Consider the following 71,041-nt stretch of genomic DNA (forward strand, 5'->3'; position numbering starts at 1 on the left):
TTGACTTTTGGGGCTGCATAATGGATCAAATGTGGCTGCATAATGGACCCCACATAATTGATCACATGACACGGCACACATTTGAATGGCATTGCCCATCAACTATGGGGGCCCAGCCCATTCAAATATTTTATGGGGGGGGGGGGCTGAGGGACCTTGGCCCCAGGAACTGGCTCCTATGCATGAGACAGAACACAAGTCTGCACAAGTACACATCTAGATGTTCTCTAAATAAAGGAGATCCAGTGGGAAATCATTTTAAATCTCCTATGCAAAATATCCCAATGTATACATTAACATATTTCTTTCGTTTCATTGGAATATTCATTGGAATATTTATAAACTGCCAACTCATGAAAAACTCAAGGCAATGAAATCATTAAAATATTTATTAAATTATTCCTATATATTACAATACACATAACACTGAATCAAAAATAAGTGCCTGAAAATGCCAGACGAAAGAAAAACGTTTCCAACCGGTGACAAAATCCCAGAACTATTATTTATTTATACCCTGCCCATCTGGCTGGGTTTTCCCCGCCACTCTGGGCAGCTTCCAACAAATGCCAAAATACATTAAAATATCACAGATTAAAAACATCCCTAAACAGGGCTGCCTTTAGGTGTTTTCTAAATGTCAGGTAGTTGTTTATCTCCTTGACCTCCGATGGGAGGGCGTTCCAAAGGGCAGGCGCCACTACCAAGAAAGCCCTCTGCCTGGTTCCCTGTAGCTTTGTTTCTCACAGTGAGGGAACCACCAGAAGGCCCTCGGCGCTGGATCTCAGTGTCCGGGCTGAACAATGGGGGTGGAGACGTTCCTTCAGGTATACAGGACTGAGGCCATTTACAGCTTTAAAGGTCAGCACCAACACTTTGAATTGTGCTCGGAAACGTACTGGGAGCCAATGTAGGTCTCTTAGGACAGGTGTTATGTGGTCTCGGCGGCCGCTCCCAGTCACCAGTCTAGCTGCCGCATTCTGGATTAATTGCAGTTTCCGGGTCACCTTCAAAGGTAGCCCCACGTAGAGCGCATTGCAGTAGTCCAAGCGGGAGATAACTAGAGCATGCACCACTCTGGCGAGACAGTCTGCAGGCAGGTAGGGTCTCAACCTGTGTACCAGATGGAGCTGGTAGACAGCCGCCCTGGACACAGAATTAACCTGTGCCTCCATGGACAGCTGTGAGTCCAAAATGACTCCCAGGCTGCGCACCTGGTCCTTCAAGGGCACAGTTATCCCATTCAGGACCAGGAAGTCCCCCACACCCGCCCGCCCCCTGTCCCCCCAAAACAGAACTACTACCATACAGGTGCCTACAATTGGGAGAAAAATCATTTGGGGGTTCTTCATTGAATTGACCACAAGAGGTCAGTCTAATAATTCAACAGTGAGATTTTAAGACTATTCTTTCTTTCTTTCCCTCCCTTAATCGTCTGCACTCCCATGTGGCAGCTCACTGTGGTCTTGGTTCTGCTCATGCTTGCAAAGTGTGCACAGCATTCACCTGCCATCCTCATAAAAATGCTGCCACATATTATTTCCCTCTTTAATCCAGGTTTTCTATTTCAATAAATAGAAGCACTTGTGGAAACTTGTGGTAAATCTCAATTACATTGGGTTGGGGGTGGGGGGTAACGGGATGGCATTTTGCTGAAGACATCATCCTGTGGCCACTGTAAAAAAGCCAAAAAAACTTGCATTCCTAAGCACCACTGAGGTGGTTCCATGCAGCAGTCTGTTGTGGACTTGCTGCACTGACATCCCATTCATTTGTTCAAACAAGCAACTAGGCATAAGGTATCTCTGCTGCTTCTCAAAGGCAGTAGATCAGCAAGCATTTTTTTATTCCCGATTGCTTAACGATAGCAACAACAAAATGTGGGCATTTGTCCTGGTTTGTTTTCAGGGAGATCAGATCACATTGGCTCTTTCAAAACTATTCTGATTTGTTTACAAGGAGGTTAGATGATGTTGTGTTAAAGCAAGTGTTACGCCACACACTTTTCAATGCAATTTCCCTTCACAGTCCTTATTGCAAAAAAAAACATTCTTTGGGGGGAAGTGGGTTTGTTGCATAAGACCTCTCAATGAACTATAAGATACCCTTCAACATTCTTCAGATTTCTTACTGTAACCCATCTACCCACCTCAACCCTGCCATTTTTGTGCCCCCCCCCAGCATTTCCTATTGGAAGAAAGGCAATTGCAACCACCATCACCCCACAGGACTCAGCACACATACCCTGCGCCATCCTGAGAAAGCCCCTTAATTGCAATTTTATTTTATTTTATTCTTTGGTCGATTTCCAAACACAGAGAGATAATTAAGTTTTAGAAAGGGGCAAGATTAGTCACATGGATGCACAAAGTGTTCCTTAAAAATATAGTAATCAAGACTCCATGGAGTTTGCTCTGCTCCCCCTTTCTTCCCACCCAGGGTGGCCCTGCCCTCTGCCTTTCCCTCAGAACCAGTGTGTCACGTAGGGCTGGGCCCTGGTGGCAGCATCCTCTCCTCTTCACCCGCTCTCCAGCAACCGCTACAAGCTGCCGAAGTGGGTAGGCCAGCAGCAACGGCCATGGAGAAGCATCAATGGGATGCTCCTTTGCTGCCACTGCTCAGGACAAGCACCAGTTGTTCCTCCTCCTCCTCGAGCTTGGCGGCAGCAGCAGTGGCCGGGGAGACGGGGACATTCCAGGATCAAATCAGAAGCTGGTTGGGCTTTTGTAATTTCAGGACTGTCCTTGGAAAATCAGGACGCTTGGAATGTATGCTATAATTGCTCAGCTCAGTATGTGAATGGAGCCCACCTGAAAATAGTGAGAATCTGGAAGAGTACATATAAACACACACACACACACACCCTGAAATTAAGAAAGCTGGGCATGGTGGGGAGGTAGCCATGGGTGGGTTTTGTGAGAAAGAAGGGGAACTCTATTCAGACCCATCTAACCCCGTCTGCAGAGATGACCAGCAACAACTGCCAGGAGTTCATATGGAGGCAGTGCTGGATTTACATATAAGCTAAACAAACTATAGCTTAGGGCCCCACTCTCTTGGGGGGGGGGGCAAAAAAAAATTAAAGGGGAAAAACACTGGCTGTACATTTCCAAAATATAAGATAAAAAACAAATAAAGTAAAACCTACACGCAGCAACAGTGTTTTGTGTTGTGTAGGCTCCTATGATGTAAGTAATGGGCCCCACCTACTAGTCTGCTTCCTAAAATATCACTGTAAAAATACATATTTTGTTATGTGCAAATGGCTTTCGATGCCTATTAGGTCCATAAGTTACCATATAGCACTTAATTGCCATATAGCACTTAATTGGTAAGTACTTCATTGGTTCCGGAAGTCTATACTTAACTTGAGGCGTACTTAACCTGAAGCGAACTTTCCCATTGAAAGTAATGGAAAGTGGATTAATCTGTTCCAGACGGGTCCGCAGAGTACTTAAATTGAAAGTACTCAACCTGAAGCGTACTTAACCCGAGGTATGACTGTATATTCAACACAAAAAACAGCGACAATTTGTTGTTGACGAAGGACGGCTGGACATATAAAGGGCCCCATTACCTTCAGTAGCTTAGGGCCTCATCAAACCTAAATCCGGCCCTGGATGGAGGTGTTCCTAGTCCTACTTGGAAGGGCTGGGTATTGAACTCAGGATCTTCTGTGTGAGAAACACATGTTTTGTCACTGAGTCTTTCCCCTTGCATTGCTTGTCCACATGTCTGTGAAGTACCATTCAGACTTGCCTGTGCTACCTTTTCTACTAGGTGTCCACTGCAGTAACATTTCCCGCTGCTTCCCATCACTCAGGGAAAACTCTTTAGTGCTCAATTGGAGCAAACAGCGATCGGGATTTCCAAAGGTTACTGTTTGCTAGTCAAGTGGAAAACAGCTCAGACCCCTGCTTTCTAGGCATTGGACAAGCGGAAAAGTGGACTTTTGAAATTATCACACATACACACACACACATGCACGTGTGTGTGTGTGCGCGCGCGCACGCCCGTGCACTAAAAAGCAAGCAAACTTTTTCTTTGGATAACTGTCTCAGGATAATAAAGTGCAACCCTACAATGTCTTTGTCTACTCAGAAATAAGCCTCATTGAGGTCATGGGAGGTTACTTCCAGCAAAGCTTGGGTAAAGAAATACAGCCTATTTCCCCCCCTAAGCACTTCATGTAAGTAAATAAATTCTGCTTTTGAAATTGAAATCATTCACCGTTTTCTACCACAGTATATTGCTTTTAATAGGAAAAACACAGGCGTCATACCATTAAGAAAATCCCAACATTGTACACTCAAACTTTAAAACTTACAAAACATTCCCCTTTAGTTAGGACTAGAATCTTATAAATCGCTTCAGCAACTTCTAAAATTAGCTATAGGATTAAACTCAGCTCAGATTCCCATTTTATACAACCATGAATTATACATTGGAGGGTCCTCACACTTCTGGTTTCTAGCTCTGTTTGTTGCACTAATGATCCAGAAGATTTCTGAAAAGATTGCAGCTGTTGAATGAGCCACACCTTTACTTATTCCATCAATGGAACACTTAATATGATAACCTCATACCTCAGTTTAAATCTCATGTAAGACTGCCTGGTGTGTCTTAATATTTTTGTTTACGGTGCCACCAAAGGTCAGTAGCACTTGCACTCACTGACTTGCCTATGAAACAAGGAAATAAACTTTATTGGTATCTCCATATTAAGCTTGAAAGTTCTGTTGATCAAATTGTATAAACTGCATTAAGTGGAAATTAAAAACAATTACTCAAACTTAGAAGCAAGGCCGGAAATGATTTCAAAAAAAAAAGAATAATTCAAGAGACAATGGAACCTGTATTTGCACACATACAAAAGTGCAGCCCATTGAATGTTTCATAGTTAAGTAAGTGGGTGAAGGTGTTGCTGACCTTTGGCAGCACTTTCAAGCTTAACATTAAGATCTCCATAAAGTAGATTCCCTAGATACTATAGACACAGTATGTCAAAACAGAGAGGATTGAGTTGCAAATGGTTTGACTGCCATGAGCCGAAAAGAGATGGGAAAGTGGTGAATGTTAAACATTTATTTTCAGCAAGTAAGTGAATGCCTTTTTAGAATTGGTTCCTTAGGGCAGAACTCCACATTACAGCACATTTGGGGTGCCATGAAAGGCTGTAACCCTGTCTCAAACTCTACCCCAGTCCCCCATAATTTATATTACTTATCCCTTGATGTAATGCCATCATATCATAGTTTTTCCACCCTGGCCCCATATTCCTGGGTGATGTTGAGACATGCGCTGAAATGCATGGCATGATGACATTTCTTCACATGATTAGCTTACTGCCCTTAAAGGGAGGTTTGAGGAGAACATAATATTTGGATGGATATTTAATAAATAATAAAAGTAATGCCATTTGAGCGCTCACTGGAAGGACAGATCCTGAAGCTGAGGCTCCAATACTTTGGCCACCTCATGAGAAGAGAAGACTCCCTGGAAAAGACCCTGATGTTGGGAAAGATTGAGGGCACTAGGAGAAGTGGACAACAGAGGACGAGATGGTTGGACAGTGTTCTCGAAGCTACGAACATGAGTTTGACCAAACTGTGGGAGGCAGTGCAAGACAGGAGTGCCTGGCATGCTATGGTCCATGGGGTCACGAAGAGTTGGACACGACTAAATGACTAAACAACAACAATGCCATTTGAGGGGAGCAGCGCCATGTCTCTCCAGTAACATGTAGTTCTGCTTTTGGTGCGCAAGTCAAGGTGTTCCTTGATATCTATACCTTCCAATGACACCAGCAGTGGTTTCAGTCAATGACACCAGTGCTATGGTTTCATTTTACGGAGCAAAGATGGCACCCGCTTCCCATTGGAACCCCGGTGTCAAAACACACTTTCACTTCTTTGCAGAAAGGGTGTATGCACTGCCATCCCTTCCGCGTGTCCGCTTGACATCGATCTTGCCGACGTCGTCCTGGCAGTGAGCATGCTTTCCCTTCTACTTTCCCAGCTTTCCATCAGAGATACCTTCTTGCCGATCACCTGCATGAACGTCTGATAGAACTCCTTGGATGCAAAGTAGTAAATGAACGGGTCGATGCAGTTGTTGAGGCAGCTGAGGCACAAGGTGAGTTTGTAAATGTGGTAGTAGCCTTCCTGTTTACGGAGGCGGCAGATGATGTGCACCAGCAGGACAAAGTTGTTGGGAGCAAAACAAATGATGAACACCAAGACGACTATGGTGGCCAAGTAGATAGACCGTGTCTTTTGCCCATTGCCATATTTCTGAGAGGCCTGGATCAGCTTCCGAATAATGCTAAAGTAACAGATTATGGTCACTATGAACGGGAGCAAGAAGAAGAAGAAGAAGGGCAGCAAAAGGAAAGCTGCCCATGCCCCGATACTAGGAAGCATTTTCCACTTAAGCACATCGAAACATGTGGTGATGTTCAGTTCTTTCACTTCGAAAGTCAGGTCTCCCGCTTCTAATGGCCATAGGGCTAACAGAACAAGAAACCACATTCCAAAGCAGCATGCAATCGCGTACCTCTTTCTTCTCCATTTCTGGGATGTCATTGGTTTGACCACTCCCAAGTAGCGCTCCAAACTGATGCAGGTCATAGTGATTATGGAGCAATACATGTTTGCGTAAAACATCACCGTGACGATGCTGCACATCCGCCTGCCAAAAGTCCAGTTGTTCCCATCATAGTGATATATAATCTGGAAGGGGAGAAAGGAAGCCAGCGCAAGATCGGTGATGCTAAGATTAATCATGAAGATGACTGAGGTGGTTCTGGGCTTGATGTGGAAGAAGAGTATCCAGAGGGAGAAAACATTTCCAGGGATGCTGATGATTGCTGTCAGGGAGTACACAACTGGCAAGGCGACCATGATAGCTTGGTTCTGGAGCATGTTAATGGTTGCATTGTCCAGAGGTGAATTGGTAATATTTGAATACATTCCGTATGATGGGCTTGTTGGCGCTTGAGGCTCTGCAGAATTCTGTCATGTGACTGAGGTCTGCAACCTAGGGTGGAGAAGAGATAAGTGAAAACAACATGTAGCAACAATGACATCGATTTTCCAGCTTCCTTTATGGCTAAATCCATTTCCAGCTATATAAAAACCACCACCACCAAGTTTCCCTTATATCTTACTATTATGCAATAGTGTAATATCTTCAGATTGTTGCGTAAAAAATACTTACATGGTTATTATGGCTGATGTTGCTGCCATAAGTAAAATGCAAAAACAAGTTGTTCCTACTATGAACATAATACAAACACAACCAGTGCAAAAGTGCAATATTGCATCAATAGGCACATCCCAAGATTATATTGGAAGATATAAAAATACCTGTTTTTATTATAATTATTTTATGCTTAATAATGCATCATTTAGGTAGCACTGAGGCACTGATCAGTGTATACTCAAAGGGTTGGATGCCATGAGCTGGCCTGTCCACTGCAATGAATGGGAAAGATGTTTCAGGGGAGGTAGGACTCTGTCTGTGTATTTCAGCAGGAATTAAAACCCTCAGGAGATTGAAAGCTTTCACTTAATTATTTAAGACTTAATTAAGAATTCTCCTTTTGATGAGAGAATTCTGCAGGCAGGGTACCACAGGTGAGAAGGCTCTCTCCTCAGGTACTGCCCACATCCCCTCAGTCGATGGCAGAATGCCATGGCTCAGCCATGCCCAGACCTCAGAACCTGAGGTTTCATTCTGCAGATGAGGAGCAAGGAGTGCAGGACCTCCCAGCAGACCTTTGCACTGCCAGTGCCCTGAGGAGCCATCAGATCTCGGCATCCCCAGGACTAGGGATATCCACACTAGTTGTCTGGCTCCCTAGCCAACTCTCAGATACTTCCATGTGCTGCCTCTTCCTTCCAAACAGCTCATGTGCAGCTAAGCAGGCACTTGTGCAGTCCTGGGGAAGGATGGGTGGGTCTGTCTGGATCGGAAGGCTTCTTTCCTCCCATTCTGACCTGCTTCACTGCTGAAGCAAGAGCAATATAAGGGCAGTTGATGTGAGAGAGGAGAATTTCTCAAATGCACAAGTGTTTAAAGGTAGTGTCAGACCAGAACCACCGCCCTCTCAGCTTGAGGTGAGAATTTATTGAGTAGACATTTTTAAAAGTTACTAAACAATCATTATTTTTAACCTACGGTTTGAATAAAACATATCCAATTTAGGAAGCTGAGAAGTTTCACCATTTAGGAAGCTCAGATGTTTTGACATACGTGGCCCCAAATCCTTAATGTTTCTCTGTTAAACCAGTCTAGTCTCAGTGGAACTAGAGCCAACCAGGTTGACAAAGGTACATTTTCACCAACATTTGTAAAGAATTTGGGGCTGATCTGCCTGTATTGAAAGACTTGTTGGGTTCCCAGCAATTTACTATATTATTGTCACTACCACACCACAGAATGACAGGACTGGAAAAGGTCCATCAGTTAAGCAGACTTTCTTGTGGTTCCTTTGCATTGGTCAAGTGACGGATTGCTTCCTTTCTTCACGTAACCAATACTGAAGATGGCGGCGATTATAACCATATACCATTTATTGCCGAAACAGAAAGGTCAACCTCAGAGATTAAGCCAAAGATGTAAAAGGCAGAGATTTCCATCCCATATATCTGACTTTGCATGACATCTCTGTGTTGACAAATGCAAAGTAAATCAAACTGACCAAAAAAATAACCTCACAGCTACCGATTAAGTAATGAAATCTTCAAACCACAGTGTGGATCTTTTGATGAAAAGCACCATATCATTGTGCTACAACTTGAGTCATGCACAAGCATATCTTATTAGAAAAGATTAAATGCTAAATATCTAAATATTACATAGCTAATGGAGTGACCAGAACTGTCAGGGTGTGAGCACACTGTTGATATTTACTGAGATACTATGCCATCGTCGTACTCAAATTAAGTATTTTGGCTTTTGATCTTAGAAAGGAGACAACTCATTCAGTGCACCCCCTCCAAGACCTACTCAAGAGGAGGTGCACCAGCTTGCTGCTTGGAACAGGTCAAGGGATGCTTCTTTGCTGAAAATGCTCGCTGCTTGAAGAAGCAGGCAGCCTTTTTCAAGAAGCAGGTAAATACCTGAACCTTCCACACCAAACGGCAGGCTGGAGAGCCTACACCAGTGGTGAAAAGTTGCTTCATCTTGCTGCTTCATTCTGCAAAGGAACACTGTAAACTAATGCAGAGGGGTGGGGCAAGCTTCCTGTACTGTTATCATACATAATTTTTAACAGTTGTATAGAAGGGAGGATTTGGAAGGTTCCTCTTTCTGTATCCCTCAAATGATAAGCAAGCTACACATGCCAACATTTGCAGCTTATCATTTAGGGCAGGGGTCACTAAACTGCTGCCCATATAGATTTCACAGCTGCCCCTGGGCTCAAAGCTGTTTCTTTTTCTAATAAGTCCCATATTTTCTGTCTATAAGATGCCTCCATGTATAAGACGCCCCCTATTTTGGGGGTTCTGATTTAAGAAAATGGGGGAAGACCTATCCGTGTATAAGACGCCCCCAAATTTTGGTCAGTAATTTTTAGGGGGGGAACCTAATCTTATACACGCAAAAATACGGTAAGTCTCTAGTTTTTTCTAAAAAGAAAGTTATGTGGCAAAATGTGTAGGTACCTTCTAAGCGATTTCTGTGAAATGAGAGGGAGTGTGGTTTAGCCACCTTGTGTATTTTCCCCTGGTACTGAGAAATGCTCTCTGTTGCTTTTAGGCAGCAGCAGCAGCAGTGTGTGTGTGTGTGTGTGTGTGTGTGTGTGTGTGTGTGTGTTTGTATGTGTTATGTAAAATATGGTGTGATCTCCTCCAGGCAGACAGCCATCTTGGTAGTGGTGCCCTCCCTGTGGAACGCCCTCCCATCAGATGTCAAGGAAATAAACAACTACCTGACTTTTAGAAGACATCTGAAGGCAGCCCTCTTGAGGGAAGTTTTTAATGTTTGATGTTTTATTGTGTTTTTAATATTCTGTTGGGAGCCGCCCTGAGTGGCTGGAGAAACCCAGTCAGATGGTCAGGGTATTTATTATTATTATTATTATTATTATTATTATTATTATTATTATTTATTAGTCACGACCAGTAGGATATACCGGTAGCTGTCTTACCATGGTATGCATAAGGATGGCGGGAGTGGCTGCCTCTCTAGTTTTGTGTTATGCCACACACACCAGCTATTTTCTGACAGCACCCGCAGCACTTTCTCAAAATTCAGAATGTGCTCGCTGGTCCAGAAAGATAGGCAACCTCTGATTTATGGGCTCCAAAAGTGAGACCTTCCAAATTTCCCCTCTTCTATGCCAACTATTCAGAATATAGGAGGCAGCTTGCTTTGTTGCAGATGCTCACTGTGAAATCACATCCCTCGCAATGGCTCTTAGACATCACAAGGCCCATTCTGTGGAAATTAGTGCCTCTTTGATGTGATGCTGCCTTCCCCACAACAAAGCCCAGAAGTGGGGTCCTAGGCACAGGCACCGCCCTGAAAACCAGGTGCTGAGACTTGCACCAGCTATTTTTGGTGTGCCATTCTAAGACATAACACACCTTTGTCTCATATCTATTTGTGCTGCTTTAGAGAAACCAGGTTGACAAATGAAGTATAGCACTTTGCCCGGGGGTGGGGAGAGATGTGAAAGGAAACTTGGATGTGGTTTCCTCAGTCGGACCACGCCTTAACATATGACCCTGCTGCTGCTAGTTCTGCAAATATACCTGATTTGTATATCTGCTGCTCTTTCAGACAGTAATTGGCAATATGAAAATGGTACGTTTAGGGTGGAATCTACACACATACAAAAACCATTCTGAAAATGCTTTTTCTAAAAAAGCATTTTAAAAAATACATTGCATTTCCCATAAGGCTCACCATCATCATGTAATGTCACATTGTATATTGCACTTAATATACACTTAAAACATTTTATTTGCAGCTATATAGCTGAGTCCTAGAACAGCTGTGGATTTATTTATCAAATTGCTTGTGTATTTGGGAAGGTCTGTGCCAGCACGAGATTTTCTAAAGGCTGAAGTACTTTTTCACTGAAATAGGTTAATGTTTTAAACATAGCTGACAACAAGATGTTGGCTTGTTGGTTTCACTGTTAAAAGTACTTTGACACATTCTTAGAAAAAAATGTGAAGAGATTCAAAACATTCATTTACAGGAAACATTTTGTTCTGTTATTAGCATGATTAATTCATTTTATTTATGAGAAACCATAATGTGTTTCACAGAGAAAAACGGGGCAAAAGAAAACATCCAGATTAATAATAATAATAATAATAATAATAATAATAATAATAATAATTTATTATTTATACCCCGCCCATCTGGCTGGCTTTCCCCAGCCACTCTGGGTGGCTTCCAACAGAAATATTAAAATACACTAATTTCTTAAAGATTAAAAGCTTCCCTAAACAGGGCTGCCTTCAGATGTCCTCTAAACGTCTGGTAATTATTTTTCTTTTTGACATCTGGTGGGAGGGCGTTCCACAGGGTGGGTGCCACTACCGAGAAGGCCCTCTGCCTGGTTCCCTGTAACTTGGCTTCTCGTAGCGAGGGAACCGCCAGAAGGCCCTTGACACTGGACCTCAGTGTCCGAGCAGAGCGATGGAGGTGGAGATGCTCCTTCAGGTATACTGGACCGAGGCCGTTTAGGGCTTTAAAGGTCACCACCAACACTTTGAATTGTGCTCGGAAATGTACTGGGAGCCAATGCAGGTCTTTCAAGACCGGTGTTATGTGGTCTCGGCGGCTGCTCCCAGTCACCAGCCTAGCTGCCGCATTCTGGATTAATTGTAGTTTCCGGGTCACCTTCAAAGGTAGCCCCACATAGAGCGCATTGCAGTAGTCCAAGCGAGAGATAACTAGAGCATGCACCACTCTGGCAAGACAGTCCGCAGGCAGGTAGGGTTTCAGCCGGCGTACCAGATGGAGCTGATAAACAGCTGCCCTGGACACAGAATTAACCTGCGCCTCCATGGACAGCTGTGAGTCCAAAATGACTCCCAGGCTGCGCACCTGGTCCTTCAGGGGCACAGTTACCCCATTCAGGACCAGGGAGTCCCCCACAGCTGCCCGCCTCCTGTCTCCCACAAACAGTACTTCTGTCTTGTCAGGATTCAACCTCAATCCGCCATCCAACCGCCTCCAGACACTCTTGTAGTAGATACAAGACCAAATCTTAGAACTGTAGAGTTGGAAGAGACCACGAGGGTTTTCTAGTCCAAACCCCTGCAATGCAGGAATCTTTAGATACAGTAGAACAGTGTTTTGTTTTTTAAAATAATAGTGCTTTGGATTTTGAAGCAAGGCATCTAAGTCGAAGACCTTGGAAGTAGCCTGTGGCTGTCAGAAAAAGAAGAAGCAGTCATAGGCCACCCCTTACCAAAGAGTAAGCTATATCTATCACATTCTCCGACTGAAGTTGAATTCTGAAGATCAGAACTGGTGGCCAAAGACCTTTCCTTTCATGCAATCCGTTGCTGCGTCCAACAGATGAATGAGCGGAGTAGCAATCAGGCAAGAAAGTGAAAGGATGTGAGGGAGGAGAAGTGCGTCGAAATAATTGTCCTTCTCAAGATGGTCCTCACACACATAGATGGATGCAGTTCACGATATGCATTTCAAACATGCATCCGTCATGCAGATTGCTTAAGAGAGATAGCTATGCCCTTTTTACAACAGCAACCAGTCCACCAATCACCACTGTCACCTCAATCTTATTTGCATGTTTAGCGACTAACTGCCCACTAAGGACAGGTGCAAAGGCTGCCATCCTTAATAGACCTGGAAGCAAAGGGCCAAGAATGAGTGCGGGCCATAAAGATGCGGACATCGATTACCTGAGAAATAATTGGATGACAGAGCAGGGCTTTTGAAGAACAAGGATATGTTCTCTTTAGTTGAATAGTACTGAAAGGGGAAAGGGAAGAAGGCAGCTGAAATAAGGGTGCATATCAAGCCACAGACAGAGGCAAGAATCCCAAGAGGCCAAGACGGGAAGTAAATGGGCCGAAGGAAAGAAAGGATGCAAAACAATTTGGGGAGGGAATCTGGGTCTGTGCACTCACCCACTTATTCAGCTGCAGTCCATCATGCTGGCCTCATTTCCATCCACAGTCCCACCATTTGGTGGGCATCTCATTAGCACATGGCAGTACACTTAATGAAACATTTAGGCTAGTGCGACAGGAAATATTTCCACAGGGTCATGTGCATCACAAGATAAAGGGAGTGTTTTTGACTGCTGATGTTTTTGACTTCCTTTTTTTCATAGATTATATCATGTGCAAACTGTCTGGTGCACAGTTTTAAAAACAAACCGAGAAACATCTGTCCAGGCATGCGAGACGCTGATTGTTGTTATTATTATTTGCTCGCACAGATTGGTGGCGCAGAGATGGCTGCCATGGAAAGGGAGAGTCAGGTCAAATCAACACCCAGAGTTCTCAAAGGAGAACTTACTATAGATGCAATAGATGCTGGGAGAGGGGGAGGCATGCAGAATAAGAGGGAGAAGCGGCTTCAGAAATGGGGTTTGGGAGGTGAAGAGCGAGCTGAGTAGTTGCAAGCTTAGAGTGGGAAGATGAATCTGTAGGACATTAATGGGGGGAAGTGGCGGGGGGGGGTTGGTGAGTGGAGCCAGCAGGGGTGAAGCCCCTAGTTTATTGCCTTTCTCTCCTGGCCATCCTCCCAAAGGGGTCACAGGCAGCAAATGTTTTTGATGAAAGGTGCAAAAGAAGATTTGCATGAGCCTGGCTGTTTCTGAATGTGGTATACGAAAGGATGCAAAAGCAGCAGGTGCCAAAGAGACAGCGTGCATGTGCTGTTCAGGACTAAAATAAACTGGTCATTGCACCAAATTTGTCATCAAGAAAGTTCAGGAGCCATTTCACTGCAGAACCTCAAATAACTATGCAAATAACGCTTCTGGCAAACAACACACTTCTGGGAACACCAAATCAGCCACTAAAAGCTACTGAGGACAAGGTCCACTCAGATTGGTTTGAATGAAGTTGTTCTGTTCTAGGATTCTGGCTAAGGATATAAAATACCGGTATGAATCTGTCAGTTTGAGTTTCTCACTCTGCCAATCTTAATTTTGGTTTCTCACATTCCTGCATCGGCTTGCAATTTATTTATTTATTTATGTTAACTAGTTAGTGTGAAAATTTGTTGGCGTTTTAGTGTAAACATCTCACATTATGCACATTTTTTTTTGCAAGAAACTTCTCTAATATAATGCGTTTTATATATTGTTCACACAGATATATGTTTTTTGTGTGCACATTATTTGATTGGAGAACTGCATCACAAAGTTTGGAGAAGTGTGAATTTCAAAGGATAGCTGTGTTTCGGTTCACATATCGTTTTGGGAAGTGCATTATTAGTTAGGTTCATATTGAAATTCAAACTAAACCAAGTTTCTCGCCCATCCCTAGTTCTGACCCAATGCAAAAATTATAGACTGAGATTTTGATGAGGCAAGGCTTTCAGAATTCAGTGGCATCCTGGACTGTTCCTCGAAGGGTGCAGGCTGAAAACTCCATAAAATAGGGCTGGCCACTGTGGTGGCTCCCCTAGGTTGTTGATTCAATTCCATAATCCCTGGCTATTGCTGAGCATTGATTCAATTCCATAATCCCTGCCTATTGCTGGGCATTCTTGGGGGGGGGGGGGAGGGAAGCTACAATTCTCAGAGTTCCCTGTGAAGAGAGATTGATTGCTAAACCACTCTGAGAATTATAGCTATGGGAGGGAAAAAAGAAGCCTGCTAACAACTCTCAGCACCTTTAACAAACTATGAGATAGCTCAGTCAGTAGAGGAGGAAACTCTTAATCTCAGGATCGTGGGTTCGAGCCCGGTGTTGGGCAAAAGATTTCTGCATTGCAAGGGGTTGGACTAGATGACCCTCATGGTCTCTTCCAACTCTACCATTCTATGAATCTACACAGTTCCAAGAATGCTTCGGCGGAAGCCATGGCTGTTTAAAGTAAAGAAGTTGGAGTTCTTGACTGAAGGTCACATACAAATAGTAGTAAGTCAATAGTTTCAAATAGTCTGTTCTGCTGGATTTATTTAAGAAGTTTATACATCAGATATCATTTGTATATGGCTGTTTAAAGTGGCATCGCAGGTCTTTAAATGTTGGTGTGAATGTGGCCTAGGATTGTTTTTTACTCGGCGAGTGAATGCATTCACTTGCGTTCTGGTGTCTTTATTCGATCTGGATATACCATATTTTTCCATGTATTGGATGAGGGTTTTTTTTGACACAAAAATGATGTCAAAAAACTGGGGTCATCCAATACACAGATAGTGGCATGGGGGGGGGGAGATGCCGCTGTGTGCAGGGAGCGATCTGGGGGCATTGGCTAGTGGCGCGCAGCTTCTTCCGATGCCACAGCAAGTGGGGAGTGATCTGGGGGCGCTGACTGGTAGTGTGCAGCTTCCCCCGATTCCACAGCATGCGAGAAGCACTCCCTAGATTGTTTCCCGCATGCAGTGGCATGGGGGGAAGGTGCCCTCTGGCCAACCGGCTGGCTAGCTGGAGCGCAACTTCCCTTCATGCCTCTGCGCGAGGGAAACACTACCTACCTTTGAGTCCCCCAAAATGGTGGGGGGGGGTGGTTCTCTTATATACAGGGGCATCTAATAGACGGAAAAGTATGGTATATATTTACAAGCAAACTATTTACAGGGTGGAGCAGAGAGGAAAGCCATATAACCTATGCCGCCTACTAAAAAGTGGCAGACTTTTCCTTTAGTAAAAGTCATTTGTTGAAAACGGGGCGTTGTGGTCGGGCTTGGTGTTACCACATAGAAGGTACAATACTGCCAAATGCAGGGCGTGGAAATGCTTTTTGAATGCGTTTTGCATTTTAACCCTTTGTCAGAATTGGCAGCATCAGCCTACAGGCTTTGAGACTACCTGCGGGCGAAAAGGCTAGAGGTACTTAGGCTGGACTTAGTGTAGCTTCGTTTGAGGGAGTATTGTATTACACAGGCAATGAGACGGGGCAACTGTATAGCAGAATCACTATGCTAAGACTAGAGGAATGAAAAGGATTAGATCAGTGACCCATCACTTGGAGGAAACCATAGTCACCTTTCGCTTGTGTTTTCTTCAGAACGTGTCCATAAACACATACTCTGAGGAGACAAAAATAAGAACTGTGTTTGCTCCAGTGCTTCTTTGATCTCTGTAATACCGTGATCTACCGTATATTCCGGCGTATAAGATGACTGGGCATATAAAACGACCCCAAACTTGTCCAGTTAAAATATAGAGTTTGGGATATACTCGCCAAATAAGAAATACGACCCGGCATAGAAGACGACCCCTGACTTTTGAGAAGATTTTCCTGGGTTCAGAGCCGTCTTAAGTATATTTGGCACCCTGGCACCGTGGTGCGACAGATCCCTCCGGCGCCCCCGCCTGGGCCCCACCCCGTTTCCCAGCGCGGCGGGAGGGCAGAGCTGCGCGGTTGGGCTGGTGGGCGAGCGGGCGCAGCGCACAGCACGGCTGCCGGGGGCACAGCTCCACGGCAGGTGGGCGGGCGCCCTGGCGCCCTGCGCCACCCAGCCTGGCCATGGGGCCAGCCCTGCCTGGGTTAAAAAGTAGTTTTATACGCATGAATATGTCCCTTTCACTTCTTGTATATACATTGATCCATATACAAAAGGGGGGGAATAGTTCAGACCCTCCAAGTGTCCCTGTATTCCAGGGACAGTCCCAGATTTACAGACGCTGTACCGGTTTCTGATTTGATCCTGAAATGTCCCACTTTTCCTTATTATGTCTATTTTCATCAGAGAAATGTTGGAGGGCATGGAGTTATCCGGCCACTGTGTCATCTGAAGGTAGCCCTGTATAGGGAAGGTTTATTTAAAATGTTTTATTATGTTTTTATATATGTTGGAAGCCGCCCAGAATAGATGAACAGATGGATGAATGTAATGCTGGGCAAAAGGAAGGTAAGCTGCTTGGAGGACTGGCTTGAAAACAGGCCAAATTAGATTCTAGCCTGCTGGATCTGGAATTTCAGTGGCATTAAATCAAGCAGACTAAGGGCTTTTCCAGCCCGATCCCTATGTACACAAAGAGCTTGTGCCCCTTGTGAAAGAACCTGCACTCTACAGCCCTGCAGTGAGGCAGGCCACGGAATATGGACTCATCTACACAACTGAATAAAACATTTTAAATGTATTGTAAAGTGGAATATACAAATGTGACACAGGATGGGACAAGGAGCTATGCAAAATTCAATGCATTTTTCAAAATGTTTTTTTTAAAAGCATTTTCACAGTGTTTTTTTAATGTGTGTAGATTCTACCTAACTCTATGATGTGCAGGAGGGCGTCCCTTTCCTGGTAATGGTGAGAAGCATTCCATTGTGCCAGCTGAGTGGAGTGGGGGCTCCACATACTGTACTCCACATACCACGTACGGTATGTAAAATGAAGCAGATAAATAGCTTCTTCCCTCAACTATTTCTCTGTTCAAAATCAACCTCAACCCTTCCTTCCTTCCTTCCTTGAATCAAGGCTCTGAACAAAATGTGTTTGAAGGTAAATAGCCCCTGCATTACTGAAAGTTTTCATCCAAGGGCAGCAATTACTCCTGGTTAGCCAAGATGACTACTTATATACAGTAACTATATTGCAAAAGAAAGAATGCTAGTGGGAATGAGTGAGCCAACAACCATCTTTCTGGCAACATTATTATTGAGAAATTTCCATACCCCACTTCCTAATTGCCTGAAAAATATACAATAGACACACACACAGAGAGAGATCATGCTTAATTGTCACCTACACTGAAAGCTGTTCTGCCCCCCCAAAAAATCCTGGACTGTAGTTAACCCCTAAGAGAGCTACAATTCCCGGCTCCCTTAACAAACTACAGTTCCCAGGAGAAGCCATGTGCTTTAAATGCATTGTATGTACACAATCTCAAAAAGAAAAATAGCCTCTCCTTTGACTGCCATCAGAGAAGAAACATAAGGTCACTTCCAGACTCACTGTTTATGAACAATCATCCTGATGTTTTTTAGAGAAACGTTTGTGGGAAGAGGTTAAATACCACAGACATTCATTCCGATTTCATCAAGCATAGCCAGTGCATTTTCCTGTCACTTTCTTTACTGCAAAAAGTTCACGGTGTGGGGAGCAAGAGCACCAAATCAACTTCAATTGCGGAAGCAGAATGTACCGGCACGTTTTTGGATCCCACCCCCAAATAGCGATGAAAATAAAGCGCTCTGAAAATAAAAAACCTTAAATTCTGATGCATATATAGCAGCTGCCACAGGATGGCCATCTTTGCACCCTGTGGCATTTGTCTTTGTGCAGTGGACAATGCCTGATTTCCTTTGAGGTCCAGAGCCATCATGCAGAGGATTGCCTGATCTGCTGAGGGCAGCTCAGCACACAAACCACTTGCCACGTGGAAGCCGTCACCTCGCAGAGTGATTTGAAAACAGTGTAGCAGCTACACGGGCGCTGCTCGCCCCTGAATGCTGGGGTGTGTTGTAAAGCAGCCTTTCAAGCTGTGAAACAGAAGCCATGAGCAATGAGGAAGTGGTTGCAATGATTTGTATCAAAGTGCAGCACAAATTGGAGGGTGCATGGCTAAAAACTGTGTACAAACTGGAGTGGAAACTTGAAAGGAACCTTTAAACTCTGTTCTGCTAACAAACGGATATGCTAAATAAATATGGCTGTAATCTAAAAAGAAAGACTCCCTTGTACTCAGAGTAGACCCATTGAAATTAGTGGACTTAAATAGATATATTTCAGTGAGTCTGCTCTGGGTATTAATTAGTTGGCTGTTACCTGATGCACATCAACTCAGAGGCTGGATTTACATGTAAGCTAAACAAGCTGTAGCTTAGGGCCCCACTCTATTGGGCCCCCCAAAAAAATTAACAGGAAAAAAACTGGATGTACATTTCCAAAATATAAGATAAAAAACAAATAAAATAAAACCTACATATTGCAACTGTGTTTTGTAGACTCCTATGCTGTAAGTAATGGGCCCTGCCTGCTAGCCTGCTCCCTAAAATATCACTGATTTGGAAATTCCTATATATAGGGTGCCTACATTCTGCATAGGGACCCAGGTGGCGCTGGGCTTGCTGATCAGAGTCTAGGGCTTGCTGATCAGAGTCTAGGGCTTGCTGATCAGAAGGTCGGCGGTTTGAATCCCTGCGACGGGGTGAGCTCCCGTTGCTCGGTCCCAGCTTCTGCCCACCTAAGCAGTTCGAAAGCACATCAAGTGCAAGTAGATAAATAGGGACCGCTCCGGCAGGAAGGTAAACGGCGTTTCCGTGCACTGCTCTGGTTTGCCAGAAGCAGCTTTGTCATGCTGGCCACATGACCCGGAAGCTGTCTGCGGACAAACGCCGGCTCCCTCGGCCTATAGAGCGAGATGAGCACCGCAACCCCAGAGTCAGACACAACTGGACCTGATGGTCAGGGGCCCCTTTACCTTTACCTTTACATTCTGCATGGACTGGTTGCATGGCAACATGTGCAAATGGCTTTAGATACCTATTAGGTCCATAAATGACAATATAACATATATTCACCACACAAAGAAGGTGACAATTTGTTCTTGACAAAGGACAGCTGGACATATAAAGGGCCCAATTACCTTCAGTAGCTTAGAGCCTCATCAAATCTAAATCCGGCAATTTTGTTGAATGGGGCTTATCTGGATTGAGTTTTGGTTTATTGGCTCTCATCCAGTCCATGACCGAGGCAATACAATGGTCCAGAACATCCACTGCCACATCTGCGGATGTAAAGGAGAAGTAGAGCTATGTATCATCAGCATATTGCTGGCAACGTGTTCCAAAACTCTGGATTACTGCCTCAGAGCGATACTGTGTTTCTCTGAAAATAAGACACCGTCTTATATTTATTTTTCCTCAAAAAATACACTATGGCTTATTTTCAGGGGATGTCTTATTTTTTTCCTCCTCCTCCTGCCGCGGCTGGCATTGCTGCTGCGCCTATCACTATGTCTTATTTTCGGGGTATGGCTCATATTCCTTGAATGCTTAAAAATCCCGCTACGACTTATTTTATGGCTACGTCTTATTTTCGGAGAAACAGGGTAAATCGGCTGCCTCAGAAGGATAAGTCAAGGCTGTAATTAAGTACAGAATGGGTGGATATCTATTTAGCCTTTTCATCTCAAGTGGAAATTCTGGGGCAGTAAACTCCAAGGGTTCAAAAGTGACCCTCAGAACTCTGTCCCTCAGAATTCTGTAGACTACTCCTTTCACTGTCTATGCTCCCCGCCTCCCTCAGGTGCTTTTGCTTGTGTCATTGAACTGTCATAATGCCTCTTGCTTGCCTGGTTGGAAGATGGAGAGATGCTTAGTGTGGGTGGGATACCTCTGATTTCGGCATGGGCAGAATGCTGCCTACTGTACAAAGATAAGAACCACAACTATAGCTGTGGCCTCCTCTGCTTATGCCTCTAGTCCCACCTTTCACCTGTAGGCAGTCCCTAGAAGGTTGTCTGTAAAGGCTGAAAAGGGTTCCCCACCCATGCAAGATCAAGCCTTTAACTCAGGCTTCATCAACCTCAGCACTCCAGATGTTTTTGGCCTACAACTCCCATGACCCCTAAGCTAGCAGGACCAGTGGTCAGGGATGATGGGAATTGTAGTCTCAAAACGTCTGGAGGGCCAAGGCTGAGGAAGCCTGCTTTAACTTAAACCAAATAAGCTTTGCAAATTCATTAGTGTTTCCACAAAGAGTAAACTTGGGGAAAGGTGATTTCCACTTAAACCTTGTTGTTGTTTAGTCGTGTCCGACTGTTCGTGACCCCATGGACCAGAGCACGCCAGGCACTCCTGTCTTCCACTGCCTCCCGCAGTTTGGTCAGACTCATGTTGGTGGCTTCGAGAACACTGTCCAACCATCTCATCCTCTGTCGTCCCCTTCTCCTAGTGCCCTCAATCTTTCCCAACATCAGGGTATTTTCCAGGGAGTCTTCTCATGAGGTGGCCAAAGTACATTTGGCAATATGGAGTGTCAGGCAGTTTGCAGATTGTGTACATGCATGCAAAGCATCCTTGCCTATGGATTTCTAAATGTTATCTCTTTTATCTTTGGTGATCTCTAACACGCTTGAATGCTGAAGGCTGTGCTAGCAGTTGAGATCTGTGAACTAATGGGTAGTTTCTGGAAGATCTTGCTCGTGCCAACGAGCATCTTCAGTGAGTGGGGTAGAGCCTGAAGTAACATGTGAATTAGCTCTGAAGTGACCACTTCTCTACCAACCAGCCCCTCCCTTGTTACCAATCATTTCAATTTGCCTGGGTAGGAAGCATAGCTGCCAAGTTCTCCCTTTTTTAAATGGAAATTCTCTTATGCTGAATAGGCTTCCTCGCAAGAAAAGGGAAAACTTGGCAGCTATGGTGGGAAGAAGAAGCTCGCAGTGGGGGGCTACACCATCAGCTTTTCTTTCTGATGATAAGTAGAGAAAAATCACTGCTGACATTTATTAATGACTAGAAACCCCTTATGGACTTTCTGCGCAATAAGGAAAAAGAACTTGTGATATCAGGGTTTGATGACTGTGGGGGGAAAGGTTGGTTTATGGATACGGTAGTAGAAGAGTTGGATGTTATTGTGAAGTAAGAATTTTATACAGGTTTTTTAAGCTGATGGGGGGGAGGAAACCCCTGCTGATTGTCCATCTTTTTCTTCTCTTTTTTATTTTATTTTAATTCTTATGTTAAAAATCTTGATATTTGATGTTCATTTCCGTATACTGATTTTTCTTCTTTCCTTCAAGCTGATAACAATTCAAAATGGCAAAGCTTTTCTTTTTGATGGTTTCCAGCACAACAAGGGGTAGTTAAGTCTGAAAACACCTTTTGTTGCCACATGCACTTGGCAACAAGGACAACTTGGACAAGATAGAACGAAGGCTTTGGGTCACTTGTCCTGTAACCATAAACGAGTTACCGTAATACTTCTGAAAAAGTGGGTGGGGCTATCCTTAGCATGGTGATCATTCTTACTGCTGGGTGATATAGACCTTAGTTAGTGGAGCGTTCCCTTCATATACACAAATATTGCTGGATGTGTTGATGATACAGGAAAGCTGTTCCTGTAATATACTTTTGTTGCGGTTTGCGCAGTCATAACTAACATTCTTATCCTTGCTGCCCACTCGAATCAACCCCTCTCTTGCCACTTATTGTGAAAGACAGTTGCATGATTAGATCGACATGTATGGCTCCTGAAGCATATAGGGCTGCTGCTGCCTCATATTTAAAGTCAAATCTATCAAATTTGCCGTGACTGAACCACAGCCATCCTTCAAAATCCACACTCATTTACCAAAATCTATATATTCAGGGGAAATGTGCATAAAAATGAAGACATTAGTGAAAAAGACATAGAACGGTGCATTATCTCAGGAGAAATGGCTTGCAGAAATCCATACATTCATCAAAACTGCATACAAAATTGTGTTTATTGGGAGAAATAGACACTAAAATGCTGAACTTTTTTTTTAAAAAAATTGCTACAGAACTATGGAGAACTGAATTTAATGTTGGAAAAAATGAGAAACCAAGAGAACAAAAATGATACTAGTTGCAGTATAAGGCAATCAGACTGTGTATGGTGTAGCACAAATATATTACCTGCATTGTTCTTCACATCTGCATTGCTCCTGTGTGTACCATAGTAGGCTTGCATACACAGAAGGAATGTGCAATATCCATACCTATATACCAGTGAATAGTGCAGGAGATTTATTGGTGGGAACATCCTTACTACAGGAGGGTCAAGTCACATGATTCCTGGTGAAATAAGTATTCTCTTCTTTTGAATCCACTTGTGTGAACTGACGGTGCAGACATGGTCTCAGACTTCTACTAATGATGTTTCTCCTGGGTGACTCCTCCACCTTCAGCTGCCTGGAAGTTGATTCTGAGTATGTGGTTTCCTACAGCTGTACTTTGCTTATCCGAACCCAAACTTTCCCTTTTTTTTTCATTCATGAAACTATGTATATGGGTAAATCACGGTCTTCCCACAAAATGCATCGCACCTGGTGCTTCTGTGTTTTGCAAGAATATACCAGCCAAGGCTGTAATGGGGGTGGGGGATGGCGACAACACTAAAATGCTATTTGAGGTCCTCTACAAATTAATTGCAGGAGGTGGCAAAGATATTTACATCATACTCAAGTAGTGCAAGTATTTGTTTCGTAGCGAAATCCCAAAGGTAACTATGTACTAAGACAGAGGTTTTCAACCTTTTTGGGTCCATGGCTGCCTTGACGAACTACGGTACATTCTTTCTGCAGCTGTGGAGCCCAGGAGCCCAGTTATGTCACCCCTTGCCTGCAGAGCCAGCAGCCCCTCACCCCTTTTCAAACACCCTCCCTTGTGGAGTGTTCCTTCAGCCTCCTCTCTCCTCTCCTCTCCTTGGGAGTCCTCTGGACAGTCACAGCTACTGCCCCTGGTCTCTGAGCTGCCCCACCACAAAGAGAGGTGCCTCCTCAAGCTGCCCCACAGGGGCCTGAGAAGCACCCCCATGCCAGCTCCAGAGGCAACATTCACCTGGGGAGCTTGTAGCCAGGGCTGCTGCAACAAACAGCAGTGCAAGCCTTTGGGAGGCAGAGACGCGAGAGGGGCATCAGAGGAGGAAGGGAAGGAAAGAGGGACAGAGGCCAGTGTTGCCCACGGCACCCCTGACCATCATTCAAGGCACCCTAGGGTTCTCCCCAACTCCAACCACTACGTGCAGAATGGATAATACAGACCTAATAGTAAAAATAACATTAAAGGCAGATAAGCAGATAGGCTCATTTCAAAATGGTACACAGATGATGAAGTGAACTTAGAGGAGCACTAAAGACCATAAAAGGTTTCCAGTACCTGAAATTTTCCATAGGTCAGCAATTGGCAATTTTTTTACAATTCAGAGGATAGACCGGAGTTGTCTGTAAAAGCCGCTTTCGACAAACTGTTTTAGGCTATGTAAGGGACAATAAGCACAGTTTGCTTTTATGCACTGCGATTTTAAAAAATGCGGCTGAATTCTGCAAGCAACCAAGTTCTGCTTTCATGGTGACATGAGACTGAAAATGTTGCTTTCCTGATAAAGATACATACTAATAATTCTTAAAGGGGTTGTGTGAAATGATTGTCTCCCACACTCATTGCCCGCTAGAACAGCAGTTTCAAAATTGCTACAAATCATCACTTCATTTGTTTGCCTGTCTCAAGTACAGAAATGTTTAAATGGGTTTAATCTTAATATTACTTGTGGCTGTTTAATAACACAGTTCCTCTCCCTGAGTTAGTTGTTGATTGCAAGCTGTTAGGCAAGTTGCTTTGATAGCAATGTACAATTGGTTAAGCCATCAGTGATAGTCTTATCAGTAGACACGACATAATTCACTATAAGAAAACTTAGGATCAAACAAGGGACATGACAAATCACATGTATTTCATAGAATGTAGGTATTAGATGACAAAGTAGCACTTACCTGCTCTGGTGTGTATAATTCATAGCATGCAAGAGCCACATGTGATGGGATGGGAAGTAAGTGAGAAGATGTTGTTTTGGCAGCACCCCGCAGCTCAGGAAATGACCATACATACATATATATTTTGCAACGGTTAACTGTTTCCTCACTTGTGTGCTGATCACAAATAACTCAAGAGACCCCAGTCTGTTTAGCTAGTTATCAAACAGGACCTCTCCTCCTCATCCATAAATGTCAAACTTTCTGTTATTAAAGTGGATTGTATTATTTGGTACATACAATTTCAAATTATGAAGCAGGAAGATGTTGGGCAAATTAATCTTCAGATGGGTGTTTCCTTTGCATGTGTCTGTTTATCTGATCTAACATCTTCCATTTAGTGGTGTATTGCATCAGTAAATGATGGATGGTTAAGTCCAGTCAAAGGCGACTATGGGGTTGCGGCACTCATCTCGCTTTCAGGCCAAGGGAGCTGGCGTTTGTCCACAGACAGCTTTCTGGGTCATGTGGCCAGCAGGACTAAACCACTACTGGTGCAACAGAGCACTGTAAAGGAAACCAGAGCACATGGAAACGCCATTTACCTTTCCACTGCTGTGGTACCTATTTATTTACTTGCACTGATATACTTTTGAACTGCTAGGTTGACAGGAGCTGGGACAGAGCAACAGGAGCTCACCCCACCACGCGGATTCAAACTGCCAACTTTCTGATTGGGAAGCCCAAGAGGCTCAGTGGTTTAGACCACAGCGCCACCTGCGTCCCTTACATCAGTAAACAAGAAAATCCTGCTGGATCAAACCCATGACCCATCTAGCTCAGCATCCTGTTCTCACAGTGGCCAACCTGATGCCTGTAGGAAAGCAGCAAGCAGGACGGGAGCACAAGAGCTCTCTCCCTTCCTATGGTTTCCAGCAACCGGCTTTCAGAAGCATATGGCTTCTAAACCATAGAGAGAGAGCATATCATGGCTAGTAGCCATTGATAGACTTATGCTCTGTGAATTCATCTAATCATCTTTTGAAGCCATTCTAGTTGGTGGCCATCACAGCTTTCCGAGGAAGCAAGTTCCATTGTTTAATTATGTACTGCATTAAGTGCTTTCTTTTATCTGTCCTGAATCTTCCAACATTAACCTTCATTAGATATCCACAAGTTGCACTTAAGTGTATCGCTAGAAAAACCTTTCAGATATGCATTTGAGTTCCCTTTAAATTTGTTGTAGAATGAGCTCCAAAAGCTATCTGAGCTGGGGGCCCTGTTGGTTTTCTATTTATTTATGAAAATTTTGAGCTCTGCTGAAATAAGTCTGTTCAATATACTTCCTTGCTCATTAGTGATAGGCTATAATTTATGGATAGTTTTGTATGTTTTATTCATCAAGTTTCAAGGAACTATATAATTTAGAATACTATTTGGTAAAGGTTTCATTAATTACTGATTGTCAGTAAATACTCCACCTTTCTGGGGGGTTTTTTTATAGAGAGAGGAAAATGTGCATACAGTGGTACCTCTGGTTACGAACTTAATTCGTTCTGGAGGTCCGTTCTTAACCTGAAACAGTTCTTAACCTGAGGTACCACTTTAGCTAATGGAGCCTCCTGCTGCCACTGTGCGATTTCTGTTCTCATCCTGAGGTAAAGTTCTTAACCTGAGGTACGGTTTGAGTTTCAATTCCCAGCCTGATAAAATCATTGATTAAAAAAGTTTAAAGATTTTATAGCTGAGTTTTTCAGGCTTCACATTCTTTCATTAGACTGAGTAATAATTGCCTATACGCTTTACTTGAAGCTGTGGTCTTTTGTTTAATTTCCAAAATTGAGATGTAATGTTAAAGCTGTTGTTTGATTAGAATTATTATCCTATTGAATTTCCCTTTTACAGCTATGCACATCCTTGGTTTGTGGCCTTCATAGCATCCCCTACAATAGCTAAATTTGGATTTGAGCCTTAAAAAAATGTAATATATTCCATTATCAATTTCTTAATACGTTCCATGGAGCTTTTCTTGTTAAATAAATTTGAGTCTCATCTCCAAACCTATTGGATGAGTCATAGTTAAGTTGCAACGTAGTCCATAGAGATGAATGCTCTGACATAGCATTAGGAAGAATCTGGCACCCTACAGCTGCACCTCTAGGGGGCCAGAATCCAGCACATACCGTACGTGTGTGTGTGTGTGTGTGTGTGTGTGTGTGTGTTATACAGAAAAGTTGTTGTTGTTTAGTTGTTTAGTCGTCAGGCCTGGCTCTAGGGGCAGTCTCGGTGGTGCCAGGGCGCCAGGGTGCCGGGCCGGCAGGAGGGTGCTGTGCGGCGAAGCTGCGTGGAAGCCGTGCTGCGCGCTGCGGCCACCCACCAGGTCAGGGGCACCGGAGCAATCTCTGCCCCAGGGCGCCCGACCGGCTTGAGACGGCCCTGTTAGTCGTGTCCAACTCTTTGTGACCCCATGGACCAGAGTACGCCAGGCACTCTTGTCTTCCACTGCCTCCCGCAGTTTCATCAGACTCATGTTCGTAGCTTCGAGGACACTGTCCAACCATCTCGTCCTCTGTATTCCCCTTCTCCTTGTGCCCTCCATCTTTTCCAGCATCAGAGTCTTTTCCAGGGAGTCTTCTCTTCTCATGAGGTGGCCAAAGTATTGGTGCCTCAGCTTCAGGATCTGTCCTTCCAGTGAGCACTCAGGGCTGATTTCCTTAAGAATGGCTAGGTTTGATCTTCTTGTAGTCCATAGGACTCTCAAGAGTCTCCTCCACCACCATAATTCAAAAGCATCAATTCTTTGGCAATCAGCCTTCTTTATGGTCCAGCTCTCACTTCCATACATCACCACTGGGAAAACCATAGGACTAGGACATGGAGATAAATAGTTGTAGTCCCTGACCCCCTGGGTGCACCCACCAACAGGAATCTACCAGGCAATACTGCAGTAACAAAATATGGAATCGCATTTCTAATGTGTTCAAAAGAAAAGAGAATTGCTTTGCTTTGACCCTCTAAGTGTCCATCATTCAATTCACGAAAATATATCTTCCCTTCTTGTTTTGGCCAAAATAATGATGACCCCTCTAAAATGGATTTTTCCAGCTGCTGTAAAAGTGCATGGATGTTTAGGAAGCCTAGCCTTACTGTGATGTGTTTCCTGGAGAATTATAATTGATGGTGTTGTCTTGTTCTGTTTGGTAAGGGGGCCAGTTTCCATTTGTCCCTTCTTGCTTTAGGCTCCTGCAGGTCTCCCGTGTTCAATTCGTCTTCCTCCCAGGGGACCTTCAATTTCAGTAGTGTGAAGACAGGTTCCACTTCTCCTTTTCTGGTGCCTTTGTGTGGCATCATGCCATCAATCTCCGCGATGGGAGAAAATGGAAATCCCCTTTTTCATTTGATTCCTGCCTCCCTGAGCTGTTCTGTAGCTGCTTTAAGGGGCCATGGTGAAAGGCATAGGGGGTTAATAAGGCTGGAGAGAAGATAGAGCTCCAAAGTTTGTGTGAATACCCATGAAATGCAGCCACTTGAGCATCAGAAGATGCACACAGATCATTGTATGCCGGAGGGTGTTTTTTAATCAGCTTCTCAAAGTTTTTAAAAACGGCCATGGAGATTCCATCTTAAGGTGCTGCAGGTGCTACAAATTCCAAAACGGACAACTTGCATTGCACCTCCTATAACTGAATCAGAAGACCAAACTGCAAGGCTCTCCAAAGGCCACAGCGCCAGGAAACAGGTTTCCAGATCAGAAGCAAATTCTAACAGTCTTTGAAAGTACAAAAGGCCATATTAATATCTGTTTATTAATAATACTTTCAAAATGGTTTTCAAAAGAGCACATTAAGGTAGCATAGAAGATAAAGTGAACGAGTTAATCACCCCCCCCCCTTGTGTGCCTTTTTTCAGATTCATCAGTGTAAACTCCTAACTGAGCTGCATGCTCCTTCCTGAGCAATTGCTAGCCATGCCAAGCAGATTTCAGTTTGATAAACCCAACACCTGCTTGCAGATTGTAGTGGCGCTTTCCTTGACTATTTTTAGTACATATCTGAGGCTGGGAGTCTCATTTTCACTCAGCTCCCTTTCCCATTCTTAGTGTAGAGAGGAACATGCAAGCTAGGAAAATGATGATCTTGCTATATTCTTTGTTGGTGTTTTATGCGTTACTTATCATTCGCTCTGTAGCGCAGTGTTTGGGGTGAGTGCCAATCGTTAGGGAGGAAATTGTCATGGGTCCCATGGAGAGTCATGGAGAGGGAAGTTAGATTAGGAAGAGGAGTGGGAGGAGATTAGAGAGTTGGGGCAGGACAACCCAGGGGAAGGTCCTAGAAGGCTGGGGGAGGACTGACTGAGACAATCAGGGGGAGTCTGGCCTAGACATACCAGCCGAAATTTATCTGAGGAAAATAGGGACATCCTATTTAATAATAATAATACATTTTTTTTTAATTTATACCCCACCCATCTGACTGGCTTGCCCCATCCATTCTGGGCATCTTTCAACATATATAAAAGAATAATAATAATAATAATAATAATAATAATAATAATAATAATAATAATAATTTATTTATACCCCGCCCATTTGGCCGGGTTCCCCCAGCCACTCTGGGCGGCTTCCAACAAAATATCAAAATACAGAAATCCATCAGACATTAAAAGCTTCCCTGAACAGGGCTGCCTTAAGATGCCTTCTAAAGGTCTGGTAGTTGTTGTTCTTTTTGACCTCTAGTGGGAGGGCATTCCACAGGGTGGGTGCCATAATAAAGCATTAAATGTTAAAGAGCTGCCTTCAGATGTCTTCTAAAGGTGATATAGCTGTACCTTGGATTCCGAACACCTTGTGAGTCAAACATTTTGGTTCCTGAACACTGCAAACCCGGAAGTGAGTGTTCCGGTTTGCAAACGTTCTTTGGAACCCGAATGTCCAAACGGACTTTTGGAACAGATTCTGTTCGAGTTCCGAGGTACCACTGTATAGTTATTTGTCTGCTTGGCATGCGGGTCACATAACCCCACACCCTCCAACATTTCTCCAGTGAAAATAGGGACGTCCTACCATACCCTCCAACGTGTCTCTGATGAAAATAGGGATGTCCTAAGGAAAAGTGGGACATTATGAGATCAAATCAGAAAGCAGGACGGCTTCTGTAAATCCAGGACTGTCCCTGGAAAATAGGGGCTGTCTAGGGAGTGCCAGGTTGGGAGGTATTGACCTAGATCATGGGAAAGGGCTATCAGGAGAACATGTCATTAGGTACCCCAAGGGTGACATCACCACCTGTTGAGGTGTCTCCAGTGGCTCTACCTATCAGTGAATAGTCATTCCCTTCTGTGGATGAGTTCAAAGGGGAGTGGACCCTGCTGACTCCACCTTCGCCTCCAAAGACATGGAGTTGACAGCACTGGCATGAACAAACCTTGTATGTCCAGCCTCTATGGAGGAGTAGCAGTTTGCTTGCCCAGTCCTGAGACTTGGGAATAGCTGTGCCTGACCCACAGGGCAGAGCATGGGGCGGGTGAGCATGCCAATTGTTGGAACAATGTCCTAGTTTATGCCGAGCCATGTATCATAAATCTCTGTTGTGCCTTGTAACCTGTAGATCAACGTTGCGATGCTCATTTGACTTCCTAATAACACATTTAAACGTTCCAACTGTGATGCATTCCGAGTCCGATAGAGAGAGCCAGCACACAAACAGCCACATATGACAGTGGCATCCAAGAGCTTGCAAAAGTGCATATATATGGAGGGGGCAAAATTATTCAGTGGAAATTGGCTGGTGTGCCTGAACTGAGCAGAATTCAAGCATCCTGCATATTGCAGGATTAGTTTGCTGTCCTCCCTCTGGCCTAGCAGGGGAGGGGAAAGGATAATAATAATAATTTATTATTTATACCCCGCCCATCTGGCTGGGTTTCCCCAGCCACTCTGGGCAGCTTCCAAAAGAAAAATAAAACACAATAATCTATTAAACATTAAAAGCTTCCCTAAACAGGGCTGCCTTCAGATGTCTTCTAAAAGTCTGGTAGTTGTTTTCCTCTTTGACATCTGTTGGGAGGGCGTTCCACAGGGCAGGCGCCACCACTGAGAAGGCACCGAGAAGGTGCCACCACCGAGAAGGATGAGTCATCTCACCACCTCTGCCACCCATTTGCAAAAGTAGTAGCTGAGCATGAACGTGCCTGGACTTGCCTGAGCAAATTTCTTGCCAGACCATGTCCAATACCCTTTCCAGTTGCTCACCATGGGTCTTTTACATGCTTCCTTCACATAAATAGTGTGGGAAGTGATGGTTGCATTTATATTCCCAGCCTTCTAAGCAATAATTGCTGCAAGATGGCTATTCATTGCATCACAGGATAAACCGCCTCAATGTCATTCTTTTTTCTTTTCCTTTTTAAAAAGGACTGCATGTACATTTCACTGTTTGAGAAATATGGTGAGGCTGTGCTTCCTCTAAAGAAAAAAAACTTTCAATAATTAAAATAAATGCCTCAAACATTACAAAATTGTCCAGGAATGGATACAAGTTGTGTAATCGCTATGTCACAGACACAATCCACCACAGGCCAATCCATTGGCACAAGCATATTACACATGGTATTCACTATCACAATGAATAATCTGTATATTGGGGCATGGGGGGGGGTTACATTTTCACAGTGACATAATGTTTTTTTATGTACTAAGCAAATTTGACAAAAGGCATTATCCTAGAAAATTCAAATTGCATATTAGGAATATTTTAGGGTTGGGACTAAAAACAAAATGGAAAATATAACAATGCCTTCATATAAATGCAGTAACCAGAAAATAGAAACTCAAGTGGCCAGGGGACTGGAGTCATTTCCCTCAAGGTAAGGCTGAATGGCTGGTGTTTACAGTGTAAGTAAAGGAAAGGGTATGGCAGAGGTTTATAAAATGTTGAATAGCATGAAGAAAGCACATAGAAATATTTGCCTACTTCTCAGAACACTAGAACTGAAGTTCACCCAAAATGGGCAGTGGCAAAAGGAATGTACATAACATACAATAGCTTTATGGAGTTTTCTACCACAAGATGTGATGACGGGCCACTAGCCTAAATGGATTATTAATGAAGATTTCACATAGTCAACAGAAAGCGAACATGGACTGTCCATGTTCAGAAGCAGTGTGTCTTCAAAACACCAGGTGTTGAGGGACAAACAATAACATGTGGCTATTGTCTTCATGATTTGCATATAGGTTTCTGGCTCTTCGCTGTTGGAATACCTTAGCAACATACGAGCAACAGCTATATAGTTATTGTATGAAAAAACCCGTCATCTGGAAATCCCCAGAGCCTCACATGCATGGCCAAAGAATGCTGGTGTAAGCAAATGCAGCCCATAAAACTTTTGTGAAGAGCAGCATCTGAAGGTGCTTCCATTGTATTTACTTTGCAACCTGCCTTGAAGCTCCTGTATCCTGGAAAAAAAAAGTGTCCTGGTTCTATCTCCTCCTGCAGCTAGAAAACCACACTGAGGTAAGCTTTTTCTTCCTATCACCCATGTTTGTGCCTTAATTCTTTCTGGTTTAGACATTCAGAGGTCCCCGCCACCAACTATTCCCAGGGAAACATTTCATGGAGGAACATAGCCAATGGATCACCCAAACTTAAGCTGCAGCTTCCTAGTAGAAGAAGAAGAGTTTGGATTTGATATCCCGCTTTATCACTACCCGAAAGAGTCTCAAAGCGGCTAACATTCTCCTTTCCCTTCCTCCCCCACAACAAGCACTCTGTGAGGTGAGTGGGGCTGAGAGACTTCAGAGAAGTGTGACTAGCCCAAGGTCACCCAGCAGCTGCATGTGGAAGAGCGAAGACATGAACCTGGTTCCCCAATAGTCTACCGCTCTTAACCACTACACCACACTGGCTCTCATACTGATCTCCACAATCACGGTTGCATATTGTGCAGGTGCCGAGATCACGTTGAGGTCATTGCTGAAGAGCTCCATTTGTTCCGTTATTTCATAGGCCAATTAGTTCCATTAGTTCATAGCCTGGGGGTGGGGTACCTCTGTTCTGCAGGCCACAAAAGGCATACCAGGGGTCCTATTTTGGCTCATAAGGACATCCCCCCCCCCCGCAACTGTACCCACCAGTCCCAACCACACTTAAGCACGGGGAAGAAATTCAGTTCAGTTCTCATTTAAACTCAGATTTGTCTAATTTGCAATTTCTAAAACAGTGTGAGAAGTGAAACATAGTCATCTTTTGAAATTCACACTTTTTTCCAAATTTTACAGCCAAGTAATGTGTACAAAAATACACACAGCAGCAGAAAAGTGTCCATAAAACTACATATATCAGTGAGAACATACAAATACATATTATATTATGGGAAATTGCTTTGCAAAAAAATGTGTAGATTAGGATAAATTTGCACGGAAATGCTGATGAATTTTCACGAGGACCTCTTTTTTTAAAAAAAGAAAAAAGAAACCGCAAAATGATGTAGAAAACTAAATTTAAGATTGAAGAGACAGAAAAAGAAGAGAAACTGAGCAAAACCAAGATTGACAGATCCACCCATCCCCACCTACACTTGATGCCATATGATGTCAGGTGTGGGGCAGGTAAAGCTGCAGCTGCAAAGGAACAACCAGGCAGTTGCCAGGGCCCAGGTGTATGAAAGGGTTCACAAACCAAAAGTCATCTTCACTCTCAACCTCTATGACTTTGCTAGGCCTACACAAAATGAGATTCTATTTCATAATCCAATGAGAGGATTTACCCTAGTTTAGGGCTGCCATGTTTCAAAAAGGAAAAGCCCAAATTGGTTGGGATGTCAATTCCGCCTTTGGAATCCCAGTAATGTCCAGGAAAATCCAGACGTATTGCAGCCCTACCCTAGCAAGGCCATAAAAGCAGGACTCGGGGATGGAGAACTCCCTCAAACCCTCCAGGTGTCAGAAGCCGTCCCAGTTCCTGATTTGATCCCGGAATATCCCACTTTTCCTTAGGACATCCCTATTTTCATCATAGAAATATTGGAGGGTATGGAGTTACGAAACCTGCCAAGCCAAGGAGATAAGTAACTATACAACCTTTAGAAGACATCTGAAGGCAGACCTGTATAGGGAAGTTTTTTAATGTTGAATGCTTTATTATGTTTTTATATAAGTTGGAAGCTGCCCGGAGTGTGGCTGGGGCACCTAGTCAGATGGGTGGCGTACAAACAATAACTTCTTCTTCTTCTTCTTCTTCTTCTTCTTCTTCTTCTTCTTCTTCTTCTTCTTCTTCTTCTTCTTCTTCTTTACATCCCTATTTTCATTGGAGAAATGTTGGACACTATGAAGACATCTGAGGTAATTAGGGGAAGGGGTGCAATATTTGCTATCCATCAGGAAAGACAGACACAGCCAAAAGTGTCATGACCCTTTTTGATTGTTTTATATTTGAACGTATTCTCTGTTTCCTCCTGTCCTTACAAGCTGTGCCTTCTTCACCATACCCTTATCATATTTACTGAGGACTTCTCCAGTTAGTTGAAAGCATCCCACAAAATGGAAATGGCCCTGCCAGCTGAAACAGGAATGAATATGCACACATGGACACAGAGGGAACACGACAAGTGTCCCATGGTAAAAGTAGGATTCATGGGTTTCTTATGTTGGTTTCAGCAAACATTTCTTTGCTTAGTAGACATCCATATTTGGAAGTTCGCAGATTAACCATTTATGACAGAGAAGGTAACAGATAAGCACTCTTGAGGGCTAGCGTCTCTCTATTTTTCATTAGTAAACTGTGATGTTGTGGTTACAAATACAACTGTGATAGTGAAAAACAGACTAAGTTGCAGGGTGTTGTACTTCCTTCCTCTTGCATGTTAGGAATCAAGTAGGTCATGAGAGGGGTGTGTTCACATAGACATCAAAACAGTTTAAAAAACTTGTCAGTAGAGTTCTGCTTCTGCAGAGATGCTATAAGATTTTTTAAAAGTTAACCAAATATGCTCTCAAGTCCCAAGGCTTTCCAGTTCCCTCTTGGCTGCTATCAGGAGTAGGTCAGCAATAAAAACCTCATTATTCAAAGAAACCCAAATAGCGCAGGCCTAGTGATCACAGCAACCCTCTCCAGTAGATCTCACCCCCAATGCTGCATTTGTGAAGACTGCAGATCCCCACCTTCCCATCTCTCCTTAAGTCTCTTCCTCCTCTGATTCCTTCCTAAGCAATCTGAGGCTCCTTCATCTTGCCTGTCTTTGCTCCGCCCTCTTCATGCCTCTTTGGGCTCTAGGAGACCCAGGGGGAGGGGCGGTGGTTGCTGCAGGAGGGGGAGACAGCTTAGCTTCCTCACCAGCCTGACTCTTAGCCCCACTCCTCTCCAGCCTCCGCTTCTGCCTCTAGCCTCTTCCTGCTCACTGAACCCTGCTTACCTCTTCAGCTTCCGACACCTCCTCCTCCCAGGCTGGATCTAGACCAGGCATCCCCAAACTTCGGCCCTCCAGATGTTTTGGCCTACAATTCCCATCTTCCCCGACCACTGGTCCTGTTAGCTAGGGATCATGGGAGTTGTAGGCCAAAACATCTGGAGGGCCGCAGTTTGGGGGTGCCTGCTCTAGTATTCCCCCACCATGCCCCAATGTCAAAAATTTCCCTCCCTTTATTCTGTAGGCGTTAACAGCAGCATCACACTTTTCCCTGATATAAGTTATTGACAGACTAAGAGCATAACCACATAGTCATAACTAGGGGCAAGCATCCAAAATATACAGCCAGCTATGGCCCACCTACTCAGATTGAGCAGCACAATTTCAAATTGGGTCTAGCTACTGCTGCCACAATGGAGTAAACTTGAAATGGGACTTGCACCCTTGTCTCCTACTGTTCTTCCTTCCTGCAGGTCACCCCCTTCATGCATGGAAAAAAAACGGGAAGGGGGGGAGTGAAGGGTACCACATTTTGGGGTCTAGGATAGGGACCATGGCTTGACTATAAGCTCCATGATTTTCAGCAGGAAATTTGTGTGTGAAAAGTCAATCATGAGTTGCAGGAAATTGCAAAAGGGGAGAGAGCCCTTGTGCTCAGGGTCTTCTTCCTGGCTTCCCATAGGTGTCTGGCTAGCCACTGTGAGAAAGTCTTTCCTCATTGCAGAGGGGAGGGGTTGTGAACGGAAGCCGCTCCTGCATTGGCAAGGGGGCGTGTCGGCCCCTTGCCTTACCTGGCCTTGCTGCCGCGCCATGCCTCCAGTAGCCAACCAATAGGGCTGGCTCTGGGGCGGGGTTTAGCTGCACTTAATGCAGCCACGGCAGTTCCCTGCCTCCATTTTGCACCAGGTTTCATTGGTATATCTGTGGTGTGTTGGAGGGGGCAAAGTTCGGGCCATCGCCTACCCCTCCATCTTTAGGGTATTCTGTTAAAGGAATCCGGCGGTCGTGGATCCCGTCCGATGCCCTGCTAGGGCCATGGCACGACCCCCGGTGGCATCAGGGGGAGCTTCCAGTTGTATTTGCATCAACAAGCTCCACCTTCTGGTTGCTAACCTTTGATGGCTCCACGCTGAGCGAGGGGAGTCATCTAGTCTGTTCAATCCAATGCTTAAGCCAATACCACTCACATGCTGTAACCAATAAAGTTGTGGCCTTTTCACCCATTAACTTAAATACATTGTGTCCTTATGTCTTTATTTCCTCAAGCGGGTGGCGGGTTCTCGAATCACAATCAGCTGCTAGACTAGATAAGTAATTGGCCTGATTCCATCAGACTCTTCTTATGCTCTGATGAGTGTCATTTGCCACCAAGGAGAAGGCCTATCTTTCCCCTACAGTAAGGATCCCCCACTGTACACATACCTTGAGGAAATTGTGGAACTGACAGGGAAGAGAAAGGGGAATTCAGCTGCTTGATGTCCTCTCTCTTCTCTATCTTTTTTTTTTTTGGAGGGGGGGTGCGCTTGGTTTTGGGATGAGTAGACAAGTATGTTTGCCCATCTTTGCTCATCATTTCAGTAAATCAGCCTAATTTGGTGTTGCCTCAGCGTAAGGAGTTGAGCAACTGTCCTTTTCTCATCTCGCCAGCATAACTGACGGAAAAGGATTGCAGCATTAAACTACTATAAGGTTGAAGTAGTTTTAAAATTAGGGGAAAGGCAGTAACTGGAAGAACAGTTGAGAAATGAGAACAAGCTTATTAGGGGAACATTTTTGCAGTCTTCAACACTGGAGAGTTGCAGGGAAGGACATCTACATACAGAGCAGCAGGTGGGGGAACCATCAGCCCACAGGCCTATTTAGACCAAGCAGTTCTTTTCTTTGGCCCATGACCCACTTTGACCTCCTTTGAAGGCATGCCGTCAGGAAAGGGCTTTGCAAGCATCAGCACTTGCAAAGGTCTTGCCTGAAAATGCACACCATTGAAGCTTATTTGCATTCAAACTGTACCTGCAAACACACATTTCCCCTCTCCATTTGCAGGTATAGTTTGACTGCAAGATGCTTTGAATTTGTCACCTAATGCTGTTATGTGATTGACAAGTGGCCAGCCCCATTGAGTGGGTCCAGCTCCCCACCGCTGATGTAGAGTATCCTATCTTAGGAGAAGAAGTTGAGACAAATGCCTATCTCTCAACCTCATGAAAATTCAACAGCTTTTTAGTGCAAATTCCTCCTAAAGTACACATTTTCAAATGTAATTTCCCCTAATATGCACATTTTTGCACAGCATTTCCTTGTAATATAATGCATTTTTGTATGTTATTTTTCATCAATATATGCATTTTTATGGAACATGTTACCCTAATATATGTACCGTACATTACTTGGCTGGAGAACTGTACCGGTATTGCAACATTCAGAGAAGGTCAAATTTTGATAGATGGTTGTGTTTCATGTATTGTCTCAGTTTATGTGGGTTTCATAAAGTGTGAATTAGATACGTTCACCTTTAAATGCAAACTGCCCCAGGTTCTAGTCATGTCTTCTGGATTATAAGCCTGAGGACCACACTCTCAGAGCCTTTGTGGTTGAAGAGTGGGGTAAAAATGCTATAAATACATCAAAAGAATCACAATGAAACACGAGGCTTGGTTGATACAGTATAACATACATGACTGTCCACTACCGAAATGGCTTTCATGCCTCATATACATTTAGAGGTATGTCTGGTTGTTATTTATTATATCTATAACCTGTTTTTCCCTCCCGGGAACTCAGTGTAGCTTACATGTGGTTCCCAGGATCTTGTATCTAGGCAATGCTGAAGGCCAGACTGTTATTCATTAGCCCCTGGCCCATACTGATGAAGACCATCTATACATGACAGGACTCCCAAGCAAATGGAGCATGGGTAACAAAATTGGAGACAGGTGAGAAAAAGCCTGAAGTTATCCAAGCGCAATTAGTAACTGTTCACAAACTGAAGCCTGTGTGTTGGGCTAAAACCTTTTTAGCAAACAAATAGCATTTAAGTGAGTTCAGCACAGAACTCCCCCAAGAAATAGTTGCCTTTCCCTGCAATATTGAGATTCAACCCTATCTCACTCCATAGCAATGATATGGTTCAGGAACAGTTCTGCCACTTGATTCTGCCGGTTGTGTAAATTGACCCTGATCTCTCATGGTTATCATAGCTGCCAAGTTTTCCCTTTTCTCGCGAGGAAGCCTATTCAGCATAAGGGAAAATCCCTTTAAAAAAGGGATAACTTGGCAGCTATGATGGTTATCCCGAATTTGAATATTCCGAAGACAGCAAAGAAGAGCATTAACTTAAGATTGGAATGCAGACACAATAAACATTCTTTTATTAAAACTATATGAATGTAGTATTTAAGAATGGCACTTGCAATATTGTTACCTGAGATGGCAAGCACCATCTCAGGTGCTTATACAGCATAGCAAGATTTGTCCGTACATATCAATATCAAAGAACAAATTACAAGATCATTCTAATGACTGAGAATCTGTATTCCAGGTAGTTGCATTCTTTTGTGACTTAGTGGCACAGGCAAATTGTGACATTCCATGAAGGCAGTCTCAACAAATGTCTGTTTCCATTCAACCAAATATTTCTATTAATATTTGTTCCATAAATTCTGCACAGTCAAAAGTGGTTAAATACAGGCTTTCCTCCTCATGCTACATTTGCAGTTGTCTCTTAATAAGACAGGTGTCTCTCAGCTGCACCAGTCTAACTGGACTTTGACATCAGTTGCCTTTACTCAACAGAAACAGAATCATGTGTGATAACTGTAGTCCATTTGATCTTCCAGAAACATTTGGCAAAATAATTCTGTGTAACTTGGCAGTTGAGGTTCTGCAATGAAATAGCTCCTGATTTTTCTTGAGGTCAATACAGTGCACAGGCAAAGTTTATTACATTCCAGAGCAATACAGACTATCTATTCAATACTTTTTGCATTGGTGTTATTTGCATATCATGCTCTGAAAAGATTGGAGTATTTTCACTGATCCCAACATTTACGCATCTGCAGAGCTTCCTCTGTATCTTTCGCCGAAACTCTTTGGAGCCAAAGTAATAAACCAATGGGTCAAGGCAGCAATTGATGGTGGCTACTGCAAATGAAATTTTGTATTCAAAATAAAATGATTTTTCCTGAATAGTGAAGACGTAATGGATAATTGACATGATAATGTGAGGCAAGTAACAAACCGTGATCACCAGTAGCAACACTATTATCAAACAGACAGTCTGCTTCTTAGTTTCTCTGAGTTGGGTAGAAGGGGAGTGGAGAAGTGTTATGATGATTGAGAAGTAGCAAAACCCCATGATGAGCAGAGGTAAGAAAAAGAAGAAAAACCCCAGGGAGCCAAAGTAAGCGATGAAGCGTTCTGGCTTGTTGTCAAACATCTCTTTAGGCAAAACATCAAAGCAGGTGATTATATCCAGGTTTTGTACACGAATCGTGAGGTTGGTCTTCATGAGCGGGACGAGGGGCAGTAAGACAAACACCCAAATGAGGGCGCATGTCAGGACAGAAGTTTGCATGGATCTCATGGCTTTGTAGCGCAAAGGGTGGACGATTCCCAGGTAGCGCTCAATGCTGATGCACATCATGGTCAAAAGGGAACAGTGCACATTACCATAGGACAGAACGGTGACAATACGGCACAGAGCTTCCTTAAAGGGCCAGTTGTTTCCCTGTATATGGTAAACTATTTGAAAGGGGAGGATCAGGCTGTACACTAAATCAGCAAGGGCCAGATTGATGCACAACACAATGGTGGGAGTCCAAGGCCTTGAATACCGACACAGGAACCACAAGCAGATGAAGTTGAGTGGGATGCTGATGCAGGCAGTAACTGAGAAGATGGTAGACAGAGTGACCTGGAGTGCATAGCTTTGAAGCATCTCACGTGTGTCATCTGACACAGTCCTTGCAGGAGGGAACAAGACTATCGAAGTAGGGATGAGCGGCATATCTTCAGGCATCCTTCTTCTGAAAAGAACTGAAAACTGGTGGGGTCTTAGTTCTAGATTTAAAAAGGAAACGTATATGTAACATCCTTCATTGTAAGCAGTATGGCAATATATGTACTTTAACCGCTGTCTATTACACAAATGTGGTTTGTTGTTTTTTTTAAAAAAATGGATACCTAAAAGCACATAAAAAGTAAATACCACAAAAGCTCATAACCATTAGGGATAGTGGATTAGCGCAGTGGACCATTTTACCAATAAAAAGTGGGTATTTTCACTCTTCATGGCATCACATCTGGTTTACCCCAACATGCAAACGACATAGGGAGAAATTGGATGCCTGATGCAGTTGCAGAAGATGGACAGGAGGTGGCATGAAAACACGCAGCTCCACAAGAGAGGAGAGGCAACATCTGTTGCTGTGGAACCGACAAATTCAGCAGCAAATGCCTGAAGTTAGATGGGGCAAAGCATTATATTACAGGGATCATACACACAAGTCCACCCTACCTACCTTTCTCTAGATTTACATGGGTACTTTCTGCCATTATGCAGTACTATTGGGACCAGGTGAAATAGTTTGTGTTATTCAACCATGATAGCCAACTGGTCAGCTCCCTAATCCTAACTAACACCACAATCTCTCAGTAGGATTGTCGTGACTCGCTCAGGAGAAGGTAAACCTGCAACGTGGATGGTGCTTCAGTCTGCGAAATGATATATATGAGCCAGGGGCTATGGAAAATGCGGCACGAAGCTTGCTTAGTGTCTGTGAAGATATAGGGACTGTCACCAAAGGAACACTTGATTACTATCATACATGAATCAGTTAAGTGTATCCTCACCTATGTTATACCTGAAAGTTAATAAGGTTCAGCAACATCTAAGCATCTAAGCTGAGCTGACAGAGGACCAGAATCCTGTGCTTTTGCAAGTGGGTGGAGCTTTTCTCATTCACCCAGTGCTATGCCAAGAAGAGCTAAAAGGTAAAGGTAAAGGGGCCCCTGACCATCAGGTCCAGTTGTGTCCGACTCTGGGGTTGCGGCGCTCATCTCGCTCTATAGGCCAAGGGAGCCGGCGTTTGTCCGCAGACAGCTTCCGGGTCATGTGGCCAGCATGACAAGCTGCTTCTGGCAAACCAGAGCAGCGCACGAAAACGCCGTTTACCTTCCCCCCAGAGCGGTCCCTATTTATCTACTTGCACTTTGATGTGCTTTTGAACTGCTAGGTGGGAAGGAGCTGGGACCGAGCAATGGGAGCTCACCCGGTTGCAGGGATTCGAACCACTGACCTTCTGATCAGCAAGCCCTAGACTGTGGTTTAACCCACAGTGCCACCTGGCTCCCTGCCAAGAAGAGCTACATTTGCCAAAAAAACAAACAAATCAACAACACCTCTTCTACACACAAGAGGTGCCTTTTCCTATATTGTGTAGGATTTTCCTTTCCATAAATAGCTCCAGCGTTTATTTTTATTTTTTTTAAAAAAGTGCACATAGACACCCAGAAATTTTATTGCTAATTATCACCAGAAACCATTTTAAGAGCAGGGTGCTTCTAGATGGGATCGGCACACCTCATGCTTGCAAGTTGTTGTTTTTCTCCATTGTTAATTCAGATCGTTGCTTTCCAGAGAAAATCTGTTACATTTTTTTTAAAAAAAAAACCTGTTGCCAACAGGCCACGTGAAATCTCTCAGTGACTCGTTTATAATATTAAACCCTGGTCTCAAATCACCCTAAGAAGTAGTAGCATACTATTTCCTCTGTTCTGATGTATTTCATAGGTTCCCCGAGCTAGAAAGCTGTGTAGGGAAGACCATTTCTTTTTTGTTTCCTAAAGTTCCGCCTCACTGTCATTCTACACTGGAGATCCAGGTACGCTTCTAAAAACAAGAGAATTGTATTATTTTGGATTAATACACAGGAATGTATACAGGCCATTTTAGCTAATACAGAGGTTGAGGAGTATAGAAGAGAGAGGGGGAAATGGGGGCAATTTTTTTTTTTTTGCAGCTTGCTGTCTTTTCACCATGTATTTGCTGATGAGAGCAGTTTGGGCGAGTAGCTGCAAACATGATGAAGTCAGGAAATAAACCCATTCTTCTTTGCTTTGCTTTCCTGTTGTGTGTCTCACTTGCAGGAACTCACTTCTTGTGAAATACGATTCCTTTCGTGACCGTCTTTCCTCACTGCTGTTTTGTAACAGAGAAAAAAGATGGAGCCCTGCTTCCAGAGATTCTAAAAGCTCCCCGAGAGGAGGTTGAAGAAATTCTTGGCTCACTCACGCACTTCCTGTTGCTAAGTGTTTCCTTATATGCTTTATGCTGAGAGTTGCTTCTTGTGTGAGTCTGCAAATGCTACAAGTATCGGGTGCACACACACACACACAAAAAACCCCATGACCTGTGTTCAAGTGACTAACAGCTAAGGCCACTGGTAGAGCCACCACAACCTCTAAGAAGGGTGAAGCAGTCCATTTCAGAGGGCAGATCTCATATCCTCCAACATTTCTCCTATGAAAATAGGGACATCCTATTCCATAATAATACTGTGTTGGCCCGAATATAAGCTGTACCCGAATATAAGCAGCACCTTTAAAATTCAAGGGCCTGCACAGTGATGGAACCAGGTGGGCCTTCTTGGAGAAGGCATTCCGTAGCCCAGATTCCATGGCTGAAAAAGCTGCTTCTTGTGCTCACCTGGTGTGCATCAAATGGCAGCGGAACAGTTGATCTGAGTTACTTGCGTGGGTTTCTGCAGGAGGATAGCTCAAGATAGTACATGAGATATCCCAGTCCTAGACCATTTGGGGCTTTAAAAGCTCAAGACCATTTTCTTCTGAATCACACCTGGAAAGAAATTAGTAATCCATGAAGAATGGAACAATACCAGAGCTTTGCTTCAATTCCAGTAGCTCTCTGGGAGCTGATGGCACTGCCATGAGTAGCACATGCCATAGCTGCCAAGTCTCTTGTATTCCCTGGGAAACCCCCGTTTTTCCAGCCGTTTCCCGCTGGGTGTCTGGATTTTTTAAAAAACCCGTAAATCCCCCGGATTCTTACGGGCCGGGGAGGCTCCTTCTGCACATGTTTGGAGTTTCTGGACATGCGCAGAAGCGATTTCTGGCGCTGCGGCCATTTTGGAAATGGGCAGAGCATGCGTAGAAGCGACTTCCGGTGCTGCTCTGCCCAGTTCCAAAATGGCCGCAGCGCGGCTTCCGGTGCCGATCCTGGATTTTTCAATCTGGGTGTTGGCACCTATGGCACATGCCCATCTCACATACTGTATTCATAAGTACATGGTGGGAGTAGGATTGTACATGCCAGCCTTGCATGCCAACATGCACCCTTGAGAAGTAATTCCACCTACATGTTCAGTGCCAGCATGACACCATGGTGAAGACGCTGTAAAGTGGGATGTCTATATTTTAATAAAACCAATAAAAATAAGATACATGCATGCCAATGCTCATGGATGCATGGGAGGGATATGTGAACCTCCCTTGTGTCATTCGCACCTTCCACATGGTGTTCCTACATCAAGCATTGTCAGGCCAAAACAAAATAGCACCTCCTTTACACCATTCCATATAGAGAAGATGAGGGGGCTGGCCACTGAATCTCATTTCAGCACTGGTGACAGGACAGCATCCACCTTTGCGCCTGAGGGCAGCAGGCTAGCTTAGGTACGGTAGTACAGGACAAGCCACATGGAACGCACACAGCTTTATCCTCCAATAAAGGTTATGGGTCAGAAGAAACAGGTACTCCGTTGCCCTCCCCCCAGCATCTGCTGCCTGAGGTACTTGTATCACCTCGCCTATTGGTAGGGTGAGCCCCGACTATGGATATGGGGCAGCCCTACAGAAGTGACAGCCACACCACTAGTTCACAATCTTCCAGATATCTTTCCCTGTAAAACCACCAACCAACCAACCAACCAGTATTGTCCCAATCACAGTGTGCCACAAAAGGAGGCTCAGAGCAAATATGGTGGTGAGAGGTTTTTGTCTTCTTACAGACTAAGTTTAGTAAAGCCAGTTAGTGAGCCAACAGATATACAGTGGTACCTTGGGTTAAGAACTTAATTTGTTCTGGAGGTCCGTTCTTAACCTGAAATTGTTCTTAACCTGAGGTACCACTTTAGCCAATGGGGCCTCTTGCTTCCGCCACGCCGCTGGCGCACGATTTCTGTTCTCATCCTGAAGCAAAGTTCTTAACCCGAGGTACTATTTCTGGGTTAGCGGAATCTGTAACCTGAAGTGTCTGTAACCTGAAGTACCACTGTACTGCAAGAGATGGCTACCTGTGCTCCTCTTCTTCCCTCCCCAGGATTGCGTGTCATTCTGATTGGGAAGATTATTCTTATGCACTCCTAGTATAAATTAAACAGTGTGAAATAAAACCAATCCACTGATACGCCTGGCAAGACATCTTCTTTGGTCAGGTAGACAGAGGAAGCCATCCAATCCAATTCCAAGTTCCTGATGAACTGGGTGTGTGGAGAGAACAACTACCAAACCCTATGCTATATTTAAAGGTGAGTTGCATTGGAGGGTTCAGATGCCCACATAACATTTAATAAGCTTGTGCACCTCAGGGTTACTGCAAAGGCTCATGGGAGATCCTTTCCTGCCAATCAGAATTTCCCCCTATCTTTCTCTGGGGACATGTAAACTAGAGGTAATGAATGTCCATTGACCTCATTTGTATTATTAACTGTTCTTCCCTAAACACACCCCTGAATTTCAAATAAGCTCTTTAAAAATCAAAGAAAGAATCTAGCATACTTTGGGGGTGCTTTTAAAATTGTGGGAGGGGCATAATAACTATTATCCAATGCATATAAATATTCAAAGATCTTGCGAGGCGGTGGGGGATTGGGAAATTAATATGTTTCTTTAGACTGACAGAAAAAGGTCCTTAAACCTGCGGTATAGTGCTAAGAAATTCTGTTCTCAAAAAGGCATATTTTCTCAAAGAGAATTTGTCTAATGAGTGAAATTATCACAATTAATGCAAAATGCTTGCTAATGTATGGAAGAGCTGTTTACTCTACTAATGAAATTAACCCAAGTGGTAAATTTGTGTCTGGTAAAAAATTCACAAGCATCCAGATTAGTCTGTTACTATTACTACTACTACCGGTACTACTACTACTACTACTACTACACACAGAAACCCCTTACACAGAAGCACATACACTAAATACATTTGGAACATATAAGTACTCATCTTTTATATTCCTTCAATGTTCATTGTACATGCTTCCCTTCTAGTTAAATAACTTTGCAGTTGAATTCCAAAGCAGCTTCCTGAGTAACAGAGCTAGACTTTTAGACTTTGCAATACACTTAATTGTAAGTAGTTTTTTTTAAAAAAAAGAAATAGCAGTCAAAACTAATACTGTATAATAAATTAAGCCTGTTAGTAAAAATGATGGCTTCTTCTGTTACCTTTTTTAAAAAAGAAAAAACAATTAGTTTACCTGTTTATTCATTCACATCTCCCGCTGTGACGGTTTGAGGTTCAAATTTTGTCTCAAGTGTCTGAACACTGACTGCAGATTATGTTGCAACACCTACTTCCTTTTTATGTTCATGCTTTTGCGCACAAAAATAACACATATCATGGAGAACAGGATCTTCTATCCTCACGGTTCAATTTTGTTGTTTTTAAAAAGAGCACACCACAAAAAAGCGGAAATATCTACTCCCAATTACCCATGTCATATTTTTTTTGCTTTGCCCCTTAGTATTGCTATGAGTTTGTGGGGTGTCTGGAACCTCCTTCTAATTCTTGGGTGCCGGATATTGAATTTAGCAAAGTGTTAAAATACAGGTCAAACCAGCTTCCTGTGTTCAGGAAATCACCTGGGAGATCAGCCATTGTCCAAAGTCAAAGGAAAGGCATACGGAAGCTATGGAGAGGGGCTCTGTGCCTGATGGAAAAATGGGAGGAGCCCCTCCTCCAGCTCTGAGTTAGTTAGCAGGACAAAGACCAGGGTTGGAAGGAGAGTAGTTGTTTAGGATTGCAGATATCAGAAAGACACCACAGTCTTCGCAAGATGGCATAGACAGACTCCACTTCAGGTGTTCCTCTTAATATCTGTAGATGGTGTGTTAAGTTTTTCCATTGCTAGTACAGACCACATTTCGTTAGTTGGTGGAGCATGAGATTCTTAATCTCAGAGTCATGGGTTCAAGTCCCACGCTGGGTGAAAGATTCCTGCAATGCAGGGGATTGGACTAGATGACCCCCATTCACCCTTCCAACTCTACAAATCTGTGGTTCTGTGATGTACTGGTGTTTGAGCCACCAGCTTCCTTGCAATGTCGGGATATTTATTGCATTAGATTTCTTACCCCTCACCGTAACATCCCAGGGCACGTTACAGTGCTATTTTTTTCACTAGAAAAAGAGGTGCCAGAACTCACTATGAACATCTCCTTTGTTCTCTTTTAATAGCAATGGAACCCACCTGAGAGGTACTGCAACTGAGTTTGAGTTTCAGCTGAAAAAAGAGCCCTGGTTAAAGCAATTTAAAAACACAAGGAAAGGGGTTTAATGAGGGTAATGTTAGACTGATGTTTGCCTCTTACCTTTGGGAATGGGGTTGTTCACAAGCCAACTAAATCAACCCTGTACGCCACTGGACTACAAGCTACCAAGGGCCTAAACAGCCTCATGGTGTTGCCTGTTGAGAACTGAAAAAAAAGAGAGGAGTTGCCAGCCATTGAGCAGGTCATAATATTAAGTCTGCTAGACTGTGTTTGGTTTGAAAGCTGCAAATTATTCAGATCTGCAATTAGAATCATAGAATCATAGAGTTGGAAGAGACCACAAGGGCCATCCAGTCCAACCCCCTGCCAAGCAGGAAACACCATCAAAGCATTCTTGACATATACCTTCATTCAATACAGTGTGCCAAAATGCTCAAAAATGAACTCTGAAGAAAGTTACAGGTAGGTAGCCATGTTGGTCTGACGTAGTCGGGGAAAAAAATAAAAATAAAATCCTTCCAGTAGCACCTTGGAGACCAACTAAGTTTGTCATAGGTATGAGCTTTCGTGTGCATGCACACTTCTTCAGATACACTGAAACAGAAGTTACCAGACCCTTATGTATAGTCAGAAGGCGGGGAGGGGTATTACTCAGAAGGGTGGTGGGAGTGGGTGATTGGCTGATAGGAGTGGTAAACCTGTTGACGACTGTTAACGACTGCAATTGGTCTTGCAGGAAAAAGCAAGGGGGCGAGATGGCATAAGAAAGCTTTATCATGTATAATGAGATAAGAATCCAATGTCCTTATTCAGACCAGGTCTCTCCATGGTTTTAAGCTTGGTAATGAGTTGCAATTCAGCAACTTCTCTTTCCAGTCTGTTTCTGAAATTAAAGTTGTAAGGATACTGCATTTCTTCAAACATTACCCCAAAAGCAGAACTTGAGCAATGTTACAAATTGTTGTCTATATTTTAAGAAAACTCCCATTGTGGTCTGACGGCACTCTGAATAATAACACACTCAGTGCCCGGGGCCTTCCCAACTGGTTGTGGTCTCTTTCCCCACCCCTTCACTTCTCAACAGCTAAAATGAGAGGCATATTCCACTAGTGTGCAAGGCAAAAATGAAACAGTGAAAGGCCATTGCATCAATAAAGGTGGCAGAAAAGCACCCAGGATATTGCCTGGATGCAATATCACACATGGAAAAGTGGTGATTGCAGTGGCCCAGACTTCGTATGCATTAGGTGTGAGCAGAGTATGACTGTGATGTGGTGGGAGAAAGGAGTGGTAATACTTACAGTACTGTAGTCGCAATCATGTATTCTTTATTTCATAAATTTTATACACCTCTTTTTTAAAACAACAACTCTCTCTCTCTCTATATATATATACCGTATATATAGTACCGTATTCTTCTTTTACAAAATTGTACACACATAAATCATAAAACATGGCACGGCTGACAAAAAAAATGGGTCATGGGGGAGGGTAAATACTAAACATATTGTTTTACAGTACATAATAATGAAGTTATTACAGTAAACCAGTTCAATGAATTCTTCAATAAATCAACTCAGAAAATAGAACTGTAGAAGTGAGCTAATGAGCAGTTCCTGCTTATTTATGCCATATTGCAATATGCTGTAGGTATTTCTCATTCATGTATTTATTTGTATATTTAATAAAACCATACCACACAGTGTAAAAAAGTATCTTTTTTCTCTCCTTATTTATTTATTTATTTATTTATTTATTTATTTATTTATTTATTTATTGCAATACATTTTCCATTATGGCTTTCTGCCAGACTATTTTATACCAGTGATCAATATTCATTAATTGCAAGGTTTTCAAAGTGCTGGCTATTACTGTTCTAACTGCTATTACTAAATGCGTTATTAATTCCTTACTTTTAAATTCATCCACATTTTAAGTATATACATTAAGTAAGTCTAAAACTGGGGTTTTTGGGATTGTCTGAGCTGTAATCTGATCTCTGTAGAAGCTTCCTTAAAAAAACTGTGGATGTTCCCACCACATATGTTGGTATGTACAGTACCTATAATTTGGCACCCTTTCCAACATAACAGAGAGCTATTGGGCTTTATATATAAGATAGATGCCTCAGTGCTAAATACCATTAGTGTACTTTTTTTTTTCAATCAATCAACCAGTCTCCTTTATTGGCATAGAAAAAGTACATTGTATACGTGGATCAGAACACAACACAATTAACGAAACATGGTAGGATATACTTTAGGATAAAACTTTCCAGACATGAGGTACGAAAATGGCTCTTAATGGTGATGTATTTTCATGGCGTCACTCAAAAATCTTGCCACAATTTTTAGTAAACGCTCCCTAATAATAGTTGCTGACAGAGATCTATATCGTGCTTTTGTGAGGGAAATAGGGATATTCTAACATCTTTCAACATACTTGACAAACTAGATTTAACTTCTAAAGAACCAGTGGGAGCTGGATAAACCCTGAAAAGTGGCAATTCTAGCAATGCACTTGAATTGCATTTCTAACTAGGGGCTGCAGCCCTGCTTGCTCTGCTCACCAGCCGCCCTACCTTTCTCCCACATTAAGCTTCCTCTTCCCACTCCTTGCAGTTACTCAGCTCACTTTTCACCTTCCCAACCCCTTATTCTGACACTGCTTCTTTTTTTTTGTTCTCCAGCCTCATTTTGCTTCTGTTTTCACCCGGTGCCCATGCCTCCTCCTCCTTTTGTACAACCCAACATCTTCCTAGTCCCACACATTGCAACTTCTCCACACCTTTTCCACCTTCCACCCAATTATGAAGCTACCCTCCTCTCCTATTCGGCAGACTTTTCCATGACCCTACTTCTGAGTAGACAAGTATAGTGTTGCATAACAAAACAGGTTGCTGCACTGAGTAGATTACAAGCTAAAATGTAACACAGAGGAAACAAAGGAGATTCAATTAAATAATTTTGCCTTCTATTCTATAGAAGGTACTGAGAGATATGCTACTATTTGACTATATGACATTTAGCTGTCACAGCTAATAACCATTAATAGATCTATATTTCTTTGAATGTTTCCTTTGCCAACTGTAAATTGAGTCTAAGACTATGAAACAGCTTCAAGAAGTTAAGATTCCCTCAAAGCTTAATCTCATGGAAACAGCTTCCTCTAGTGGAGTTCTAATGTAATAAATTACAGTAGTTGTATTTAACAACATGCAATATAATCAGCCATATGCTTGTTCAATGGGGCTTACTAAGATGTAACTTACTCCCAGTTAAATGAAAAACTATGTTAAAGAGTGAAGCAAGTAGCAAGTCATTCTCAACTATCTGGACAGTATTTGGGGGTGGGGGTGAAGTCAGAGCTTGTGGACAGAGCAATTTTTTGTACAATTTGGTTTTTTTAAAAAAGCACACACAATCAGAGACAGATTCGAAAAACGTGCTCTGGCAAGAATTTTATTTGCAACGGAATAATTGTAAGGTGCCAATATGGAGAACTAGAATAGTCTACTCTTCTTGGGAAATGAGTCTGAACTGATTTAAGCTTTTTGTTATCTACATACTTGCTTGATGACCTGCATATGAAAAAGAAATACACACTATAGGCAGGTCACAGTCTGCTAAACCATTTGGTCTAGGAAAGGAAGGCTAGACTCTGGCCTCTAGTCACCCTGATCATAAGGATCTAAGGAAGAGACTGCTCTGACTTTCCAAGCCAAATGGAGCACAACTTCCCCTAATGAGGCATTTATTGTATTCAATATTCATCATCCAATCCTACATCATCCAAACTAATCCTGGTTTGTTTGTTTTCAACAGAAATAACAAAAACAAACAACAACAAACACAACAACCAGAAACAAAGAAAAATATACACAAAAACAACATCAAATCCATAGGGAATCCCTTACTTCCCTCCCCGCCCTCCCCTGGTTCCTTAAATTTCCTTTTCAACTGCATATCATTTCTACTCCAAATTATTTTTCTACCTCAGCTTTCCTGTATTATTTCTTAAAATCCTGCCAATGTATTAACCTGCTTACAGTACTTTTGTAAATACATAATAAACATTTCCCATTTTTAAAAAAAATTCTTGTCATCTTGATTTCTCAGCTTTCCAGTTAATTTTGCCATTTCAGCGAAACTAATACTGTTCAATGGAAACAGCTTGCAAGTTTACTTATGGGCTCTCATATAATGAAAAGCATCACACTGGTCTTAATGGTCCAAACACAGCAGCACATGAAATAAGACCAGGGGTCAAATCCCTACTCGGCCACGAAGCTCACTGGGTGACGTTAAGCTAGCCACCATCTGTCAGCCTATCCCAGAGCTTTCTAAACTGTGCGTTGCAGCACGTTTGTGTGTTGGCTGCAGTGTGTAGGTGTGTCGCGCAAACACTCCCTGCACTCCTCCAGGGGCTGAAAACCTCCGGTTTGCTAGTAAAACTGAACTACTGTGTCACAAAATAACAGGTTTAAAAATTGTTCACCAACATGTAAAGTTTGGAATGAAAAGTTTGGGAAGCTCTGGCCTAGCCCACCTCAAAGGGCTGCTGTAGAAGATACCCATGTATGCCACCTTGATCTCCTTGGAAGAAAAGTGAGATATAATTAGAAATAAAATTAAGTGAGTACACTTAATTAGTGTACTTAATTTAATGAACTTAATTAGCGTACACTTAATTAAAATTAAGTAAGTACAACGCAGGTGGTGCTGTGAGTTAAACCACAGAGCCTAGGGCTTGCCGATTAGAAGGTTGGCGGTTCGAATCCTCGCGTAATGTGTTACTTATATTAAGGTGGTACCTGGTGGTATTCAGTGTGATGTATGTTGACACTGCTGTATGTCATGGTCAGCGTGAGTCAGATTTTATGTTGAGTTGCCTGCTGAATGTATCACAACCCAGCTCTCTCACACACAAAAAAGCTCACTATATTGTCAATAGGAAATTTGAAAACAAGAACAAAATAGTCTCAACATCTTTTCCTTCGCTTGACATGATACGTCGAAAATTCGCACTGAACCACTAGATGGCAGCCCACCTTTAACGATGCCCAATTCTTTTTAAACTCTATGATCTTAGTTCCATAGATTTATATATATTTACAAGAATCTTTGTAACGTTTCTTTGTGTCAACAGGAGGAATACCTTGTCTAACTTTGGAAAAGTCATTCTTGCAGCTTTCCTTTGAAGTGACAAATTTCCATAGATTAGAATACAATATTTAAATCTAGTGAGTCGTGTTTTTTTTAAAATAAAAACCTTACATTTATTTATGTATCGCAGCTGTCCTTAGACACCAACGCCAACCCACTCACTATCAAAAAGTCGCAGGCTACTACCGGTAGCAGCAAAAAGAGGCACCCGTACTCCTTTTAATTGCGATCTTGCTTTGTATGAATGGCTTAAAAATAATAGGCCCAACAGTGCAAATTCTAAAGCAAACGCGATCCATTGCCACGATACTTCATATTTAGATAACAGTATGATTGAGAATTATGGTTAAGTTCATAGCCCGCTGCTAATACTGTACTGTATTGCGCGTCAGGCTGGCTGAGGGACATGCAAAGTTGAAGAGGCGCAGCAATAAAACTTCTAGCACATTTGCAAAGCCAAGCAAGGGTCCGGGCTGGTTTCAAATTGGATGCTGAGATTTTTGCATTGCAGAGGGTTGGACTAGATGACCCTCGGACCCCTTCCAACTCTCCAATTCTATGACTCTGTAAGATGAGACCTGAGACTGCTGATAATTTTTGTTTATTAATAATCCCAAGACAAAACACTCATCACATTACAGTTAAAGCTCTAGCTACTCAAATTCAATCCTCCTTCTCTGCCGCATGCGCGTCAAGCCGACCCGCGAGCAACTCAGAAAACTTTCCCCTCGGCGTCTTGAAACCTGAAGTGCGTACCACGCGTGTCCCTCTACATTCCGCGCTCTCCGTCTCTCTGTGTGCACCAAAACCTAATAAGGGCATTCCCTTCCTTCTATAGCGGGCGTCCTACGGGCCCGCCTTCGTTTATCTCGGAGGAAGCGGAAGTGCTTTTGTTTTGGTGGCGCTGGGCACTGTGGGGAGGCCGGTGAGGTGCGCGCGTGCGCGGAAGGCCGGGGGAGAGGGAGAGGGAGAGGCCACCGCGGGTTACCCTGAAGAGGAGGAGGAAGAAGAAGACGGGCGTCGGCGGCGCGGGGCTGGCTCTTCAGTTTGGCGGAGGCCAGATATGCCAAGGACCGGGCGACTCTTCTCGCTTCGGGGAACGGCGCACGGTAGGTGCCTCCTCTCGCCCACCGCTCCGCCTATAGCCAGTCGCCCACAGTGCGCGTGTGTTATGCGTGCGTGTATAAGGACCGACACGTTTCCTGGGTGCGTCTTTGTGCGAGAGACCCCAGCCTGCCTTCGGGCCCCTTGTGCCACTTAGCCCACGAAAGAAGCGAATGTCCTCTGTTCAAGTTCCCTATTCTGTGCCCATCGCCATCCTTTTTAGCTCCTTTTTCTAAGCCTGCAGCCCCAGCATGACGTCGCCTTTCTCTTTCTTTCTTTCTTTCTTTCTTTCTTTCTTTCTTTCTTTCTTTCTTTCTTTCTTTCTTTCTTTCTTTCTTTCTTTCTTTCTTTCTTTCTTTCTTTCTTTCTTTCTTCCTCCCTCCCTCCCTCCCTCCCTCCCGTTTTCCTGATGGCTCCTTTCACCTGCTCCCTCCTTTCCAGGGGCTCAGGGCACAAGGCATGGTTTCCCTGCCTTTCCTCTGGAATCGGAATCCGAAGAATCTTTATTTGCATCAGCCACTAGCCATAGCAATAAAATAAAATGAAATGAAATGTACTGAAGATAGAGGTAAAAACTTAACCAAAGAAAATACATTTTGGGGGGTTTATGTACATCAATCAGCCTTCCTCTGGTTTCATCCTCACAGCAACACTGTGAGGTAGGCTAGGGCTGTTTTCTGTTCCAGAGTCACTCATGGCCAGGTGGGGGTGAATGTGAACCCAGGTCTCTCTCACTGGCCTTAGTACAGCACACATTGCCTGTGTTGCATATTGTGCGGTCAGCCTTTTTTATTTTTTGACCTGGAACCCTTCTTTAGCACCAGCCTGAAAGTGGGCCTGCTTTTAGGCATTTTGCTGTAGCTACCTGAGTCATTGCCCGATTTCTTTTTCCCTGCGTTTTAAGAGTGTGTACCGAATGCTGGGAGCAAACTAAAGGTGGCTGTCACCATGCTCCCCAGAGGCAATCTGTCTGGCTTCTGTCAGGAAAAAAATGCTGGGTTAGATAGGCTTTTTGGCCTGAGCCAGCAAGACTCTCCTTACATTTTCCTGCTTTCCCCTTTGACCAGCATGCAATCGTACTATGTAGTTGCATAATTTAATTATAAGCTATGAAGTTGGAAAACAGGTCACCAATTATTGTTAATCAGTGTGGACCCCTATTAATGTCTGCATCAATTTCACTTTTCAGCTTTTGCATGACAAAACAAATCGCAGTAAGTAAACTTACCACTACAGTACTCTTAGCTGCATTCGGAAGCAGGCTTTGTATTTCTCAGAGCAAGTTTTAGGCTACAGTATTTGACTTTATTTTTAAATATCAATAAATACAGTAATAGGATTCTTCCCTATTATGAGCTTATATATATATATATATCCATTGGAATTATGGAGAGCTAGAAGCCCTGTGTTTCTTTGTATTCTCTATTCCATAACATGTGGATACAGGTATAATGGAGAAAAGATTCATATTGCTTTTACTTGTTAGTGAGATACAGTGCTTTGCAATGAATCAAATTCCCTGATGGAGCTTTGTTTGGAAACCACAAGGGGGAAAGGGTGGTTCTGATGTACTGGGCTATAGTTATCATTTGTATTGACTTAGTTTCAGACTATGCTTCTTCCACCTTACAATCTCTTCTGAAGAATCTTCTGAACATGTGTGGGATAGTAGTTTAAAGTAGAATATCTTCATTCACCTTTTACAAATAGTAAAATACTATTAACTTGGATGAAAATTTAGTAAATTCTCTTTTTATCTTAATTTCTGAGTTAGGGTTGCTGAACCTTTTTATGTTTCATGCAGGTAATGCTAATGAAAATATCATCAACTTAGGCTGTAGTCCTAACCCCATTTACCTGAGAGTAAGCAGGCAGGTGGCACTGTGGGTTAAACCACAGAGCCTAGGGCTTGCCGATCAGAAGGTCGGCGGTTCAAATCCCCGCGATGGAGTGAGCTCCCGTTGCTCGGTCCCAGCTCCTGCCAACCTAGCAGTTCGAAAGCATGTCAAAGTGCAAGTAGATAAATAGGTACAGCTACAGTGGGAAGGTAGGATTAGGATTAGGATTGCAGTTGGGTGTATTCTCACTGTGTAACAATAGTTTGTAAATTTTGCTCTGCATATTTACTTAATACTTAATACTTTTCCAGAAATCATTTTATAGTAATTTTGGCTTTCAGGTGCTTGGTGCTCTTCAGTGCTTCATTATCTAAAAATAACCCTGTGTTTGGTCTAATAGGATGGAAAATAAGACTCTTAACATTTGTTTCAATTTCACACAGATTTCTGGTTTCTGTGCCCACTCGACTTCATCTTAGTTGTGATGCATCAAACAACCTGCAATGAATTTGAAGCAAAAGACTACAACTATTTCTCCGCATCTTCAGTTTCTCCTTCTTAAACACAGTTAACTTTCAGCTTTGCAGTTTCTCTGCTTGCAGTTGGAGCACAGAAGTGCAGTGTGATTAGGAAAGAGCATAATATTTTGTTGTGGACATATATATATATATATATATATATATATATATATATATATATATAATATAAATTTTCAAAGGCTTAAGCCTTTGAATGCTTTCAGCAAACTGTTAAAATGATCATTTATTCAAAGAAAGGAATCACTTTCTGCCAGTCTCTAAACCACAGATAAGCCTACTATCCCTTGTTTGCTTATTGTTTTTTTTGTAGTTATGGCAGCTGCTACAATAGTTCATGACACATCAGAAGCAGTGGAGCTTTGTGCTCCTTACGGGCTATATCTTAAGCCCATTACAAAAATGACTATCAGTGTGGCACTTCCTCAGTTAAAGCAGCCTGGGAAGTCTATTTCAAACTGGGAAGTGATGGAAAGGCTGAAAGGAATGGTGCAAACACATCAGTTCTCAACCTTGCGAATATCTAAAAGCACCATGGATTTCATCCGCTTTGAAGGAGAGGTAGAAAATAAGAGTCTGGTTAAATCCTTCCTTGCATGCCTGGATGGCAAAACTATAAAACTTAGTGGCTTTTCAGACATTTTAAAAGTCCGCGCTGCAGAATACAAAATTGACTTTCCTACTCGACATGACTGGGACTCCTTTTTTCGTGATGCAAAAGATATGAATGAAACTCTGCCAGGGGAAAGGCCAGACACTATTCATCTGGAGGGCTTGCCTTGTAAATGGTTCGCGCTGAAAGACTCTGGCTCAGAAAAACCAAGTGAAGAAGTTCTTATTAAAGTGTTTAGTAAATTTGGGGATATACGGAATGTGGACATACCCATGTTGGACCCGTATAGGGAAGAAATGACTGGCAGAAACTTTCATACGTTCAGTTTTGGAGGCCATTTGAATTTTGAAGCTTATGTTCAGTATGAGGAATATGCAGGTTTCATCAAGGCTATGAACGCTTTGCGAGGGATGAAGCTGATGTACAAAGGTGAAGATGGCAAAGCAGTGGCTTGTAACTTAAAGGTGAGATACTGTTGAGCTGTTCCTAGTAGAAAATTCTTCAAAGAAACATTGCATGTTCTTTTCCTTTATATTTTGATGAGCTGGTGCTCAAGTTACCAGTTTTAGGTGCATGCACCCCATAGTGAACTCTTAGAGGCATTTATTTTAAACATTTGTATGCCACCTTTCCACAAATGGTACCCAAAGCATTGCCCAACTAAACGGTGTGGGGAATGTAACTTTGAATATGACAAAAGAAGAAACTCGCAAAGAAAATGTCACAAATTATAGTAACTGTGAAGTATGAATTGGGGGATGTGCTGTCACCAGTTCTTAACAAGATCTAGGCATACAGTTTATGAATTGTAATGATGTAGCAGACGTCTGAAAGTCTAAATATATAGAGCAGCTGTCCGTGCAACTTCTCTTTGTGCAGCAGAAATCCACTTGCACAAAAGTGCTTCTGGTTTTCTTGTTTCTCCTTCAGCAGCATCCCTGCCCCCCTCAAAAAATAATAATAATAAAAATCTGTTCCAGTAGTGGGAGGATAAGAAGGGAAGCCCTGTTTCCTGTGTAGATGCCAGTCTTTTTTTAAACCTGAGTACTTTGTGGCATCCTTCTGAATTGCCTTTTGCGTTGCTTCCTGTGCTTCATTCAGTGCTTACTTTCTTGAAGTACGTGCCCTTTTCCTAGGCCCTATTGAAGCATGCCGTTTCGCACACTAGAGAGAGTGAGGACATGTTGCCTGGCTGCTTCTCCATTATATTCCAGGGTTCACCTTCTAGTGCTCACCTGTGCCTACCCTTGTTCCCCCTCTCAACATAGGGATGGAAATATCTATAGCAGGGAGCTTGCTGCTTTCATAGAGGTTCCCTATGTGATTTGAAACTCTACATGATTCTAAGTTGCATGTGGATCTCGTGAGTAAAGCAAGCTCCCCACTGCACATATTCACCATCCAGGGAAGTAGAAGGGCATGGAGTCGGGTATAGGGACATGATGGGGGCTGGACCGACTGCTGTGCCTCCAGTCTCCCTTATATTATTCTAATTGCATTGGGGAATTGAACGCCCAAATAGGGCTCTGCTACATGTGGGAACAGAGAGTAGGAGTGACATAAGAAAATAGGCTAAATTTGCCTTGTGAGAGACTGATGGTTGGGCTATAGCATGATATATATATCATGCAGTTCCCAATTTGAAATGAAAATTATTTTGCCAGTCTCCTATTTTTTGCCATTCATGTAATCATAACACTGAAAAGAAGAGCAGTTGTTCTGGCATTATTCATGTTTATCTTTCCAGCTGGTTTTTTAAAAAATAGAATATAATTTCCTGTTTAATATGTTCTGTTAAAGAATAAAGTGAACTTTATGTGAAATTAGAGTTTGCTAACAATATTTATCTAGTCAGAAGATACTCAGTTTAACTAGAAAGGCATGTGGGTAGGTTAGTGGTCTTAACAGTATTAGTGGGCATCTAGGAAAATAGTTGGAACAGCCTCTCAATTACTGGGAATTTGCTGTTATCTGCATTGCAATATGGTTTCAGGCATGCAACCTTTTGTGTTCCTTTTGAATGCAGTCCCTTGCAACTTTAATCAAAAGTCCTATGTGAGCAGGGATTTGCTGTTCATTTTGATAATGATGCATTCAACACTGGAATATTTCAGTGTTCCCATTTTATGGATGGATTAATTGGAATTGCATTTACATACCACCTGGTCAGTTATGTCATGTGGCTGTCCCCTTTCCTTGTTCTTCCTCCTGAGCCAAGGACGAGAAAACACCAGCAAGCATGTCATTTACAGTTCAAAAATCTTGGAAAGCTTTTTTGATGATTACTTAAGGAGACAGACTGCGGCAAAATATGAGAACCACTGTGGTTCAGGACTGTTAAAGGTTAAGAATGAATAACCTTAACTGTGAGATTAAGTTAGAGTGTCTGCTAGTGTGGACACAGCTGATGTGGCTTAGTTTTCAAGCTTCTGTAATGTAACCACAAGTGTTCCATTCTAAAATGCACAACAAAATGAAACGGAACTCTTAAAATTCTGTCTGTGTACTTTAATGTGAATACTTTTTCTTCATTGTCTGTAAAAGGTTTCATTTGATTCAACAAAACACCTGAGTGATGCTTCAATTAAGAAACGTCAGCTTGAAAGGCAGAAGCTCCAAGAGCTTGAAAAACAGAGAGAAGAACAAAAACGTAAAGAAAAAGAAGCAGAGGAAAGACAAAAAGAGGAGGAAAGGTATGCTTCCTTCCTAAGAAATAACAATCTGTTAATGTTTTTGTACTTGTAAAATGTAACATAGTTATTTGTGTTCTTATATTTTGGGCAGTTTATTACTCAGAGATGTTTTGAATATTGTAAACCATTTGTATTTTGCTTTATGTAAATGTTTACATTAAGAAGCCATAAATTGGGGTGTTTGATAATAACCTTTTGGTAAATGCTACTATTAATCTAGAAAGCACAACAATAGATGGTTCACTGTTGCTTCTGACAGTAAAATCAATCTAAGAAAATAACAGTTTCTGAACAAGGCCTTTTCCACTTTCAGCTAATAAAGCATCACTTGATCCTGTTAATATGTGTCTTTAGTTAAGCTCCTGTAGGTCTAATGTGGAGTAGCCAACATGGTGATCTCAAGATGTTGTTGGGCTTTCCACCCCCGTTCGGCTCCAGCCAGCATGGCTAGTAATTTGGCATGACAAGGGTTTATAGCTCCACAAAATCTGGAGTGACCATGTTGGCTACCCCTGGTCTAGTACAATCTGTTTAAAGTTTCTGTTAGAACACCAGGCTGCAGTCTTTGATGAAATTACTTCAGAGCAGTTCCATTGACACTGCACTCTTGTCAATGGTTACTCTGTACATTTCTCTTGATCATCTTATTTATCAAAGTGTTACTGAGCATGTTACGAATAAGACTGGTATATTTTGTTGGGTTGTGGGTGGAGATAATTAATATGCCACCAAACATGCTTAATTCCATGATTCTAGACCATGGGGCGATACCATTGAGTCATACTCAGAGGACGCCCATTGAAATAAAGGCCACTGATTTCAGTGGTTCTGTTTTGAATATGGATAGCATCAAATAGCTTTCAGTAGCTCTTTGATATTCTTGGCAGTGTTCTGTTGCAATAGCACAGCTCTTGCAGACCGATGGCTTTAGCTGCATAAATTTCACCCAAACTTATTGATGCAGAGCTAGCTTTATGCCAGATAGAAGGCATGACATCTATCCACAGCATATCAGAATGTGAGCAGTGCTTCTCACACCTTGCATTACCACCTTCCTGATGAAAACTGGTGTTTTAATGGACTATTCTGTTAATGTGTATTAGACTTAACAAATTAGGATGTGATTCATAGTGTTCTTGATACCATGTTCTTATCCATAAAATGATTGAAATAGTATCAGTTCTGTTTTACCTTCTTCTTGTGCTTGGGAAAATATTTAGAAATGTTGCTTTGCGCTTAATATGGCTTCATTTCTTGTTTCTGTTTTGTAAGACTTCAATCCTTAACTTGGAGGAGTCCATTGAAATTGGTGAGGTTTAACCTCCAAATGAATTTGAAGCTGATAGTAATAGTTTCGTTTGTTTGTTTGAAGAATTCTTTAAAATGCTTTAAAATTGTACCTATTGCGGCTAACTGCAATCTTTATCCTTAGGAAACAGAAAGAACTTGAGGAATTGGAGAGAGAGAGAAAGAGAGAAGAGAAATTACGCAAAAGAGAGCAGAAACAAAAGGATCGTGAAATTCGTAGAAACAAAAAGCGGCTTGAAAAAATACAAGCTGAAGAGCAAAAAAAACTGCAAGAGAAAATAAAGCTTGAGGAGAGGAAGCTTCTCTTAGCTCAGAGAAACCTTCAGTCTATTCGATTAATTGCTGAACTGCTGAGCAGAGCGAAGGTAACAGGTTTTTTGTTTTTAAGGTTTGGATATGTGTGCATGGGAAAGCAGTATAAAAAAAACCCAGCAGCTTATAAATGAGGATTTGATAAATTACTTACACACACACACACACACACACACACACACACACACACACACATTTCTTCTCTCTGTTTTATAATGATGTTTCTTCAGTTACTCCATTTTAAATAATGCTCATATATCTGTTTGTTGGGCTGATGGGGCGTATTGAGTTGGGCTGTAGGGAAGGTCTCTGTGGGATGCAGCCTGCCTCCGTGTGGTCTGTGTAGTTCCCTTTTTTTGGGAATGGTTTCACTTCTAACAGTTCTCTGAAGTTGTGCAAGGTTGACCCTGCCATGGAATGAGTGTATTTGATATAGAACTAAGGGAAATCTCTTCTCTCTATATTCTTAGGCAATAAAGCTTATGGAACAGGAGCACAACGAGGAAAAAATCCGCCTTAAGCACTTGGAAGAAAGGAGGAGGCTGCAAGAAGCTGAACTCCGACGGGTAGAGGAAGAAAAAGAGAGAGCTCTTGGACTGCAGAGAAAAGAAAGAGAGTTGAGGGAGAAACTGTTGAGCAACCTCATGAATAAGAAGGTAGAAGAAACCCATCTGAAGAAGAGTGAAGCTAATGCGCTGCAGCCTATGCCTTTGAAAGCTCTGGTGGGTGTTCCCCATTGCATTGCATCTACTTCCACACATTCCCCTTTAGCCAAACCGATGCAGCTCTGTCCTAGTGGCATAAAGGCTAATGAAAGCGTGAGCAGTCAGCCAAAGTACTTAAATGGAAGCCTGCATGAGGATGTTCTTATCAAAGACACTAAGATTAATGTCAGTAACAGGGACACTGTTTCCGGTGAAAGTAGTTCAGGTGTCCTTTCATGCATTCCTACGAATCAGCAACACAAGACCACCCCAGACCGTGAGCAGAACACCTGCAAGAAAGACTTGCTGTCTGAGCAAGGCAAATGCAATAGGGAGCCGAGCAAGGGGAAGACTCGCTTGTGCAGAGACATGGGCAACCATCATAGCAAGGATAAGACTGAAAAAAGCAGGCACAGAAGAGACTTAAGTAGCGATGATGAAAAATGTAGAAAGGAAAGGCGCCTCCATAAGAAATACTCTGCGAAAGGGAGCAGTCCTGGCCCGAGGAGCTTAAGTCGGGAATATGCACGGCACAGGCGATCCTTAAGCAGAGACAGGAAGGAAGATAAAAGAGGACGCAGTCATGGCCACAAGAGCACAAGCAAGAAACAAAAGCACCGGAAGAGATCTTTGAGCAACCAAAGAAGCACTTGGAGTAGGTAATGAAGGACATGGCCTTTTGTAAGGGCTATCTCAGAAAGGACTGTAGTGGAGCTCTCGTTATTCAGTCCAGGGAGGAAAAGAAAACTGATTGGGACTTCTCTTTTTTACTTGAATTTAGTTTATGGAGTCCAATACATATACCTGCGCTTTTCAGAAATACTTCTTTTATCTGTCAGCGATGTGTTGGCTTTCTACAGTGCTATGAATTCTGATCATTCTTGCTCACGTTTTTGCTGTGATAACCCGCCTAATTAGGCATTCAGCATTTCACTTTATTTTCAAAATTATTGGGTCCTTTTTCATTTCTAATAATTGCAGCCACAGCAGACTTTTGTTTAGAGACTGGCACGTGTACGTTTGTAAAAGGAAATGTAAAGTTGACACTTTGACCTACTTGATTCACAGGGAATAAGTAATTCCGTCCAGGATTTTTTGCTATCTTAATTGGTGCTAGATGCAACCATATTTTTTATACACTGCTGTGATGCCTTCTTTGCTATTATGACAATTGCAAACTTGATAGATTGTCACAGGGCCCGAATAGACATTGTGTTTGCTACTTTACACATTTTGTTCCATTTTGAAGGAAATATGCCAGGGTTTTGGAGCCTCTGGAAAGCAGATACACAGGCTTCTTTAGTTTTAGTATTCACATTTGACCTTTTCTTTGTTCAAACCATTGGTTGAAATATTCTTCTACATGCAATTTCACAGATGTCTATTTTGAAAGAGGGGCCTTCCTGCTAAATTATTTTTATGTGCTATGTTCAGGTTCAGAGTTGTACTTTCTCTTAAGTAACTTTTTTTTAATAATATCTTTGCTTCTGAAAATGAAGCTCGGGAATTTCTCCAAAATATTAACGTTGCAGTGCAAAACCAGCTTTTTACCATCTAATGGTAAAACCACAGAAGCCATTGCCAGTGAACCCAAATTACTGTTTCGTATTTCGGTACATTAAAAGATATATACACCATTAAATATGAATTGGTTTGTGTTTTGTTTAAATAATGATTATGCAGAACCCTTAACATAAAGTGGTTCTATTTTAAAGTTACTTCTCTTTTACAAGATAATTTCATTTTTATCTGTTATTTTGCTCCTCCCAGAAGCAGGAACATTCCAGCTGTTCTTTCACATTGTTGAAGATTTTTGTTTTATTTCCTGCACAAAAACTTTGTTCCTGAGGTCACATTTGACCTTTGGCATAATACTAGAAATCTCCTTTTTGTTTCTGTATTTCCAATGATGCCTTGATCTTATTGTATGTAATATTTAATACTTTCTGTGGCATTTCAGTTTAATGTAGCTGTATCTACATTGAAGCGTGATCTGACCTAAACTGTGGAGTCAAAGGATTTCAGATACTATTTGCTCACGCTTTCTTTTTTTTGCATCCAGAATTTCACAAATTTGAAAGCTTGGGGGACCTAAAATGCCCTGTTTCTGTGTGAAGCTGTTCAGCCTAAAGACAGCACTTTGCCATAGTTTCCTTTTTGCAACCATGTTAGCTGTTGTATATCAAGATCCCCCGACCCTTGTGAGTGGTTGTTTAGGGACACATGGGCTGCAGTGGTAAGAGCAGGCTAGGGAAGTCCTGCTATCTGCCCAGAAGCCACCTCATAGTCTTCTGGAGTCTGGAGCCCCTTGATGGTGGATAATAGGTATCCTAATGATGTCAAATTTTCTAGCCAAGCTTGCGTTTGAGAACATCTGTGCACCTGCATATCCAAAATGCCTAAGAGATCAAGCACTACCGACGGTGTTCTGCACACTTTCTGGTTTCTGTGCTATGAACTTAAAAGCAACATCTAAAATCACAGGGGCTTTTTTTTAAAAAAATGTTTTTTTGAGAGTACTGTAGCTGCCACATAACTGCTGTGGCTTTCTTTTGACCTAAATAGCCTTGAATGAATTCACCCTCACTTAGCCTTTTTCCCCTTTGCCATCTCTGATGGCTTTAAAAGAGATACTCCTGTTAACACAAATTTAGCTGTGAACTTCTAGCCCTCAGGCTAATTGGGCCAGGTTCTTAAAAGGTATCATCATGAACATAGTTACTTTCACACATTGCAGTTGTTGCTGTTGTTGTTTTGCAGAAAACAATTGCGTGACAATGGTGGTTTTTCCAGCAGTTCTAATGTTGAGTGTTACCTAATTCAGGCGAGGATTTTCTCTTAGAACGAAATGAGCATGTTTACAAGCTAAAACCCACTCCATCCACTTCACACAGTAATGTGCACAATGTTGCATAACCAGATGCAGATTAGAGTCATGTCTGGCATACAGATGTAGATTGATGAAATGGAGCTAGAGAACAAGGCCGTTTTAAGAAAAATAGAGTGAATTAGAACATCTAAAACAGTAGCTCACTAATAAAATATGCTTTAGTCCCTCAGCCCACTAATTTTAATGTTTGTAGTTTGACACGTGCATCAGAAGAACACGGTATAGTTGGACTTGCATCAAAGAAACTAGGGTTCAAATCCACACGCAGCTTTGAAGCTCAGCCACACTTTCTCTCTGAACTTAATGTACAGTAAGCCTGCAACTTGCATGTGGTTAAGTTCCGGGGATCATGCCTGAAGCCAAGTTCATGCATTGGGTGCAATGGCAGGTGGAATTGCCAAAGTCTTTCTCTCTCTCTCCCACCCCCCCAGACACCAGACCCCTTTCCTCCCTGTTTTAGTTTTTTTGGGCCAAGTGTAAAGCTGAATTCACATAAGTTAAATGTGCATAAGTTGCAGGCTCACTGTACCTTACACAATAGTTGTGAGGAAAAAATGAGACAAAGTTTGCATTAATACACATAGAATTTGGAATCAAGGTAGTATGCAAATGTAAGTACCGGTAGTCCAAGTGCTGGCCTGTTTCTAAAAGATCTCATGAAATGAGCTCTGTGCACATTCTGTGATTGTACTATGCAGCAGCACACATCATCATTGCACAGCTCAGTTTCCTGAGAAGAGAAGCTTTCCTATCTTTTAATTTTAAAAACCACATTTTAATTGGCATTTAAAGAGAAAATGTGCCGCATTCCTCAGAAGCCTGTGTTTTTTGTCGTTAATCTGGCTATAAATACCATATGTGATGACTGGATTACCCTTTGTATTTTGCTTACTGGCTGCTTCCATCTTCCTCATTGGAAAGGTGCTCCAATCTTTTACTTAACCATATCCATTTTGAGACGGTATAACCAGAGGTATCCACAAAAAAGGAAAATATTTTCGTAACAAGCACTTTGTGCATAAGGCTTGAGCACCTTAAAATATTCTTAGCAAATGAAACCAAACTCTAGTTTTATCTTCTTCGTATTCCAATGAGAGCTTAGATGGTAATAATCAAGGACAAAAAGCAGCTTGTGCAACCTTTGCAATGTGTTCAATCAGTTGAGTTACTGGAACCTTCAATCCTCTTTCAGATGCACTACTTGAGTAAATCTTTTCAGCTGATTATCTTGGGCCTCCTAAAGAGACAGATGCCATTTGAGCCACAGCAGGAAAGTGTTTATTTGCACCTGGATTTAATCATATATACAGTCAATCAAAGTAATTTTGAATACTGTATACGCATAGCTGCCAAGTTATCCCTTTTTTAAAGGGAAATTCCCTTATGCTGAATAGGCTTCCTCGTGAGAAAAGGGAAAACTTGGCAGCTATGTGTATACGGTATATGTATGTGGATTTCAAAATTACTTTGGTTGACTCTTCCAAATGTTATTTACCTACATATGCATAGCAACCTCAAGTCTGTTTCAAGAGACAATGGGTGAAGTCTCCAGGGGTGAAGTCAAACCGCTGCATGAGCAGACCCGAAGTGACCACAGGGCACAAGCCTGGGCAGTGTGTATGGAGGTCCTGAGCTGCCCAGACAAGAAGATGCCCTTCTAAGCCTCTCTGTTATGGTCCAAAGCAAACAGCAATACATTTAGCACCAGCTTGGCTGCAGGAGTTGCTGGAAGGGCAAGTTGTCATCCAACTGTCTTAGGGACTCCCACTCTGGATTCGTGTAGGATCCGGAGCCTTTTATTCCCCCAAAGATATCCTGCAAGGCAGCAGAGGTTTAAAATTTCCTTAAAGAGGTTTTCCTTCTAGATGGGCTACCGTCCCAGGTTGGCAAGCCCCATGTGCCTCTTATTTCCCTCTACAGCACGCGTCTTCTGTGTGAAATAATCACGCAACAATAATATTTGTACAGCACTTTCGATGTTCAAAGTGCTTCACGTGCATAGAAAACAATGCTGAGGAATGTTGATCGTCTGGATGATGTTGGGAAGTGGAGTTCATCTGGAGGGCACCACGCTGGCTATCCCTGGCATAAGATGGCACTTCAGATTTAAGGGAAGGATGGTGAGGCTGAAAGAGATTGGCTTGTCTAAGGTAATCTAATGAATTCACACCAGAGCTGCAGATTCAAGGCTTATTCTCTTAGCCATATCTCAGTAGGCTAATCGGATTATTTTGAGGGATCAGGCTGGTTAGTCTGAGGCCTCTACTGATGACTTTCCAGAAACTGGAGAAGCAAAGTACTGTATTTCCTCAGCCCTTTCTACTCACTTCAGACAACCCCACAGGAATCTATTTTAGTATCTGTCCAGTCATCTTGACTTTAATTGGAATCAAAATCCTTTACTGGGGCCACTGCTGGCAAGGTCTTGTTCCATTTTAGCTTGGAGCATCATACCTAGGAGTTTTTTAGATTGGCCCCTGCCAAGGGCACAAGCCCAGGAGGATGCAAAAATCAAACCTCTCTACTCTGGCTTGGAGAGGCTAGGAGCCCACCCACCTGTCTGTGTACTCCCTGCTGCTCTGAGTTGCTGGGTGAGGTGCACAGCCCCACCCCCCGTCAGCCACCACTGCTGTTAGCAGTGTGAGCCAAGTCTCCAGTGGGGCTTGGGGGACGAAAGAGAGAGAGAGAGCAGGCCAGAGTTTCAGGAGGACGAAAAAGGAAGGATGGAGGTAGAAGGCAAAGCAGCAAGAGGAGGCAGGGAGGCAGACAGATGGGGGACATGGAGGAGAACCCAATAGCCATGGAGGAAGTCACTGGCAGAGTGCAAAAGGAGACAAAAGCAAACGTTTTGAGTTTCTGGTCCATGGTCTCTCATGACTTCAGAGATGCTAATACAGATTCTTGCCAAGGATGCAAGGGTGTCTAGGTACACCTCTGATCTTAGTGCAAAGACTTGCACTTGCACAGTGGAAGTTTCCACCACCTTCCTGTCTCCTTGTGTGTCCCCAAAATCTGTTCTTGGTTTCCCCCCAACCCTCCAGAGCAGATTTGAGAAGCTCTCTTCCAAACATGGAAGTAAAATGTGCTAACAGGATGACTTGTTTTGTCGTAACCCTTTGCTACCAAATTACTGTACACCACACTGAGTCATTGGTATATATAAAAGCTATGAATAAAAAGAATGCTAAATGCCTCTTTCACATAGTCGAATGGTCTTGCACACTTGGAGCTATTCAGTGCTCACATTTTAATATATTTAACAACAGTTCAGACCCTTCTTTTGGCTAGTGGTGTTTTCAATTCGAGTAAATGAACCCACAACACTGCTCTGGAAGGGAGAGCTTGCGTCAACACATTTGTGGTAATAAGACTAAATGTGTCTGGAGTGGTATTAGTACAGTTAAACTGGACTACCCAGAATCATCTGTGCCTGCAGGCTAAAGAGGCTTATTTAAATGAAGAAGGAAAGAGGATTTTTCACAGTGCAGTGAACAAAAATGAGCTCCGCAGAGGACCTCGAATATCCTCGTCTCTTAATTCAGTACCAGAATGGATTTTTCATATCAAAGGTAAGGGTCACAAATGATATGCCTCAAGAAAATTTAAACTAGGAAGTGATGCTTTTTTTCTTCTTATTGTGGATGTGTGCAGAACCTAGAGCACCTATAGAGGTGAATCTTTTAATTTACCTGTGTCTGTTTCAATTTTGTGTTCAACAGCTTGCATCTCTTGGTAATCTGAAGTCCATACATGTTAAAAGCAAAGCATGTTTGACATTTCTCTGAATATCAAATTTGGAAAAATCCAGCACCAAGCAAATATGTCGCTTAAAGTAAATCTCACATAGAGTTTTCCCACCTTTTCAGTGCCTGCTTGTAGAACGAGATCATTTGCTTTAGTGCTTACAGCTTGTGCCCTCCAGGAAGAATCTAGCCTTGTTTCTTAACAACAGTATTTCGCTGTGGAAAGAGAGCAAGAGGTGTCAACACAGTTCCATTTTTATATACATCTGAAAGTCTTCACAGGTGTGAAATAGGAAAATTCCTAATATGAACCTTTTTTAAAAAAAGAGAGAGAGAGGAAAAAAAGAGATTCTCTTCTGTAGGCGATATGCAATTCCAATCAATAGAAAAATGCAAAGGTTTTGTAAACCCACAAGGAAGCTGGGAACAAGTATAGTTTTCAAAGATGCTAGAAAATCATTAATAAATAACTTCAAACTACCCCCAAGGGGGAAATTATCCCATCAAAATCTGTGGCAAAGCAAGATATTGAAGCAAGCATATACTGTATGTTGCTCTTTTTAAAAGGAGCCTGTTGCCAGGATAAAAACAATGAGGACATCAACTTGCAGCTGTGGCTGCGACATACTGTTTTTATTATTGTGTATGGCAACAATAAAATAGGGGGCACTGTGGTGTAAACCACTGAGCCCCAGGCTTGCCGATCGGAAAGTCGGTGGTTCAAATCCCTGTGACAGGGTGAGCTACCATTGTTCGGTCCCAGCTCCTGCCATCCTAGCGGTTCGAAAGCACATCAAAGTGCAAGTAGATAAATAGGTGCTGCTCTGGTGGGAAGGTAAACGGCATTTCCGTGCGCTGCTCTGGTTTCGTCAGAAGTGGCTTAGTCATGCTGGACAAACGTCGGCTCCCTTGGCCAATAAAGTGAGATGAGTGCCGCAACCCCAGAGTCGTTCGCGACTGGACTTAACTGTTACCTTTTATGGTAACAGTTGGACTTAACTGTTACCTTTTATGGTAACAGTTGGACTTAACTGTTACCTTTTATGGTAACAATAAAAATCCCACAAGAAAAATATGCATCCAGGCTATGTATGTTTAGTTTAACAAAGACCTAGATGAACCTCAACAATGCATTGCAGAGGTCAGTTTAAAATTCTTTCTGCCATTCGACTGTAGGTTGCCGTCCCAACCAACCCTGCTTACCTGGGAGCAAGCCTCATTGAATTCCATAAGACTTACTCGTGAGAAGTCACTGCACTGTTAGCCACTGCTGTGCTTTCTCTCTTTGCTTCTTTCATCCCTGCCCGTTCCTTTGGTTTTAGGTGATGTTTGCTGCCTGTGAGCTGGGAGTATTTGATCTGCTGAGAGAGTCGGAAGATCTCTTGACCTCAAAGGCCATTGCAGAGCAGCTGGGCTGCAGCTTCCAGGGAATGGAGAGGTTGCTAGATGCCTGTGTGGGTTTAAAGCTGCTGAGAGCAGAAGTGAAAAAGGAAGGAGGTAACCATGTCAGAGGAATCTAACCATAGCTGCCAAGTTTTCACTTTTCTCGCGAGGAAGCCTATTCAGCATAAGGGAAAATCCCTGAAAAAAAGGGATAACTTGGCAGCTATGAATCTAACATGACCAGCCACCCCTGTTTTGGCCTCTGCATATTATGTGCCTAGAAACTGACCATAATTTTTTTTAAGAATATAGGAAGGAACCAGCTTGCCTACACCAACTGTCCCCGACCTGGGTATCCCAAATGTTTAGGACCTTAACACCCATCAGCCTGAGTCAGAATGGCCAATGGTCAAGGTTGTCCAAAGCACCTACTGAGCCCCAGTTTGGGAAAGGCTGGCCTATCCTGACTGGTGTTGGCTTTCAAGGGTTTCAAGCAGAGTCTTTCCCTGTCTGGCGAACCCAGGGATTGAGCCTGGATCCTTCTGCTTTGCCAGTGGGCAACAAACATTTCTTAATAATGTTGAAAGTAATTTGAAATAGAGATTGCTGGTTCTGGTTCACCTGCTCAACTGTCTTTCAGCTTTGGTAAATAGGTTTTGCCTATTTCTATATTGTTTTGATGATCTGCAAGCTGTGTTTGCTACAAGCAAGGGGGAGGGCAATATATATATAGATGCATGAATGCACAATAGAAGGTGACTCTCAAACCACTTCTAGCTCTTTCTTAAATGATTGCCTGTTTCCCACCTGCAAAACAGAAAGACTTTAATGCAGGGGTGTCAAACTTAAATTCATCGGGGGCCGCATCAGCAGTTTGGTCACCCTCAAAGGGCCGGTTGTGTCTGTAGGACTATGTGTCCACTCTTTATTATTATAAATTATTGTCACTGCATTCAATTATTACTGTTTTTTGTAATAATGTAAGCTCATTCCCGCCCCCACGCGGATCACATTCCTGCGTCGTGGCACGTGTGTGGGAGGGGATGTAAACGAGGGAAATTTGAACAAAAGGTGGGGATCGACGGCTTCCGGGGGGGGGGGGGCTCAACTAAACCTTCGGCAGGAAGGAGAAAGCCACTGCTGGGATTAAAACCCTGCAGATGGAAAGAGGGCTTCCCTCTCCCGCCCTGCGCACACCCAAACCCCGCTAGGCAGGATGCCACACGCTGCAACCCACCCCATGCTTTGGAGAGGGGCAGGAACATGCGGTGCAGCGCCAACTCCCTGCTTTGCTTTTGCATCCTCCCTCCTCAGCGCCAGAGTCCCTTCCCCTCGCGCTGAGGGAGGGCAGCGGATTTCCCAAGGAGGAAGGCGGCGGCAGCCCCAGCGGACGTGCATCTTCACCTCAGAGCTGCTCTTCCCCCCACCTGCGCTGTTGTCGTCTTCGCCGCCGCCTCTCCCTACCGGGACTGCAGGCAGAGGAGGCTTGAAAACCTCCCCCCCCCCAAAAAAAATCCCCTCCCACCTACTCAAACCGCGAGGCGACTCCATCTGGAGCCCTACATCACGAGGGGCTGAGAGGAGGCGGCGGCAACGGCACGGGTTCCTGCTCTTCCCGCTCTGCCGCCGCCTCCTCTCAGCCCCTCGTGATGTAGGGCTCCCTCCCGGCCAGCCCCCCCGGGGAGCAGCTCCGCCGGAACTGAGAAGCCAAAGGGCAGCTCGGGGGTGGGGGGCAGAGCAAAAGCCAGGCACCCTCCCGAGTGTCTATGAGGAGAAAACGGGGGAAGAGGGAATCAAGAGAGCAACTGTTGCGCTTCGCCTACTTCCCCCTCTGGCTCACTCCGCGTCCCTTTCGCCCGCTCGCTCGCCCACCTCCCGGATGCAGCCGAGGAGAGGAAGGGAAGCGGCGGGCGGCGGCTCCCCAGTGCCGCCTCACTTGCTCTCGGAGACAACAGCAAAGCCCGCCAAAAAAAAAATCCAGCGCTGCTCCGTCCCAACACCAACTTTGCCGGCGGCGCCTGTAGGGCTTTCCTACCTCCTCGGCGGGCTTCCTCCTCCTCCTCCTGCATCTCACTTCCCTGTCTGGCCGCTGTGCCACCGCCTCCCTCAGCCTCATTCGAAATTGAAATTCCCTGGCCAAGGCCGTCAGCGCGGCTCCAGCGCCCCGGGCTCCGCCTGCAGCCCCGTCCCCGGTTTTGACCCTCGGCCAATCGCAGGCTCCAGAACTACTGTCAGCGGCTATTGTCGGCGGCGGCTACGCGGGCCACATGACGA

General features: G+C 43.2%; 4 protein-coding genes across 9 annotated transcripts in view; 2 read left to right on the forward strand and 2 right to left on the reverse strand.

Annotated features, from left to right (window-relative positions):
* Positions 1-371: 371 nt before the first annotated feature.
* On the reverse strand, positions 372-24,679 carry LOC118085773 (P2Y purinoceptor 8-like). Of its 3 annotated transcripts, none has more exons than XM_035116751.3 (2): positions 24,588-24,679; positions 372-7,038 (listed from the first exon to the last, which is right to left on the reverse strand). In XM_035116751.3, the coding sequence occupies exon 2, from the start codon at positions 6,969-6,971 to the stop codon at positions 5,892-5,894; it is 1,080 nt and encodes a 359-aa protein (XP_034972642.1). In that variant the 5' UTR covers positions 6,972-7,038; positions 24,588-24,679; the 3' UTR covers positions 372-5,891. The 3 variants fall into 3 exon arrangements, with proteins under 3 accessions (XP_034972642.1, XP_088523810.1, XP_034972640.1); XM_088667684.1 differs by lacking the exon at positions 24,588-24,679 and adding an exon at positions 16,164-16,191; XM_035116749.3 differs by lacking the exon at positions 24,588-24,679 and adding an exon at positions 13,125-13,242.
* Positions 24,680-38,315: 13,636 nt separating this feature from the next.
* Positions 38,316-45,644, reverse strand: LOC118085321 (P2Y purinoceptor 8-like). 3 transcript variants are annotated; one of them, XM_088667687.1, is made up of 3 exons: positions 45,464-45,580; positions 42,676-42,825; positions 38,316-40,011 (listed from the first exon to the last, which is right to left on the reverse strand). In XM_088667687.1, exon 3 carries the CDS (start codon positions 39,985-39,987, stop codon positions 38,932-38,934), a length of 1,056 nt encoding a protein of 351 aa, XP_088523813.1. In that variant the 5' UTR covers positions 39,988-40,011; positions 42,676-42,825; positions 45,464-45,580; the 3' UTR covers positions 38,316-38,931. The 3 variants fall into 3 exon arrangements, with proteins under 3 accessions (XP_088523813.1, XP_088523811.1, XP_034971750.1); XM_088667685.1 differs by having other exon boundaries at positions 38,316-40,028; XM_035115859.3 differs by lacking the exon at positions 42,676-42,825 and having other exon boundaries at positions 38,316-40,028; positions 45,464-45,644.
* A 6,833-nt stretch (positions 45,645-52,477) lies between these two features.
* AKAP17A (A-kinase anchoring protein 17A) lies at positions 52,478-62,393 on the forward strand. Of its 2 annotated transcripts, XM_088667688.1 has the most exons (6): positions 52,547-52,752; positions 53,937-53,961; positions 55,029-56,198; positions 58,279-58,427; positions 59,860-60,100; positions 60,518-62,393. In XM_088667688.1, the coding sequence occupies exons 3-6, from the start codon at positions 55,437-55,439 to the stop codon at positions 61,412-61,414; spliced, it is 2,049 nt and encodes a 682-aa protein (XP_088523814.1). In that variant the 5' UTR covers positions 52,547-52,752; positions 53,937-53,961; positions 55,029-55,436; the 3' UTR covers positions 61,415-62,393. The 2 variants fall into 2 exon arrangements, with proteins under 2 accessions (XP_034972160.1, XP_088523814.1); XM_035116269.3 differs by lacking the exon at positions 53,937-53,961 and having other exon boundaries at positions 52,478-52,752.
* A 4,730-nt stretch (positions 62,394-67,123) lies between these two features.
* The window catches only part of ASMT (acetylserotonin O-methyltransferase), a 12,299-nt gene continuing 8,381 nt past the window's right edge, over positions 67,124-71,041 (forward strand). The window contains exons 1-2 of the mRNA XM_035116140.3: positions 67,124-67,210; positions 68,707-68,881. Of these exons, the coding sequence (XP_034972031.3) occupies positions 67,139-67,210; positions 68,707-68,881 (247 nt within the window). The 5' untranslated portion in view covers positions 67,124-67,138. The remainder of the gene's footprint in view (positions 67,211-68,706; positions 68,882-71,041) is intronic.

Source organism: Zootoca vivipara, chromosome 4 (assembly GCF_965207765.1).
Source record: "Zootoca vivipara chromosome 4, rZooViv2.hap1.1, whole genome shotgun sequence".
Lineage (NCBI taxonomy): Eukaryota > Metazoa > Chordata > Lepidosauria > Squamata > Lacertidae > Zootoca > Zootoca vivipara.

What these genes read in the sequence shown, in the direction of transcription:
- LOC118085773 (XM_035116751.3), bottom strand. Translation starts at nt 6,971, where the DNA reads ATGTATTCAAATATTACCAATTCACCTCTGGACAATGCAACCATTAAC.
- LOC118085321 (XM_035115859.3), bottom strand. Translation starts at nt 39,987, where the DNA reads ATGCCTGAAGATATGCCGCTCATCCCTACTTCGATAGTCTTGTTCCCT.
- AKAP17A (XM_035116269.3), top strand. Translation starts at nt 55,437, where the DNA reads ATGGCAGCTGCTACAATAGTTCATGACACATCAGAAGCAGTGGAGCTT. An exon ending in CAGTGGCTTGTAACTTAAAG is followed by an intron (nt 56,199 to 58,278) that starts GTGAGATACTGT and finishes TGTCTGTAAAAG; the next exon opens with GTTTCATTTGATTCAACAAA. An exon ending in AACTGCTGAGCAGAGCGAAG is followed by an intron (nt 60,101 to 60,517) that starts GTAACAGGTTTT and finishes CTATATTCTTAG; the next exon opens with GCAATAAAGCTTATGGAACA.